General features: G+C 38.3%; 1 protein-coding gene and 1 pseudogene across 1 annotated transcript; one reads left to right on the top strand and one right to left on the bottom strand.

Annotated features, from left to right (window-relative positions):
• Positions 1-21043: 21043 nt before the first annotated feature.
• On the top strand, positions 21044-42632 carry SEC22B (SEC22 homolog B, vesicle trafficking protein). Its single transcript, XM_050751442.1, has 5 exons — positions 21044-21263; positions 28479-28588; positions 34440-34600; positions 37283-37429; positions 40662-42632. Exons 1-5 carry the CDS (start codon positions 21189-21191, stop codon positions 40814-40816), a joined length of 648 nt encoding a protein of 215 aa, XP_050607399.1. The 5' UTR covers positions 21044-21188; the 3' UTR covers positions 40817-42632.
• A 25191-nt stretch (positions 42633-67823) lies between these two features.
• Positions 67824-67922, bottom strand: LOC126944749 (uncharacterized; annotated as a pseudogene).
• Between the last annotated feature and the right edge of the window lie 3732 nt (positions 67923-71654).

Raw genomic sequence — 71654 nt, 5'->3', positions numbered from 1 at the left:
CGAAAATCCAGTTCTTATATCCAACATATGTCTTTGAAAACAGAGACTAGTTTTTCTTTTGCATCCAGCAAAGCAAAATGTTTCTGCAACACTATTGCATATAGCAAAACACTATTGCATATAGCAGGGGAGGGGGAGCAAGGTTTATCTTTGTAGTTGGGCACTGTGGATCTCAAGGTTCATAGGCAATAGCTATTATTGTTGACTGACTGAATGCCATCAAAGCTGAAGTCATCTCAGCTCATCCTTCCTTACAAATCTGTTGCTCAGTTCTGTGTTTTGTTTTTTTTTTTATTTTTTTATTTTTTTTATTTTTTAAATTTTTTAAATTTTTTTTTAATTTATTTATTATTATTATACTTTAAGTTGTAGGGTACATGTGCATAACGTGCAGGTTTGTTACATATGTATACTTGTGCCATGTTGGTGTGCTGCACCCATCAACTCGTCATTTACATCAGGTATAACTCCCAATGCAATCCCTCCCCCCTCCCCCCTCCCCATGATAGGCCCCGGTGTGTGATGTTCCCCTTCCTGAGTCCAAGTGATCTCATTGTTCAGTTCCCACCTATGAGTGAGAACATGCGGTGTTTGGTTTTCTGTTCTTGTGATAGTTTGCTAAGAATGATGGTTTCCAGCTGCATCCATGTCCCTACAAAGGACACAAACTCATCCTTTTTGATGGCTGCATAGTATTCCATGGTGTATATGTGCCACATTTTCTTAATCCAATCTTTTTTAACCCCAACCCTATCTACCCAGCTGCTCAATCCTCAAACTAGAAGTTGTAAGGGACTTATTTCTCCCTTACCCATCTCATCCAGTCATTAATTCTACTTCTTTACTCTCTCTCTCTATATATATATATACACACACACACATATACACATGTATATACACACATATATATATACACACACACACACATATATACTTTTTTTTTTTTTTTTTTTTTTTGAAATGGAGTCTTGCTCTGTCACCCAGGCTGGAGTGCAGTGGCATGATCTCAGCTCACTGCAAGCTCTGCCTCCCGGGTTCATGCCATTCTCCTGCCTCAGCCTCCCACGTAGCTGGGACTACAGGTGCCCGCCACCATGCTTGGCTAATTTTTTTTCTTTTTTTCTTTTTTTTGTATTTTTAGTGAAGACGGGGTTTCATCGTGTTAGCCAGGATGGTCTCGATCTCCTGACCTCGTGATCCACCTGCCTCGGCCTCCCAAAGTGCTGGGATTACAGGCATGAGCCGCTGCACCCGGCCTCTTTACTATATTTTTAAATGGTTTTTTTCTATCGTGATTCCAGCTGCCTCCAGAAAATGGAATTTTCAGGTATCTCATCATTCTTTCTTTTATTTTTAAATTTTTTTTCTTTTTTTTTTCTTTGAGATGGAGTCTCACTCTGTCACTCAGAGGGCTGGAGTGCAGTGGCGCGATCTCGGCCTACAGCAACCTCTGCCTCCTGGGTTCAAGCGATTCTGCTGCCTCAATCTCCTGAATAGCTGGGATTACAGGCATCTGCCACCACGCCTGGCTAATTTTTGTATTTTTAGTAGAGATGGGGTTACACCATGTTGGCCAGGCTGGTCTCGAACTGCTGACCTCAAGTGATCCTCCCATCTCAGCCTCCCAAAGTGCTGAGATTACAGGTGTGAGCCACTCACCTGGCCCATTATTTCTTTTAAGCCTCCTAACTTAAGCTTTATCTTTACCTCACCTTATCTTTGTCCAATCTGTCTCATCTGGGCTCTTTATCAAACAACTTCTACCAGAAAATTCGTAATTATCTCTTCTTGTTTTTGTATCTTCTTCCTCTCCCTTTCCATTAGCTTTATCCCCAGCCCACAAACATGCTTAACTCTCCTCATCCCTAAAACGAAGTCCTTCCCTCTCTACCTATCACCATATCTCTCACTTCCCTTCACATCCAATTTGCTTAATATATTGTATTCATTTGATTTCTACACTTTCTAACTTCCCAATCATTCTTTACCAGATTTTCTGCAATGAGGCTTCTAATCCTATGGCTTAATTTAACTAAAGGTTTTCTCTGAGAGGTCCTGGTGAATTTCATGTCAGGCATAGGTAGGCAATGCCAGATCAGTTGCCCCTAGGTTCTTTGCCCCCAACAAAGGAATTCAGATCTAAGAAAAAAACAAACAAACAAAAACTTGTGGTATCAAGGCCACCACAGTGCACTGCACTTAACCGCCATTTAACCTATATAAATAGCACCTTACCCACTGAAGCCTGCACAACTATATACAATGGCCTTGAGCGGTAGGGCTAAACTCTTGGATTCATGTGGTTTATCCAAATGCAGGCTGAAAAGGAATCCCCATTATATGACTCTAGATTGATAAATTACCGAGTTTTGATTATGGCCTTAGATTTTAGAGATTCAGACTTTGGTTTTGCCCATAGACACGTGGTAGATTTTATCTAATACACAAATTAAAAGGAATGGGGCTCCATAACTTATAGAGAATACGCCATCTTTTGTAGTTGTGACAGATAAACAGTTCAATGAAGTTACTGCAAACCCATAGCATTCATTACTGCTATGAAGTACTGAGACCTCCAACTCCAGCCAACATGCAGTAGTATATATCAAACTAAACCTCCACTTCAGGGGGAAAGTGGGATAAAATATATATAAATATTTACATATTTGTATATATGTGTGTGTGTGTGTATATATATATATATAGTCATGCACTTCATAACAAAGTTTTTGTTTGTTTGTTTGTTTGTTTTGAGACAGAGTCTCGCTCTGTCCCCCTGGCTGGAGTGCAGTGGTGCGATCTCAGCTCACTGCAAGCTCTGCCTCCCGGGTTCCTGCCATTCTCCTGCCTCAGCCTCCCAAGTAGCTGGGACTACAGGCACCCACCACCTCACCCGGCTAATTTTTTGTATTTTTAGTAGAGACGGAGTTTCACCGTAGTCTCGATCTCCTGACCTTGTGATCCGCCTGCCTTGGCCTCCCAAAGTGCTGGGATTACAGGCGTGGGCCACCGCGCCCAGCCATAACAAAGTTTTGATCAACGACAGACTGCATATGCAACTGGTGGTCCCATAAGATTATAATATCATATTTTTGCTATACCTTTTCCATGTTTAGATATACAAATACCTACCATGGAGTTAAAATTGCCTGCAATATTTAGTACAGTACCATGCGGTACAGGTTTGCAGCCAAGGAGCAATAGGCTAGGAGTGTAGTAGGCTATACTATCTAGGTTTGTGTAAATATATTCTGAATGTTCATACAACAATAAAATTGTCTAATGATGCATTTCTCAGAATGTATCCCTGTCATTAATAATGCATTTATACATATACAGATGGTCCCCAACTTACAATAGTTTGACTTAAATTTTTTTGACTTTATGATGGTGTGAAAGTGACAAACATTCAGTAGAAACTGTACTTTGAATACTCATACAACCTCTATTTTTCATTTTCAGTACAGTATTCAACAAATTACATAATTAATACTTTATTATAAAATAGGCTTTGCATTAGAAAATATTGCCCAACTGTAGGCTAACATAAGTGTTCTGAGCACATTTAAGGTAGGGTAAGTCAAGCTATGATGTTTGGTAGGTTAGATGTATTTAGTGCATTTTTGACTTACAATATTTTCAACTTCCTTTTATTGGGATATAACCCCATCATAAGCCTAGGAGTATCTGTATATCTATGTCTATAATTCTTTGGAGGCATTGAAGAGTAACTAAAGCAGGCAGAGCTTAAAGCTATGATCCTGGAGAGAAGGCACATGAGGTGAACTCAGTGTTTACCCTGGAATATTTCTCTTGAGGGAATGCTCAAAACTAAGTGCAAGATAATAAAAGCCAAAAACAAAACAAAACAAAACAAAACAAAAAACACACACACACAGCAGTTTTTCTGGGCTGAGGAATAAAAGGCTGTATTAGTCTGTTCTCACACTGCCATAAAGAACTACCTGAGATTGGATAATTTAGGAAGAAAAGAGATTTAATTGTCTCACAGTTCTTCAGGTTTAACAGGAAGCATGACTGGGAGGCCTCAGGAAACTTACACGCATGGTGGAAGGTGAACGGGAAGCAAGCACATTTTACCATGCTGGAGCAGGAAAGAGAGAGGGGGGAACTGCCACATACTTTTAAGCCATGAGGTCTCATGAGAACTCACTCTCACTACCATGAGAACAGCCTGGGGGAAATCTGTCCCCATGATCCAATCACCTAATACCAGGTCTCTCCCCCAGCAGTGGGAATTACAGTTCAGCATGAGATTTGGGTGGGAGCACAGAGCCAAATCATATCAAAGGTCAAAGTTGAGGGTTACCAAAGTGCCTCTGATTGAGGGCAAACTCCGAGAGGGGAGAATTGCAGAGGAGCTCAATAATCTGTGCAAATTGCCATCATGATAGTGATCTAAGTTCCTACACTCAGCATGCACAAAGAAAGATGCCAAAAAAAAAAAAAAAAAAAAATCAGAAAACAGCAGTTTAGGGTCTAATGAGGTAAGTGAAGATTTCAGCATCCAACAGAAGTTGGACTTCAAGCCTTGATAAGGTACCTAGATACCCAGGGTTTTCAGTTGAGATCTCAGCACATCCTTGGAGTAAGAGCAATATAATACTGAAGTAAAATAGATCTAACAAAGCTAAAACCAAGCCTTTTCAGGATCAAAGTTATCTGCCACTATTCTTTCTACTTTCCAGGAGTAGAAAGTAGAAACTCCTTAGAGGTAGATAATATTATCCAGAGTCTACAATTTTTTCTTTTACAGTATCTGGGATCCAATATAAAATAATTATGAACTATGCAAAAGATCAAATCCAAATGACTAAACACTAAGAGAAAAACGTTAATAGAAACAGAACTAGATATTAGAATTGGCCAGGACTTTAAATAACTATAATTAATAGTTTTAAGAAAATAGAAGAAAAGATGGACAAAGATGAAAGATGGGTAATTTACTTCAGTATAGAATTGGAATCTGTAAAAAAATCATTGAACAAATATTCTAAAACTAAAAATTACAGGCTGGGCACGGTGGCTCACACCTGTAATCCCAGCACTTTGGGAGGCCAAGGCAGGCGGATCACGAGGTTGGGAGTTTGAAACCAGCCTGACCAACATGGTGAACCCCATCTCTACTAAAAATACAAAAATTAGCTGGGCATGGTAGCAAGTGCTTGTAATCCCAGCTACTCAGGATGCTGAAGCAGGAGAATTGCTTGAATCTGGGAGGCAGAGGTTGCAGTGAGCCGAGATCACACCACTGCATTCCAGCCTATCTCAAAAACAAAAACAAATACAAAAACAAAAAACAAAAAAATTACAATAACTGGAAATAAGAACCCTTTGGGTGTGCTTAACATACTTTTAAATCATCAGGTGTCTGAGCACAGCAAAAGTCAGGATGCATGAACTGGAAGACAGGTCTATAGAAAATATCCAAACTGAAGGACAGAGAAAAAGGAAAAGAACATAACAGACCTCAAAAACACAGTAAAAATGTCTAATAAATGATTAATTGCAGTCCCTGAAAGAGAGACGAAAGAGAGGAGCAGTATTTATTTGAGGAGACAAAGCTCAAGAATTTTCTAAAACTGATAAAAGGCATTGACCTCTCAGATGCCAGAAGTTCAGCCAACCCCAAGAAGAACAAAAGACTATTGTCGCTCAGAAACATTAGAAGCAGTTTCAATTTAGATATTTGCTGAAGACAATTCTTAAGTTGAAACAAAGGAAGAAATCTTGATTGAGACGCAGGTTTGATAGGCCTAAGCAGTTTCACAGCACTAGACAGTGGCATGAGTCGCGGTGGTATGGGCTTGAAACGTCCACATAGAAGACAGTGTGAAAATTACATAATAAACAGAACCCACACTCAAATCAGCCCTTTAGTGCCAGAAAAAAAAGAGGGATTCAAAAGAGAAATGGAAATTAACAGATTTTGATTATCCTGGTGGGAAATCAAAACCAGTAAGTTCACTAAATCATAGTAACTGGAAACTGAACCTGCCAACCTGTAACTTTCTAAATTTAGTAATGAAGTACCAAGATTTCAAGTGTCGCTCTCTGAGAGAGGAGACTTGTATAGGTGATTTCCAACCCCTATCTGCCACATGTTAAACACAGTATAATTAACCTCTTCACAATAACATTTATTTCAATTAACATTATGGTTATAGGTCACAGGTTCAGATAATTGGCATACAATGGTTGTCAAACCAGATAGGCTAACACTAAAAGGTTCCCTCTTCTTTGTCTACCTGTGACACTGAGTTTCTGCTGTGAGTTTGGAAGCAACTATGAATCTGAATTGTTCCAAATATTGCACTGGGTTCTGATAATATCATTTTGTTTGGTTAGCTCTAAGACCTCGAAATTGACATTTTAAAAAGTAGACTTTATTTTTTAAAGCAGTTTTAGGTTCAGGACAAAATTGAACAGATGATAGAGGTTTCATACATACATCTTGCCCCCAAGACACATATAGCCTCCCCCGCTATCAAAATCCAGAGTGTACATTTATACAGTCAATGAACCTACATTGACATACATTGTCATCCAAGGTCCATAGTTTACATTCGGGTTCACTCTTGGTGTTGTACATTCTATGGATTTTGACAAATATAAAATGGTATGTATCCACAATTATAGTAACCAACAGAGTAGTTTCTTGGCCATGTAAATCCTCCATGCTCCACATATTCATCCCTCTTTCCAACCCCTGACCACCACTGATCCTTTTACTGTTTCCACTGTTTTGCCTGTTCCATAGTGTCATATAGACAGAATCATACCATATGTAGCCTTTTCAGATGGGCTTCTTTCACTTAATAATATGCATTTAAGGTACCTCCATGTTTTTGCATGGCTTGATAGCTCATTTCTTATTAGCACTTTATAATATTCTATTGTGTAAATGTGTCACAGTTTATTTTTCCATTTACCTACTGAAAGACATTTTGGTTGCTTCCAAAGTTTGGTCATCATGAAAAAATCTCGCATAAGCATTCACGTGCAGGGTTTTGTGTGAATGTGAAATTTCAACTCTGGGAAAATACCAAGAAGCCCAATTGCTGCATGGTAAAGTAAGAATATGTTTAGTTTTGTAAGAAATAACCTGTCTTCCAATGTGGCTACCATTTTTGCATTCCCACCAATAATGAGTAAGAGTTTCAACTGCTCTGCATTCTTGCCAGCATTTGGTGTTGGTGTTGGCCTTTCTAATAGGTATGTGGTAGCACCTTGTTATCATTTTTATTCGCAATTCCCCAATTATGTATGATGTTGAGTATTTCTTCATACGTTTATTTGCCATTTGTGTATGTGTGTATATATATATATATATATATATTTTTTTTTTTTTTTTTTTTGCAAAATGTCTTTTGGCTATATTTATGTGGGTCTCTTTCTGCACTCTCTACTCTGTTCCATTGATCTGTATTTCTATTATTTTCCAATATCATGTGGTCTTGTTTACTCACATAGTGTTAGTCCTCCAACTTTGTTCTTCTACTTCAATATTGTGTTGGCTATTCTGAGTATTTGCTTCTCCATATAAACTTTAGAATCAGTTTATAAAAATCCACAAAATAATTTGCAGGGATTTTTATTAGAATTGCATTGAATATATAGGTCAAGTTGGGAAGAACTGACATCTTGACAATACTGTCTTCTTATCCATGAATATGGAATAGCTCTTCATTTATTTTATTTGTTTATGTATTTATTTAATTTGAGGCAGGGTCTCACTCTGTTGCCCAGGGTGGAGTGCAGTGGCACGATCTCGGCTCATTGCAAACGACCACTCCCAGTTTCAAGCGATTCTCGTGCCTCAGCTTCCTGAGTAGCTTGGATTATAGGCGCCCGCTACCACCCCCAGCTAATTTTTGTATTTTTAGTAGGAACAGAGTTTCATCATGTTGGCCAGGCTGGTCTCAAACTCCTGACCTCATGTGATCTGCCTACCTTGGCCTCCCAAAATGCTGGGATTACAGGTGTGAGTCACTGCACCCGGCCAGTTCTCCATGTATTTAGCTTGTTTTTTATTTTTTCATCTGTTTTTTTTTTTTGGTATAGTCACAGAATTGTGCAATCATTATCACTATCTACTTTGAGAACATTTTTATCAACCTCAAAACAAACTCCATACTCATTATCAGCCACTTACCCTTTCCATTTCTGCCACCTGCTGTTCCTCTCCCTAGTCCCTGGCAACCACTAATCTTTTTATATTTATAAATTTACCTATTCTGGACACTTAATATAGATGGAATCATCTAACATGTAGCACATTATGTCTGGCTTCTTTCAATTAGTATAGTGTTTTGAGGTCCGTCCACTTTACAGCAAATGCCAATATTTCACTCATTTTTTATTGCTGAAAATATATTGTAAGGAAATAACACATTTAATGTACCTATTTGTCAGTCGATAGACATTTAGGTGGTTTTTGTTTGTTTTTTGCTATAGTGAATAATGCTGCTGTGAACGCTCATGTACATGTTTTCCTTTGGACATACGGTTTCAATTACTTTGGGTACATACCTAGGAGTGGAGTTGCTGGGTTTTATGGCAACTCTGTTTAACTTTTTGTAAACTGCCAAAGTGTTTTTACAAATGGCCTCATAATGTTTACATTCCCACCAGCAACTCAATGTTTTTCCACATTCTAACCATTTGTTAGTATGTGTCTTCTTTATTATAGCCATCCTAGTGGGTGTGAAGTGACATTTCATTGTGGTTTTGGTTTGTATTTCCCTAGCTAATAATGTTGAGCACCTTGTCATGTATTTAGTATTTATTTGTACATCTTCATTGGAGAAACATCTTTTCAAATTCGTTGCCTATTTTTCAATTGGGTTGTTTGTTCTTATTTTACTACTGAGTTGTAAGGGGGTGTGTGTGTGTGTGTGTGTGTTCTGAAAGAAATTCCTTTATCTGATATGATTTGCAAGTATTTTGTTCCATTTTGAGGGTTATCTTCTCACTTTCTTGTGTTTTTTAAAGAAACTAAGTTTTAAATTTTGACGAAGTCTTTTCATCTATTTTTTTCTTTTGCAGTTTGTGCTTTTGGTGTCATAGCTAAGAAACTATGCTGGGTCAAAGGTCACAAAGATTTATTCCTGTGTTTCATTCAAAGAGATACATAGTTTTAGCTCATAGGTTGACGATCCATTTTGAGATGACTTTTATATATAGTGTGATATAAGAGCCCATCATTATTTTGCATGTGAATATCCAGTTGTCATATATCATTTGTTGAAAATGCTCTCCTTTCCTTATTTTTTTTAATTAGACCATATATATGCATGTGTTTATTTCTGGGACTCTAAGTTATATTCCATTGACCTTTATGTCTATTCTGATTTTAATACCACACTGTCTTAATTATGTTGCTTGTTATTGAGTTTTGAAATCAGAAGTATGAGTCCTTCTCATACCTTTTTCCTTCTTTTAAAGATGGTTTTAATTATCCTGGGTCCTTTGCATTTCTATCTGAATTTTAAGAGCAGCTTGTCAATTTCTGCCGAGAGAGAGAGAGAGAGAGAGAGAGAGAGAGAGAGAGAGAGAGAGAGAGACGGCACAGTAGCTGGGGTTTTGATAGAGATTGCAACAAATCTGTAGAACAATTTGGGATTATTGCCATCTTAACTCTCTTAAGTCTTCCAATCCATGAACGTGAACATGAACATGGAATTCTTTTCTATTTATTTAGGTCTTTTAATATTTCCTTTGACAATGTTTTGTGGTTTTTAGTGTACACTTTTTTGTTAGATTTATTCCTAAATATTTTCTTTACTTATTTTAAATTTCAACTTTTAGATACAGAGGGTACATGTACAGCTTTGTTACATACTCACGGAAGTTTTTCTACCCATGCCCCCTCCCTCTGTCCCCTCTCTAGTAGTGCGCAGTGTCTATTGTTCCTGTGTTTATGTTCATGTGTGCTCAGTGGTTAGCTCCCACTCACAAATGAGAACATGTGGTATTTGGTTTTCTGTTTCTGCATTAATTTGCTAAGGATTTTGGCCTCCAACTCTGTCCATGTTGCTGAAAGGACGTTATTTCACTTTTTATGGCCGTATAGTATTCTACAGCATATATGAACTGCATTTTCTTTATCCAATCCACCCTTGATGTGCACCTAGGTTGATTCCATGTCTTTGCTATTGTAAATTGCGCAGTGATGAACATATAAATACATGTGTTTTTTGGTATAATGATTTATTTTCCTTTGGGTATATACCCAGTCATGGGATTGCTGCATCAAATGGTTGCTTTAAGTTATTTGAGAAATCTCCAAACTACTTTTCACAGTGGCTGAACAAATTTACATTCCCAACAACAGTGTGTAAGTGTTCCCTATTCCCTGCAGCCACACCAGCATCTGTTGTTTTTTGACTTTTTAATGATAGCCATTTTTGACTTTTTAATAATAGCCATTCTAACTGGTGTGGGGTAGTACCTCATTGTGGTTTTGATTTGTATTTCTCTGATAATTAGTGATGTGGAGCATTTTTTCATATGTTGGTTGGTCACTCGTATGTCTTCTTTTGAAAAGTGTCTGTACATATCCATTGACCATTTTTAAGGGGATTATTTGTTTTTGTTTATTGATTGAAATTCCTTATAAATTCTAGATATTAGATCTTTGTTGGATGCATAGTTAGTGAATATCTTCTTCCATCCTGTAGGTTATCTATTTACCCTGTTGATTGTTTATTTTGTTACGTAGAAGTTCTTTAATTAGGTCCCATTTGTCAATTTTTGGTTTTGTTGTAATTGCTTTTGGGCACTTATCCAAAATCTTTTTGCCAAGGCTGATGTTGATAGAAGTATTTCCTAGGTTTTCTTCTAATATTTTTATGTTTTGAGATCTTACATTTAAATTTTTACTTACCTTGAGTTAATTTTTGTATACAGTAAAATGTAAGGGTCTAGTTTCATTCTTCTGCATGTGGCTAGCCAGTTATCCCAGCACAATTTATTGAATAGGGAGTCCTTTCCCCATTGCTTGTTTTTGTCAGCTTTGTTGAAGATCAGATGGTGTAGATGTGCAGCTTTATTTTGATGCCTTGTAAATGGAATTGTGCTCTCAGTTTCGTTTTTGGATTGTTCATTTCTGGTGCATAGAAATGCAAATTTTTTTGCATATTGATTTTGTATCCTACAATTTGGTGAGTTCATTTATTAAATCTTAAATTTCTGCGTGGATTCCTTGGAATTTTCTAAGTACAAGATAAAGTCATCTACAAATGGAAATGGTGTTACTTATTCCTTTCCAGCTGGGGTGGCTTTATTTCTTTTTCTTGCCTAATCACCCTCATTAGAACATCAAGTACTATGTTGACTAGAAGCGGTGAGAGTGGACATATTTGTTTTATCCCTGATCTTACAGGAAATGTTTTCAAGTCTTTCCTCTTTAAGTATGGAGTTAGCTGTGGGTTTTTTCATAGATGCCCTTTATCAGGTTGAAGAAGTTCTCTTCTTTCCTAGTTTGTTCATTGTTTTTAACAAGATAAGATGCTAGATTTTCTCAAATGCTTTTTCTGCATTTATTGAGATGATCATATGGAGTTTGTCCTTTATCCTATTAATATGGTGCATTACATTTATTGTTTCATATGTTGAATCAACCTGGCATTCCTAGGATAAATCTCACTTTGTCATGATGTATAGTCTTTTCCATATGTTGCCAAATAAAGTTTGTTGAGAACTTTTACATCTATATTTATAAAGGTATACTGGCTTGTCATTTGCCTTTCTTGAAGTCTTGGTTTTGGTGCCAGGGTAATACTGGCCTCATAGAATGAGATGGGAAGTGTTCTTCTTCTCCTTTCTTTTGAGGGGGTGAAGAGTTTGTGTCCTATAAACGTATTTGGCAGAAGTCATAGAATAAGCTATCTGAACCTGGGCTCCTCTTTGTGGAACATTAAAAAAAAATATTATCACTACGAATTGAATTGCTTTACTTGTTATAGGGTATTCAGAGTTTCTATTTTTCTTGAATCAGTTTGGGTAGCTTGTTTCTTTCTTGAAATTTGTTCATTTCATCTAGTTTATCTAATTTGTTGGCATATAACTTCTCATAATATTCCTCTATAACACTTTGTATTCCACAGGTTGGTAATAATGTCCCCTCTTTCATTTGTGATTTGATCCATGTGTTTCAAGGAAAAGTTTGGTGTCCCCATGAGTATCCCTCCATAAAAACAACACCTCCAGAAAATTCCATCTGAGACAAATTTCAACAGTTACAACGTTACAACAGTTACAAAGACAAATTTAAAGCCAAAATGTCTCTGGTGTAATTTCTGGTAAATGATAGCTTGTATTCAGACTAGACTTGATCATCACTGCTCAAAAAATGTCCTTTAAAAATTATGCAAATTTTGATACATCACCCATCATCTATTACATCTATCTTCCAAAGTCTTAAAGTATTTTAGAAGTTCAATTAAGGCTTATCTCTTCTCAGTATTTTCAAGTTTTCTCAGCGGCAATTCATAGAGTGTACTGAACAAAATTAAGCAGCCACACAAAACTTGTCCAAAATCCAAACACAAATGCAGTAATTTTAGATAAGGTTTTGTCATTTGTGGCAAATAAAATGATAAATACCAATAAAAATGCACATCCTATCCCACAAGTAACATAAAAACCTAGTATTTCTTTTGGCGTGGCAATTGCAATAAACTGGAGTACAAACACAGAATAAGGAAATTCATAAGAAAGGCACTGTGTCACATGAAATTCACATAAGTGAAGTCCTCCACAAAATGTGTATTACAGGGACAAACCCTTTTCCCAGCTAAAGGCTGGGAGAGAGAGAACAGCTGGAAGTCTCTGAGATCACTACTGCCACTGGAGCTGGCCAAGGGAGACAAAAGTACTAAGATGATTTCTGCTCTCTGGTAGGAGAGCAGAAGGTCCTCCTCTGTGTTGGGCTGCACTCTGGTTCCTTCTTCCTTGAGAATCTGAGAAGTCTTCTGGGGATAGCTGAGCACTTAAGATGCCAGCCTCAGAGTAGGTCATTCTGGTTTGCCCTATGCCATGTGGCAAGGAGCCAGTCAGCCTGCCCCTTTGAGAAAGGCCTGCTGTTTCTGGAGTGAAGTCTGCCTAATTCTGGAGTGAAATATTAGCAGGACCTTTGCAGCACCACAGATCTAAATTCACGTTCTCCACTTGGATCAGTAATAAAAGTACTGTAGTATTATTAATTCTCTGTTTGACTCCTCTATTTCCCAATTTGATCTGAACTTAAAAGAAGAAGAAAGGATTGTTATGTCTTGAGCTCCTAAAACTCCAACTCAAAGCTTTCATTGGAGTATTCTCAAGAAGTGCCAGGCTGCATAAATAGCAGATTTTTAAAAGGAAATTCCTTCTAGATCTTTGAAATTTTGGTTATTATCTGCCTGAGAGCTTGGAGGTAGACCTCCCTAGAGAAATGGCACACAGAGTTTGGGGCCTGACTTCAGATTTCCAGAACCAGAGGATCACACTCCCTAATAAAAAAAAAAAAAAACAAAACAAAGAAAAAGGTCCCATGTCAGGTAGTGATGGAGTGAGAGGATGGGCCGGGGATTAGGGGAAGAACCAAGAGGGACTGATTAACAAAAATTACATCTTTGGAAGCTGGAGAATTCACCACAAGCAAGCACTAACAGCAAGTTAGACTATGACCCACTGTGTCACCTTTAATGTCGTATTAGATTTAATTCTTCGGCAGGTGTAGCTGAATGAATTTGCTTAATACTTTCTTCCCAGGAAGGATAGCAAAGACTAGTAATAACTGAAAGATCTGGCCAGATATGGTGGGTCATGCCTGTAATCCCAGCAATTTGGGAGGCCAAGGTGGGTGGATCACTTAATCCCAGGAGTTCAAGATCAGCCTGGGCAACACGGTGAGACCTCATCTCTACAAAAAAAAAAAAAAAAAAAAAAAAAAATTAGCCAGATGTGGTGATGTGTGCCTGTAGTCCCAGCTACTGGGGAGGCTGAGGTGGGAGGATTGCTTGAGCCCAGGAAGTCGAGGCTGCAGTGGGCCCAAGATTGTGCCACTGTACTCCAGCCTGGGTGACAGGGAGACCCCATCATAAAAAATTGAAAATAAAATAAAATACTACTACTATTAATAATAATACCTGAAAGATCCAAACCTTAAGATTGTAAAGAAAAGTCAGTCTGAGAGGGAAATTTTCACTAATTTCTGAAACACTGAACCACCACTATGAGTAGAGGACAGATGGTCCAATAAAAGGAGCAGGAGCTGGAGGACTATTAGAGGAGGAAGCCAAGCTACAGCAAAGCTGTTGAGACAGCAGGTAAGACGAGGAAACTGTAACGGCCACTAGGAAAAAACAAATCCATTTAGACTCCACAGAAAGATAATAAAGCTGCAGGTCTGAAGGACAATCCGGTTGTATATTCAGAGTTTAAAAAATCACCATCCAGGCCAGGTGTGGTGGCTCATGCTTGTAATCCCAGCACTTCGGGAGGCCAAGGAAGGCAGATCACGAGGTTAGGAGATTAAGACCATCCTGGCTAACACGGTGAAACCCCGTCTCTACTAAAAATACAAAAAATTAGCCAGGTGTGGTGGCAGGCGCCTGTCATCCCAGCTACTCGGGAGGCTGAGGCAGGAGAATGGCGTGAACCTGGGAGGCAGTGCTTGCAGTGAGTGGAGATCTCACCACTGCACTCCACCCAGGGCAACAGAGCGAGACTCTATCTCAAAAAAAAGAAAAAAAAAAATCACCATCCAAAAGTTTTTATTGTTGCAGACTGAGAGGTGGGAACACTATGCGGGCAGAGGTGGATTGGGGATAATGGAAGAGAGACAGAGCCAGCTAGAATGTAACTGTCAGAGGCATTCAAATCAGAATGACTCCATCTTGAATAGGGGCTGGGTAAAATGAGGCTGAGACCTACAGGGCTGCATTCCCAGGAGATTAGGCATTCTCAGTCACAGGATGAGATGAGAGGTTGGCAGGACTGGTATCACAAGATATAGGTCATAAAGACCCTAGTGATAAAACAGAATGTGGTAAAGAAGCTGGCCAAAACCAATATGGTGATGAATATGACCTCTGGCTGTCCTCACTGCTCACTATATGCTAATTACATTAGCATGCTAAAAGACACTCCCACCAGCACCATGACAGCTTACAAATGCCATGGCAATGTCAGGAAGTTACCCTGTGTGGTCTAAAAGAGGGAAATCCCTGCCTCTTTCCCAGAAAACTCACGAATAATCCACTGATTATTTGGCATATAATCAAGAAATAATCGTAAAAATAGCCAACCATCAACCCTTGGTGCTGCTTTGTCTACGGAGTAGCCATTCTTTTGTTTCTTTACTTCTTTAATAAAGTTGCCTTCACTTTACTCTATAGACTTACCCCCAGTTCTTTCTTGCAGATCCAAGAACCCTCTCTTGGGGTCTGGATAGGGACCCATTTCTACTAACATATATCATGTTCCTTTTGTTAACCTCTGTATCATTCAGTGCCCATAGTAGTTAAACAATAAATATTTGTTGAATAAGTAATTGGAAGAATGAAAGATATGGGGGTTGGATATGTTTTCACTTAGTACAATACCAACTGTGAATCGTGCTGTATACAACCAATGAGTATCATCTCAACCCATGAGACATGCCATTCATTCAGTCATTTCGTCCATAAACAGTAACTGAGCATTTGCTAGGTTCCAGGTACAGGATACTAGACCCTTGGGCATAACTAACTAGTTTTTCTGTCCTGAAAGAGTTTGGAGACTAGTCGTAGGAGAAATATGTTTTTTTTTTTAAATTAAGTTTCATACAATATTTTAGGTGCTATCAAAACTACACCAATTTTATATGTAAAATGTTTATTTACAAACAGAATGCTTGTTCCTCAGTACCACAAGGAAAAATTAGCATTCAGACAAAAAGTCTTCTCAGCAAGGTAATTTTACTTTCTGCAGAAAGGGTGCTCCTTGCAGATGGAACAATGGCGAGAGCACACCTGAACAATGGAGGGAAGCAATTTTTATCCCTTACGCAGCTTGTCCTTGCTACTGTGTGCTGTCTCTGTTGGCTGGAGCCAGATGGCACAATCTAAAGTAAAACCTAACTGGCTAATAATTTAAAACTTTTCTAAATAGGTAAAAGCAATGGAAAGACAAAAGAAAAGAGGAAGTTGCTTCCGAAAGGACTTAGAAAAGTAATAATATTCCTAAATAAGGAAGGGGCATAGGCTGTGAGCTGAGACATGCCTGTGAGCATGTCCAGCACAAATATTTTGGTTAAAGTACAAGGACATTGAATGTACTTATTCCTTTATGTCTAATAACTACATAGGATAGGGCTTAACAGAGAGTTAATAGCACAAAGCAAGGAGAATTGAAGGAAGTTAGTCTTTAAAAGAAACTATTATTTCTAACACTTATGTTTTATTCTTTAACAAGAAGGGAAACTCTGAAGAATAAAATTTCTACTTTCTACACCCAGTTATCCTACTCACCCCACACATTCCAAGCTCAAGGTGTGAACCAGCTGGGCCTGCTCTCTGCTAGGCTTTCCTGACAAAGTAGGGAAACCAGACAGACATGATGGAAGAAGTATTACAGTTTCATGAAATAGCTTCTTCTAGAAGGCAAGAGACAGCTTTGCTGTGGCTCCATGTTTGAAATAGGCTATATAAAGTTATACTTTTTTCTTTTTTTTTCGAGACTGAGTCTTACTCTGTCACCCAGGTTAGGGTACAGTGGCGCACAATCTTGTCTCACTGCAACCTCCACCCCCTGGGTTCCAGCAATTCTACTGCCTCAGCCTCCCTAGTATCTGGGATTACAGGCGCCCGCCACCACACCCGGTTAATTTTTGTATTTTTAGTAGAGGCGGGGTTTTGTCATTTTGGCCAGGCTAGTCTTGAACTCCTTACTTCAAGTGATCCGCCTGCCTCGGCCTCCCAAACTGCAGAGATTACAGGCATGATCCACTGCGCCCTGCCAAAGCCATAATTATTTTAAACAGAGGCTTTCACGGGACTTATAAAGCGCACCTTGTTCTTTTCAGCTCATTCCCCCTTCCCCCTAACCCTTTCACTTCACTGACTGGATGAACTGTGCGGAGGGCACAGTTAAGGGCTGTGAAAATTCAAGAATAAAGAAAAGTCCTGCCTTCACGCAGCTCGCACTGTAAGGAGGTTTAATCAGGGATGATAATTCAAAATAACTCGCTTTTAATCACCAGTACAGATGGTGTCAGTAAGCCCGCCTGGGGCGAGGCTTCCCAATCCCCGCCCCGGCCTGCGCCCAGCAGCCGACCGGAGGCGTGGCCCGAGGGCAGGCGCCAGGGCGGAAGGCGGGGCCGTTCTAATTCCCTGGGGGTAGCTAATGGCTATGCCTGGAGGCGAAGCTTTTCGAAATGACTAACATGGAAAACCGCCAATGACAATGGAATCTGGCTGAACTGTGGGGAGCAGGAGTCTTAAGCGTTCGCGTGTTGTTGGGGCAGAAGGGGCTCAAGAAGGGGATGCTCAGGGCAATAGCTTTTTAACGAATCTGTAAGAAAATGTTCCAATATTTTAATAGCTAGTACAGCCATACTGGTGCATACAGTCCAGAATGATAGATACTGGTCCAGATACAGTGGCTATCTGTTCTTTTGCCTGCCAGGAGCAGTTTCTCAGAAGAAATGTTTTTTCCATGTATATAATCATGTAATTCAAACAGGAGCTGCCGTTTACTTGCAGACCTCTTAAGTGACAGTGTTTGGTCTGGGGGTAGGTACGGGTCACAAGTTGCTGGGACAATTCTATATTCGTCCTCCTTAGCTCAGTGTCTGGAATAGAATTAGGCACTCGATAGAATTGTTTAAGAATGAATGGACACAAACCTTTAACTATTGCTTCATTTGATCTCACTTGCAAAATTTCTGCAACTGTGTGACTGCTGTAATGGAAAATCTTATCCTGTTTAGGCAGCTTAATATAAGTTGATTTAGATATGTGCATTTCACGATTTCTTTGATAAGTTTCAAGAATTTGCTGGCAGCTGTAACAATGACATTCAAGGCTTATGTTTACTTTTTTTTTTCCTAGTACAATGTTTACAAACACCAAGAATTTTATCCATTTCACAGGTGGTTGTCAGATTTAGGGCAAAGGACATACGTGGGCTTTATAAATTTTAAAGTTCGGTACAAATGTTTGCTGATACTCCTGTTTAATTAAATGTAAAATAGTTGAGAACCTTCCATGTACTCACCGATCACAGTGTTAACCATTATTACACAGTACTATATTGCTCCAAGAATCAAAGGGCAGCAGCTCAAAGACAACACTTAGATGTGAATGAGATGAAGCTGATCAAGTCAGAAGGAAAAGGAACTCAGATGCCAGAGTTCCCAAGGTCTGAATAGTGGGCAGTTTCAGAGACAACTCTAGTTTTCTCCTGATGGCTGAAATTATTAGCGGCCTAAGATCACTATCCTTTTCCTGGAATCAATTGTGTTTGAAGGGTGCCAGAGTCATCTAGTGTGTTTAGAAAGGATAAAAGTAAGAGGTGTGAGTATGAATGTTGTTGTTCCAAGAAATAATTGCTCCAGGGTGACTCCATGCTTTTATTAGTTTTTTGGGGTGTGTGTGTGAGTGTTTTGGTTGTAAGTAACAAACTAACTCAAAGTAGCCTAAGCAGGTAAAAGAGGGAATTTGTTATAAAGAAGCAATAGTGTCTGAATGGCAAGAATGTGTATGGGCCTTGGGAAGAGCCTAGAGTCAGGAACTGAAAAAAGATTTGGATTCTTACTCCGAATTTGCTTCTCGGCACACACCTACTACATTCTTCTCTCTCTGCTTCTCTAATCAACATGGCAGTCTGTATCTTTAGTTAAAATATTTGTATCATTAATTCCCCATTACTCAAATGACCATCATTTGAGGCTGTGGAGAAGGCATGTCCTTGTTGAGTGGGAGAAAGGGAAATTAGAACAACTTATATCTATGGGCTATTTTAAATGTAAGGTACTATGATTCTACTAACTTAAACTCCCATATACACAACGATTCACTTCCATTTCACTTTCTGTCTCTGTTAATAGTACAATTGTATATATTTTTTGTCTTATTTATTCTAGTCCTTCATCTTTAATGTGGAGCCAATCACTAGGTCTTACTGGGTTTTGGTCTCAAAAGTCTATCGTTAAATAATATTAGTTTTCTTAGTAGCATAATTCACAATTGCAAAGATGTGGAACCAACCTAAGTGCCCGTCAACTAATGAGCGGATAAAGAAAATGTGATACACACACACACACACACACACACACACACACACCATGGAATACTACCCAGCCATAAAAAAGAATGAAATAATGTCTTTGCAGTAACTTGGATGGAGTTGGAGGCCATTATGCTAAGTGAAGTAACTGAGGAGTGGAAAACCAAAAATCATATGTTCTCACTTAAGTGGGAGCTAAGCTTTGAGTACACAAAGGTATACAGAGTGATATAATGGACTTTAGAGACTTAGAAGGGGGAGGGTGTGAAGGGACCTAGGGATAAAAAACTACTTTTTAAGTATAATGTACGCAACTCGGGTGATGGGTGCACTAAAATCTCAGCATTCACCACTATATAATTCATCTATGTAACAAAAACCCACTTGTAACCCAAAAGCTCTTGAAATAAAAATCTTTTTAATAAAGAAAATGCCACACAAAAAGAATATTAGTTTTCTTCTAATGCTGAAGGCCAATATAAAAGGTAACAAAAGTCTGAGCTCTTTAGTTAATGGGTACAAGTTAAGACAGAATCACATCAGGATCTGAAGTTGAACCTGAGCTCAAATCCTGTTCCCATCACTGTGAGCTCTCTGAGGCTTTCCTCTCAACTACAAACTGGAGATACAATACTAAACAAGCTTACTGGGTTGCTTAATTAATATCTAGAATATACTTAACAGTGTTTCTATTAATGTGAGAACTAACTGTAAGCACTTAGTAAAGAGTAGTCATTATTAAGTAATGATAAATAAAAGCATTTGTATGATTCTTGTTTTAGCTTATGAAACCCTTGCACCTAGATTTTCTCATCTAATATTCATTAAAACCCTGAAAGGCCGATAATATCCCCACTGTAGAGATGGGGACACCAAAGAACAAAGAGATGGGAACACCTAGATATATAAGAGATCCTAGTTTTTTTTTGTTTTGTTTTGTTTTTTTTTCTCTGGGCTGGAGTGCAGTGGGGCAACCTCGGCTCACTGCAAGCTCCGCCTCCCGGATTTACCCCATTCAACTGCCTCAGCCTCCCGAGTAGCTGGGACCACAGATGCCCGCCACCGCGCCCGACTAATTTTTGTATTTTTAGTGGAGACGGGGTTTCATCCTGTTAGCCAGGATGGTCTTGATCTCCTGACCTCGTGATCTGCCCGCCTCGGCCTCCCAAAGTGCTGGGATTACAGGCGTGAGCCACCGCGCCCGGCCTGATCCTAGCTTTTTGTAGGCTGACTGACCTAGGTGGTAAAAGATGTCCTGTACTTGTTCATTTATTCACACATACAACAAATATTTATTGACTTCTTACCATAAACTATTTAAGGAGCCTGGTGGGGATGCCGCATAAACAAACAAACAAAAATAGACAAAAATCTTTGTCCAGAAATACATATAGAAAATTTTATAGAATATATAACATAGAAAATAGAAAAAAATATGAAACTAGCCTAATTTTCAGGGTTTTCCTTTTTTTACATACCTTTCATGGTTAACGGTTAATGGTTAATGGGGAGTACCCATTAACTCCCACCCTCCTTCCCAGCTCTCTCCCAAGACTTAGTTTCAAGAACTAGAAAATTCTGATTCAGCTTGGGTGCAATGCCCCTCAAAGGGCGAGGCTTATTCGAAGCCCCAAATTCAGAAAAGCCGGCCAGACCTTGGAAGTTTAAGAAGGTGGAAGGCAGATCGCGGAACCAGTGTTCTGATGGTTGTGGTTCTCTGAGGGAAGCCAATTCTGGGGACCGGTAGTGGAAAGCTCTTGCGCTGTTTCCGGCCACCTCAGCGGGAAGCGGAGACGCAAGCAGCTGGATCTCCGGTAACTGAGACATAGGGAATAACTGTTGTCGCGGCGGAGGAAGTGAGGACGACACCAACGGCCTTCCGGGCCAGTGTTGGATCCCTGTAATTTGTGAAGATGGTGTTGCTAACAATGATCGCCCGAGTGGCGGACGGGCTCCCGCTGGCCGCCTCGATGCAGGAGGACGAACAGGTGAGCTGCTTACTAGATCCCCGCGACCCCAAGTCTGCCAGCGCGCTTTGCCCTCAGCATCGCATTCCTTCCTAGGGCCGAGAGACCTCTGTGACTTCTCGGGCACTCCCGACCTCTCTGAAGTGCTATTTTATCTTCTGGTGTGGGAGAGACTACCGGTGAGAGGAATCTTTCCTGAAGGAGGAGTTCAGATTTTTGTGTTACCTGTTTCTCTTTAGAAAAACGCTCTGGAGAAGTGATAGCTTTGGTTGATTGTGATCACCCAGTGTTCTTTGACTCTTTAGGGACTGTTAAAAATCAGGATTTTTCTAATTTTCTGCTGCTAATAGGACTGCTGACGGATAAATCCTGGGACAAATCAGCCAAGTTCTTCAACTCTATAACGTAGCACCTGATCCTTGACCTAGCTTGCTGACGTCTTTTGAAAGTGGGTGAGGTAATATTGCCACATAAAAGCACTTGTTAAAGTTCAGTACAGCACATTCTTTCAGGATTATTCCCAGTTCCCACCTTCTCCAATACGCCGTACCACATTCCTGCAATACATTGTAACTTATTTTTTTGTCTTTCAATAACTTGAGTTTCCTAGCGGGCAAACGACGGATCTTAATCATCTCTGTTATTCATACCTTTTACAATGGCTGCTTTATGCTAGTAGGTGCTCAAAAATATATTGAATTGATTAAAAACAGCAATAACTCCAGGCGTCTTAAAAGAAAGCTGTTTTGTGTTTTAGAATCACAGTGGAAATTTCTGAAGACAAATTTCTGGAGCAAGCTTGGGAGGTTCTGAAGACAAAACTGACAATGGAATTTATATAATTTGTTTAAAGTGATCAATTTTATTTTACTTTTTCATACAGTCTAAGTAGTGTTTTAAAACCTTGAGCCTTAAAAAAAGATGAGATATAGAAAAAATAGGTTGCACATTTCTTCTATTGGACTTTTCATTCATATATTAATGCAAAAAAAATTTTACTGAGCACATCAAATGTACCAGGCATAGTGTTAATGCAGGGGGTTAGAGTACACAGTCTCTACCTTTGTGGAGCTTACAGTCTAGTGGAAAAATCAGATAACCAATATACTATTAAAATGTAGTTTAACTGCTAAGGAGAAGGAAGAGGGTTTTGTCGAACATGGAAAATGTATCTAAGTTGGTTTTAGGAAATGAGGAAAGTCTTCCCAGAAGGTATGACATTAAGGTAACAGTAGGATCCAGTAGTAAGGAACTATTCTCTTTAGTTATATGCCTTTTTAGGTTTGATTTGGAAATGTATTTACTTTCACTTTTAGGAGAGTGGTGATACAGATAATCAAGTTGCAGGTCATGCTAAGTGAAATATATTCTATTCATTTCATAAAAACAAAGTCTAATCTTTGAAATAAACTGTGAACAATTTAACATACCCTGATTTGCTAATGTGAAATGTTTTTCAGGAATATTCTAGGACCATCCTGCAGAAGGAATGTAATTGTTCCAGTGAACCTAGGAATATGATTTGAACAAAGTAGATAGTGTAGGGAAATATCCTGGAAGGATGTGTAGTTTGACTAAAAAATAGTTTTCCTATAGTGGGTGGGTGTGTGTTGGGAGTAGCAGGGATGGAATCTGGTCAATTTTTAAACTATGGCATTGAATTCCAGTGTGGGCAAAGAATACAAAGTGAACTGGAAAGTCTACTTAATATTAGTGGCCCCTACTCTCTAACGTGATACTTTTTGAAAATTAATTGATTTATTGTTTTTTAATTCTAAATTTGGTATTGATTTCATATTGGTTTATCAAGATGGATTGCTTTGTTTAATTGACAAGGAAAGAAATTTTACACACAAATATTTTTGTGATTGTAGTGCCATAATATTTTCCTTTAGGAGTTTTGACTTTGAATAATAAAGTTTGCCTAAACTTTTAATGTCTGTAAAAATCTGAATCTTAGACTTAATTTACTATTTTAATAGTATACATAACATTTATAAAAGTGCCTACTACATACTAAACACTGCGCTAAGCCTATAAAGTGCATTTTTAAATTTAATCCTCATACTACCATATTAGAATAGGTACTATTAAAATCTCCAATTATAGATAAGGAAGCTCTGAGGTTTAGAGAGGATAGATCGCTTGCCTAAATTCACACAGCTAATAAGTGGCATAATGAAATTTTTCATCAGGGTTTGTCACCTTGGCACTGTTGACATTTGGGGATGGATAATTCTTTGTTCTTGGGAACTGTCCTGTATATTGTGTGGGAGGTCCAGCAATATCCCTGGCCTCTACCCTCTAGATGCCAGTAGTACCACCACCCTTCCCCACTTCGTTTGTTTGTGTGGCAACAAAAATATTTCTAGACATTGCTAAATGCCCCATGGGGGCAAAATCACCCCGACTGAGATCCAGTGATTTTTATTAAGTATTGTCTGAGTCGACTAGAGCTTTAGTGCCTAACCACTGTACTTTACTGCCTTGTTCTAAGGCCTTTTCATGATGCCTTAACCTCTTAGGAGTCCAGGAATCACTTTTTAATAAACAGGTATCTCAACCAAACAGTTTTATATTTAAGCACCTTAATTGTCCAGGCCAGATAATTCAATGTATCTTCATTTTTGTTTGTTTTTGTTTTCTTATCAGTGTACTTTCAATATTTATACTGATAATAGATATCATATTTTAGGTATTTACTGGGTGCCTGTACAACCTGCCGTATTACCGAAGATGGACAGTTATTCAGATAATACAATAGAGAGTAAAATTTACAAAATAATATAGACAGAGTATTTTATACAGGGTGTTTCCTCTGGGTTTAACTGAAAATTTAGACTTAGGGCAGGAAGAGAGATGAGCTTTTCTTCTCAAATGTGGACTCCCTAACTGATATCCTATTTATCTTTTTTCTTTGTTCCTTTTATGGTATGTTTCTCCTTTTAGGATTTTTGCAATTTCTTTATCTACCTTTCTGGTCTGCCTCAAAATTATTGTATTTTCTTTCATTTTCCTCTGGCATCGTGAAGGGCAGTCCAGACTTGAAGAAAGTGTTAGATCTAACCAAATAGGCAGCAGGAAGCTCTAGGAAAGCAGATAACATGTACAGTTAAATAGTCTCACGCTCCGAATCACTGAGGGTTGATTAATCCACTTACTGTAATTGCTTTTAGAGGAAAGTAGTTGATTCTTGGTGCTGCTGGTCTTGGACCAGCTGAGTTCAGTGGGTATTTAAAAATGATAAGAGCTATGAAGGCAAAAGTTATTATTTGATACAACTAGTTGTTCAGCAGTCCCAGATGACAGCACTGAAAAGTATTGTGGTTGTGTGTCAAGTTACTACCTTCTACCTTTTGTAATATATAGATCCAGATCCTAAATTTGCTATTGGATAACCTCAAATTTGTTTCACAGTTTTTCCAATTATTCCGATCCACTGCATTATTGGATTACTAATAGATATCTTATAATTATATCATATACAAATTTCATTAATCTTTTCTAGATGAAGTAGAAAACAGAATGAGGACATCTAAATATTTTTAGGTGGACTGGCTAACTGTTGGCCCTTTGTGACTTTGATCTTGAAAGCAAACTAAAGGTCAGTATGTAAAACAGTGGTTATGTTGTTTTGTGAGATCTAGATCAGAGCAGCCCCATGGTTTCTTGAGCATTTCCAATGAATTAGAATTACATAGTAAGACTTCACCTAAAAGTTGGATCTACTATTGAAACAATTTCAGTTATAGAGTTAGGATAGCATAATGCTTAGGAGTAGGGGGTCCAGGGCCAGATTGCCTGCTTTCAGATCCTAGTTCCTCCCTTTTTAGCTTAGAGTCTAAAAAGTTTGACTTCTCAAGTAAAAAATTGGCCTAATAATTCTGATCACCTCATGAAGATTAAACGAGTTAAATAATGTAAAGTGTTCAGAACAGTGCCTGGCAGAAAGTGAACACTTAATAATTTCATATGATCATTTCTAAAGAATCTTGTCTAATTCCATCTTGCCTTCTTTTTTTTTTTTTTTTTTTTTTTTTTTGAGATGGAGTCTCACTCTGTTTCCCAGGCTGGAGTACAGTGGTGGAATATCGGCTTACTGCAACCTCCGCTCCCCAGGTTTAAACGATTTTCCTGCCTCAGCATCCTGAGTAGCTGGGATTACAGGCGCCTGCCACCACACCTGGCTAATTTTTGTATTTTTGGTTGAGACAGTGTTTCAGCATCTTGGCCAGGCTGGGCTTGAACTCCTGACCTCGTGATCCACCTGCCTTGGCCTCCCAAAGTACTGGGGTTACAGGCATGATCCCCCATGCCTGGCCTCATCTTGCCTTTCTTAAAAGTTCACAGATCAGAATTGCATATAATCAATACACTGGATGCAAATACATAATGAATGAATGATTTTTCACATTACAAAATTAATTTGTGCATATTAGAGAAAGGTCAGTAAATACATAAAAGCAAAATGACCAAAATGTTAACAGTGTATATTAGCTATAATCTGTACTCGAATTATATCCATTTTGGTGGATGACCTTAAACATATGTATGTGTATATAACATTAAATAATAGATAATATCGTAAGACTGTTTCACCTAATTTTTTCCACTTAACAGTGTTTAATGAATATTTTCTCATATCATTAAACTCTGTACATCATTGTTTTAATGGCTGCATAGTATTCCATTATATGAATATGCCAGAAAGAGTACTGTTTAACCAAGAAGATTGTGCTAGCATTGTGTTCTCAAGGATGGTAATGCTAACTGAACCAGCACGGTAAGATGTTGGTTGGCATACCATAATCCCTATAAGTGCATCCCCAGTGTTGTATATTGGCAGTCTTTACATTGCTGTTTGCAAATTCCTGAACTTGTAGAATGCTTTTGGCCAGTTTCTTATTAGGTGATACAGTTGTTAGTCTTTCTCTCAGGTTACAGTAATGTTTACAGTGCCTCTTGTAAAGTCAAAGGATTTGTACCAATCTGAGTGACAATTTTTTCCATGTTTCTTCAACTAGTCCTTTTAAGCAAAGAACTTATATTTAACACCAGTGGTTGCAATTATGTAAAAAATACTGATGTCACAGCCCCACCTCCAAGATGCTGACTTAATTGGTTTGGTGGTAGAGACTGGGCATAAGTAGTTTTATTTTTGAGATTCCCCAAGTGATTCTATTGTGAAGCCAAGGTTGAAAATCACAGATCTATGTTGATATTCTTTCTTGGCACTTGAGTAGCATTCCCAACATTATTTGCATCCCTTTTATCTACTCTTGTGGGTTCAGATCTCTTCAGAATGGCACTGGGGAAACAAAAAGATTGGTAAGTACCATTCAAATTTAGGAAAATAGAATATTGTGCACTAGTTCTTATTGGCTAAAAGTATATGACAGTGTTCACTCTTATTGGCTGACCATATAAGTAGTACTGTTTAATATGATAATTTCAATATAATTATTATAAAGTAGTTTAATATATAAAACTGTACATATATACATACAGACATACATATGTTAATATAGAACTATTTCTCAAATACGTAGCAAATATATGTCAATAAAACAAATCATTGCCGTAACAGTGGTATTAAGATAAATCTACAAACTAATACCTCAACTGGACTCTGCCTATCTCCCCTGGTTCACCTCATGCTTATTCACCTTCTTACTCATATTGAAATTTCCAGTTCACCATTTTTATATATAGCTTAGAATCTTATTATCCTGTAATTGTACATTTGTTGATCTGCCGCTTTATCATTTTATTATTGCTTCCTTGTTTTTACTATCAACTTATTAGTATACTATCTACAATTTTAAGATATCACTTTGTACTTTATCAAAGTTAGAGCTCAGATCCTGGGAGACCCTAGCATAAATACTTTTCTACTTAAATATTTAGTTATTAAACATCTGCCAAAGGGAGGCTATTCTTTCTATGTAAAATAAATAATTCCAAAATAGAATTATGTCTTTGCATCACATGGCAGTGTCTTAGTCTGGGTTACTATAACAAAATACCATAAACTAGGTGGCTTGTAAACAACAGAAATTGATTTTTCTAGTTCTGCAAGGTGAAGATCAAGCACCAGCAGATTTGGTGACTATTGAGGGCCTATTCCTGGTTCATAGATGTCACCTTCTGGCTGTTTCCTCACATGGTAGATGGAGCAAGCTAGCCCTCTGGGGTCTCTTTTATAAAGGTACTAATCGCATTCTGGAGGGCTCTACCCACATGACTTAATCCCCTCCCAAAGGTCCCACTTATTCATACCATCACTTTGAGGGGTTAGGATTTCAACATTAATTTTTTGGGGGATACCAGCAAACATTCAGACCATAACTGGATAGCTGGCAGAAAGCTCCCCTTCCCCACATGTGGATGGATAAACAATGTCTATTTGCTTCCCATTCTTCAGGCATTTCCTTTCCCTGTTGGATCTAGTAGATTGGTGATGCATGGTTGTCTTCTTTTGAAATGACACTGCTATTTTTCCAATAGATTTGCCCCCTTTTTTAAAAGAATAATTGTAAAATCAGTTAGAAATTGTTCAGGAAAATATTACCAGTAATTATAACATCTGAATGCTGTTATTTTCATTTTTGTCTGCATATATCCCTCGATATTCAAACTTTTGCTGTCCAAACTTGGGAACCAAATAGATTTATTCAGTAAAGAATATCTGACATCCTAGTCTTTGTGTCTACTCTTGGTCATTTTTACCTAATTGCAGTCAAAGTGTTCATAATAATTTGCAGTTATGAGTACACACATTTAGTTTTGTTTAAATGCTCAAAACTGTAACACTTGTGGAAGGTTCTCCTGGATATTCCAACATAAAAATGAAATTCATCAATCTTGTTTCTGGGATTTCCCCTGAATATAGCACATGCTGTATGGTTCTGTGCCAGTAACTGCAAATGAAATGGGTTAGGAGGAGAGTACTGTCCTAACAGTGGAAAGAATACTGGATTGAAAGTTAAGAGTTCTAAGTATATTTGAGGTATATGCTTTTGCTTCTTAGCAAATAACAAATGCAGTCATCTTGAAGAAGTAGGGGTTAGGTCTTCCTCTGTACTCTGAAAGTAGGTTGTCTTTCTTTCATTAAAATGAATCTTACTTACCTGTAAATGAAGGACCTCATTCAGAGTGTCCTCATAATATGATGTTTCTCACTAATTGATAACAGCTTTTTGTGGAAAATTCTTAAATGAAGGTGTCTTCTTTCAGTCTGGCCGGGACCTTCAACAGTATCAGAGTCAGGCTAAGCAACTCTTTCGGAAGTTGAATGAACAGTCCCCTACCAGATGTACCTTGGAAGCAGGAGCCATGACTTTTCAGTGAGTATAATCTTGATTTCTTTATGATCATTTAAGTGTGAAATACAGTAACAGAATGCCTGATAAAAATAATAATTTTTTAAAAGTAAAGATTACTTTAAAACGTAGTCTTTTGGGAGAAGCAACTTCTCTGGCTCTAATTCTACAAAACGGACATCTTGTTTGTTTTTTTCAACATGTTTACAGTAATTTAACCTGTTAACATGTGTCTAATGAATGCTGTGCCCATCATGCAATAACAGATAACTTCTTGCTTTAGGACTGTCTTGGAGCCAGATATGTGTGGGTTAATCCCCTTGCTCAAACATTTCCTAACAGTGTAACTTTGAGCAGCTCACATAACTTCTCTCAGCCTCAGTTTCCTCTATAAAGTAGTGAAAATAAACATAGGAGGTGTGAGAGGTTTGTGGGGGAATCCACGTGTATTATTTAGCATCTTGTCTGACAGACATGGGAAGAGTCAATAAATATTAGTTACTATTATTTTGAAAAAAGAAAATTATAGAAGAGAAGAGCATTTTAATCAGTGGTTATAGACAATGATATAGCTGATAAAGGACTCAAAGGAACATTATTGGATTTTAAATTGTCTACATATAATTGGTATTTAATGTTTAATACATGCCAAGTTTAGAGCTGACAAAATAAGAAGGATTAAAAAGGAAAAGAGTACAGGAGCATCAGAGGAAAATAAAAACGGATTAGCTAAATAATCTTTACTATTTTAAGGACTTAGATAGTAAGGTAACTTAGGCCAGGGAGGAAGCTGCTATGTTTACTTTTAAAAACAAAAATTACCTACAAAAGACAAGTAAAAAGTACATCAAAACAAAAATAAAACCCTAGGCAATTGGCTAAGAAAATGTTGGACATTATGTTTTATAAAGTATTAATTTTTATAATATCTGAAATATTTTCTAGAACTCTAATTTTTAACACCAAAAATATAGTCACTTAATATCTAGTATCCTCCTTTTCACCATGGTTTAGGGAACAAAGACCTAAGAAAGTTCTCATGGAATTGAGAGAGATTTTCTTCTGCCTGATTCCTTTAGACATTCATAATCTCATAACATCCTTTATTTCCATGCAAGAGCTATTAAGGGTTTATTCTTTGTCAGCCCTTATATTGAGTCCTGCATTTAATGTCCCTACCTTTTTTGTTTGTTTGTTTGTTTGTTTGAGACGGAGTCTCGCTCTGTCGCCCAGGCTGGAGTGCAGTAGTGCAATCTCAGCTCGCTGCAAGCTCCGCCTCCCGGGTTCACGCCATTCTCCTGCCTCAGCCTCCCGAGTAGCTGGGACTACAGGCGCCCGGCCGGTTTTTTGTATTTTTAGTAGAGACGGGGCCGTGGTCTTGATCTCCTGACCTTGTGATCCGCCCGCCTCGGCCTCCCAAAGTGCTGGGATTACAGGCGTGAGCCGCCGCGCCCGGCATGCCCCTATCTTTTAATGCTGTTCTCTTAGTACAGAGAGAGATACACGCAAACAAGTATACTATAATGTCTTAAATGAAAAGGTGCTGTAAATTAGATTTAAATGAAATGTTTTGGGAACAGAGAGAAGGAAGGAACAAATTCCCATTTGTTGGGGGTAAGTTCGAAGAAACGGGACAGAGGAGGGGAGTATATATAAAGAAGTTTCACAGAAAAAATAATGGTAGAATTGAACATAAGAAAATGAACAGGATTTCTCCAGGTACATAAAAGAGCATTAATGGTTAGAAAAAACAATATAAGCAGAAGTCCACAAATATCTAAAGAACCTAGCATGTTGGAAAACAGTCCGCCATTTGGATTACTAAAATATATGATAGAATGTTGCTTACACTTGTTTTGAAAGGCTGTAAATATAATACCATGGAGTATGATTTTATTTTGTAGGTATTAGGGAACCCTTAGAGTTTGTAAGCAGGGTAATATGGCCATCTGTAGTCTCTGGGAATAAAACTGATGGTATAGAAGATGGTGTAGACTAAAAGCAAAGAGACCAGTTAATTCAGGTGCCCAAGCAAGGAATAAGACAGCTATATTATTAACATTATTTTAAGGGGCCTGATAGATCATATAATAGTCTTTATCCTTTATGGAGCCCTAGGATGCCTCAGGAGCCACATAGAAAGGGCAAGGATGGGAGTATATATAATGCTTTGGGCCCCTAAACTCCTCCTTATGTTTTAAAATTTTTCCTTTTATTTTCAGTGGACATGTAATAATTACACATATTTATAGGATATGGAGTGTATTTCAATACACATATACAATGTGTAATCAAATCAGAGTAGCATATTCATCACCTCAAATATTTATTATTTCTTTGTGAACATTCAAAATTCCCTCTTGTAGCTTTTTGAAAATATGCAGTAAGATATAGCTAGCCATATTCACCCTACAGTTCTGCAGAACACCAGAACTCATTCTTCCTATCCAGTTGTGTTTTTTATCCATTAACTTGCCTCTGCCCATCCTTCCCTTCTGTCTACCTTTCCCCACTTCTAATACCCACAGTTCTATTCTCTACTTCCATGAGCTCAAAAGTTTTTTTTGGCTCCTACATATGAATGAGAACATGCCATATTTATCCTTCTGTGCATGACTGATTTTACTTAACGTAATGTCCTCCAGATTTATCCATGTTGCTGCTAATGATAGAAATTCATTCTGTTTTATGGCTGAATAGTATTCCATGGTATGTGTGTATGTGTATGTGTGTAAAAAACACTTTTTAAATCCATTATTCTGTTGATGGACATTTCTCTTGATTATCTATCCATAGATACTATGAATGGTGCTGCAGTAAACATGGGGTTCAGATAAGTTTTTAACATAATGAGTTTTTTTCCTTTGGAGAAATACCCAGCAGTGGGATTGCTAGATTGTATGGTAGTTCTGTTTTTAGTTTTTTGAGAAACCTCCACACTGTTTTCCATAGTGTATAAAAGTTCTCTTTTCTCTTCATCCTCATCAGCATTTATTGACTTTTGTCTTTTTAATAGACATTTTAACTGGGGTGAAATAATATGTCATTGTGGTTTTTATTTATATTTACCTGAAGATGAGTGATGTTGAGCATTTTTTCATATACTTGGCCATTCGCATGTCTTCTTTTGAGAAATGCCAATTCTGTTCCTTGCCTACTTTTTAATTGAATTATTTTTGGTTTTCCCGTTGAGTTGTTTGAGTTCCTTGTATATTCTGGATATTAGTTCCTCATCAGATGAATGAAACTAGATCCCTATCTCATAATATACAAAAATCAACTTAAAGTAGACTAAAGACTTAAACATAAGACCCTAAACTATAAAACTACTAGAAGAAAACATAGGGGAAATGCTTCAGGACATGAGCCTGGGCAAAGACTGTATGGCAGAGACTTCAAAGCACAGGCAACAGAAAAGAAAGTAGACAAATGGGACTGTATTAAACTAAAAGCTTCTGCACAGCAAAGGAAACAACACAGTGAAGAGACAACCTGCACAATGGGAGAAAATACTTGCAAACTCCTACTTAAACTAAAGAACTTCTGATTTTATCTGATACATACATTGGCCTTCTGAATATAAGTTTTGCTTATTATATATACATATTACATATATAAATATATATATTTGTGTGTGTGTGTGTATACTATGGCTAAAAAGAAGTTGGAAAACCACTTAGTAGCCTAACATTTTTCTAAGAGTTTCTCAGACGTATAATCATATAGCCCCTTCCAGAGTGCGTGGGAACTCATTATCACAAAAGAAAGTCAGTTTCATTGTTGAAAAGTTTCAGTTGATTACAGAGTTCTCCTGGACTGGAAATTAAGGAGTGTTAATTAGTCTTGTACCCAGTAAACATTGTCATTAACCTTACATTTCTATCCACAGAAATTTCCAGATCTACTGTTTTTCTTTGTGGCTGGAAAGAGTTTAAATATTTGTATGCTAGTTTACCATGTAGAATCAAAGGGTGGATGGAGTCACAACTGTGAATTTTTCAAGAAAAAGTCTTAAGTATTAAACAAAAAATAACCCCATTTAAAAAATGGACAAAAGACATGAGCAGACATTTCTCAAAACATACTAGAGGCCAACAAACTAATGAAAAAGTGCACATCACTAATTATTGGAGAAATGCAAATCAAAACCACAATAAGATACCATCTCACAACAGTCACAGGGCGTCATTAAAAAGTCAAAAAACAACAGACGCTGGTGAGGCTGTGGAGAAAAGGGAATTGCTTATACACTGTTTGTGGGAATGTAAATTCAGCCACTGAGGAAAGCAGTTTAGAGATTTCTCAAAGAACTTAAAACAGAACTACCATTAGATCCAGCAAACCCATTAATGGGTTTATATCCAAAAGGAAACAGATCTTTCTACCAAAAATCATGCATTTGCATGTTCATTGCAGCACTATTCACAATAGCAAAGATACCAACCTAGGTAAATATTAGTGGTGGATTGGATAAAGAAAATGTAGTACGTATACAGTTTGGAATACTGTGCAGTCATAAAAAGGAATGAAATCATGTCCTTTGCAGCAACATGGATGGAGCTGGAAGTCATTACCTAAGTGAATTAATGCAGGAGCAGAAAACTAAATACTGTATGTTCTCACTTATAAGTTTATAAGCTAAACATTGGGCACTCATGGACATAAATATACTGAGGACTTACTAGAAGAGGAGGGAAGTAGGGGGCAGGGGTTGAAAAACTATTGGGTACTATGCTTAGTACTTGGGTGACAGGATTGTTCATATCCCAAACCTCGGCATTATGCAATATAATATACTCAGGTAACAAACCCGCACATACACATCCTCAAGCTAAAATAAAAGTTTAAAATGTTAGTTGAAGGATTGTGTAGTGGGCTGGGTGCAGTGGCTCACACCTGTAATCCCAGCACTTTGGGAGACTGAGGCAGGTGGATCGCTTGAGGTCAGGAGTTTCAGACCAGCCTTGCCAAAATGGTGAAACCCCATCTCTACTAAAAATACAAAAATTAGCTGGGTGTGGTGGTGGGTGCCTGTAATCCTAGCCGTTTGTGAAGCTGAGGCACGAGAATCGCCTGAACCGGGGAGGCAGAGGTTGCTGTAACTGAGATCATGCCACTGCACTCCAACCTGGGTAATCTGGGTGATGGAAAGAGACCCTGTCTCAAAAAAAAAAAAAGATTATCTAATGGATGAAAAAATATAATAAATATGTCTAAATACTCCTTTTAGAATATATGTCTAATAGGCTGGGCGCAGTGGCTCACGCCTGTAATCCCAGCACTTTGGGAGGCTGAGGCGAGCGGATCACGAGGTCAAGAGATCAAGACCATCCTGGCTAACACGGTGAAACCCCGTCTCTACTAAAAATACAAAAAATTAGCCAGGCGTGGTAGTGGCGGGCACCTGTAGTCCTAGCAGTAGCTGAGACAGGAGAATGGCGTGAACCCACAGGAGGCGGAGCTTGCAGTGAGCCGAGATCACGCCACTACATTCCAGCCTGGGTGTAGTGATGCACACCTGTAGTCCCAGCTGCTCGGGAGGCTGAGGCAGGAGAATGGCTTGAACCTGGGAGGCGGAGGTTGCAGTGAGCCGAGATCGGGCCACTGCACTCCAGCTGGGGCGACAGAGTGAGACTCTCTCAAAAAAAAACACAAAAAACAAAAACAAAAAAAGAATATACGTCTAATAATGGGAAGATGTTTGCTTTCTGATTCCAGGGATTTGTGATTTTAAATTGACTTTCTCATTTAGCCAGCCTTAAAATGTTTAGGCTAGATTTTTTAAAAGTTTGCATGGTACAGAGATTCTGCTTTAACCTGTTGTCAGTACTGTTACTTTACAGACAACTTCGTCTTGCTTTTTATGTCTCACCAGCTACATTATTGAGCAGGGGGTGTGTTATTTGGTTTTATGTGAAGCTGCCTTCCCTAAGAAGTTGGCTTTTGCCTACCTAGAAGATTTGCACTCAGAATTTGATGAACAGCATGGGAAGAAGGTGCCCACTGTGTCCCGACCCTATTCCTTTATTGAATTTGGTAAGTTTTTGCCCCTCACTTCTCTCTATCAAGGGAGCAAACAGTATGGAGAAGCTGTTTGTTACACTGCTATAATATTGATATATTTTTTTCTGATGTTTACTTGTTGAAGTTTTAGCTTCTGCTCCCTTTTCCATTCCACTTCTTTTTGTCTTTTTGAGTGACTAAGGCTTCCTTCTAAAAAGTAATTTTCTCTAGTCTTTTGATCTTTTCCCCATAGAAATTGTTGCCTTTTGCCCTTTTCTGTTATTTGGTTTGATTCTTCATTAGAGTCACATGTGACAGAAACTGTGCCTAAAAATCTACTTGATTGGCATATAATGGCTGAGTTCTTCTTTACCCCAGTCTGCAGACTCACAGTCATAATGAGGCTCATTTTTGGAGATCAGAATTGGGAAATCAGAAAGAATGGTGTTTTGTTTCTTTTAGTAGAGTAAGATCCTCTAATTAAAAAACAAAACAAGACAAAGACATAGAAGATACATGGTATTCATGGTCTTGGAGTATAATATTTACTACATTCAGGAATAGTGAGCATAGGTGTCTGTATTTGTACAAGATTTATAGAAAGACTAGTCACCTCAGACCTGGTAAAGTATCTCATTGTAAGGGATCAAAGGAAATGTCCTAAGTACAATAAGTACAGGAAGGGAGAACAAGTAGAATCAGGCTATATTGCTGCAATTTTTAGTTAAAAGAGAAATTAGTTTTACTGTCTTAGAATTTCTGAAGTGTTTCAGGTTTGCTAGATAAATGGGTCATCTTGCTTTGGAAAAACACTGTAGTGTTTCATAACTGTACACTGTCCAAGTGCTGCTTTATATAATGTCCAGTTTTTCAAATTTTGTTTTTGTAGGCAGTAATAGTCCCGTAAACCTCCCTCAAAAATAAGACAAATGTATCAGAGTCATACAGGAAATAGATGGCACACCCAAATTAGCTTAAGGGATTATATACAAAGATATGAATAGGCTGTAGGATAATTACAAGGTACAGTAACCTCGGACCAGTAGCATACTGGTTGTTATCATCCCTAGGCCTGAATATATAAGGGGAAGGAGCAGTTTCTGAAACTGAAAAGGAGAAAATTTCTAGAGAAGCCCAACTTGAGAGGAGCAGTAACTTTTGGTAGAGGGATACTTCCAGAAGAAGGATACTCGCTTCTCTGAAAGAAGCCAGGGGAATAAATACCCTGACATCACTGTCTGTTCTCCTTCTTCGCTACTGTTGGGGCTTCTTCATTGCCTGAACCTAACTGGCACAGGGCAAGGAGTCTGTTGAGGCATTTCATCCCAGTCAGCTTCCCAGTGCAGAAAGCAAGGTGCAGGAGGGCAGAGAGGAGATCTAAAGAGGCAATGAAAGGGGTACAGCACACTTAAATTAAGATTTTTGACAAAAGTTGAAAATATCTTTAATAGTAAGTCATTCTTCTTATAGTTTTGAGAAATACTGATATGAGCAAAAGATGGATGAGACTTCAGTTTTTATTTATTTATTTAGAGAGACAGTCTCGCTCTATCGCCCAGGCTGGAGTGCAGTGGCATGATCTCGGCTCACTGCAACCTCTGCCTCCTAGGTTCAAGTGATTCTTGTGCCTCAGCCTCCTGAATAGCTGGGACTAGAGGTGCATGCCGCCATGCCCAGCTAGCTAATTTCGGTATTTTTGGTGGAGACGGGAGTTTTGCCTTGTTGGCCAGGCTGGTCTCGAATTCCTGGCCTCAAGTGATCTACCTACCTTGGCCTCCCAAAATGCTGGGATTTACAGGTATGAGACACAGTGCCCGGCCGAGACTTCAGTTCAGTTTTATATTGGTATTTTGGAAATCTCCCTATTACATATTTGCTTTACATGAGGTTTTAGAATGGAATGAAACTGGGAATGTATATTAGGGAAAATACTTTAAAGTAATGTTTCTCAGCTCTTTAATGATCATGAACCCTTTTGCCATGTTAGGCTGTAATAATGCTAGAGTGTTACCAGCATCCTTTTAAGGAATGTATAGAGTTAAGTAACCCTAAGGATCCTCAGAATACTGTTTGAAAATTTCTGTTTTCAAGAAAGGCTTACTATAGTGGGTCTTAATTTCTCTAAGGCTTCTGATAGCAGCCTTATATAGCAAATACTTCTAATTCAAAGGAAATTCAAAGGACATTTCTCCTGAATGGTCATCTAGTTATACGTTTACATCTTACAAATGAAGAAATCAAAAGCCTAGGTTTTGATATTCAACCAAGAGTTTGGTTAACCATGGACAGTGGCAAATCCAGGCATAAACTCAGAACTGTTTTGGTTTTTGTTTTTTTTGTTTTTTTTTTTGAGGGAGAGTCTCACTCTGTCACCCAGGCTAAAGTGCGGGGGTGTGATCTCGGCTCACTGCAACCTCTGCCTCCCAAGTTCAAGTGATTCTCCTGGCTCCGCCTCCCGAGTAGCTGAGATTATAGGTGTGTGCCACCACACCCGGCTAACTTTTTGTGTTTTTAGTAGAGACAGGGTTTCACTGTGTTAGCCAGGAAGGTCTCGATCTCCTGACCTCATGATCCTCCTGCCTTGGCCTCCCAAAGTGCTGGGATTACAGGCGTGAGCCACTGCGCCCAGCCAACTCAGAACTTTTAATTTCCTACCTCAGTACTTCGATGGCCGTGAAAGAAATTGTTCATGGTCACTTTTCTTCATCATTCTAGATACTTTCATTCAAAAAACCAAGAAGCTCTACATTGACAGTCGTGCTCGAAGAAACCTAGGCTCCATCAACACTGAATTGCAAGATGTGCAGAGGATCATGGTGGCCAATATTGAAGAAGTGTTACAACGAGGAGAAGCACTCTCAGGTATCTAAAAGCAATGAGTCTTATGAAGAAATGGTTCTCATTCCATAGACAAGGATAGCTCATTTTGCAGTGCCTTTTATGCTGTTAGATTCTACCTAGGACTGTTAAGAATTTGTCTCCCAGAAGTACATTACATTACAATGCTTCCAATATGATATGTTTTTTTCCTAGCGTGATTAATTTTTATTGAGTTGGAACAGTGTAAAGGACTCATCCATATTAGAGGCAATGATTATTTCTAAGATATTCACAAAATTCAGTAAATTATATAAACACTTGTATAAGGTAAGGGAAATGAAAAGAATGAGAGAAAATTGTCAACGATTTATTGCAGTGGTTTTTAGAGTAGTCTCTTTGGGAGACTTTACTGCTGCCACATCAATCTTTATAAAATGCCATTTTCATCAAGGCATTCCTCTCTGAAAAACTTTCAAATCTGGGACTACAAGATAAGATCCAGTCTGCCTTATTTTTCCATCAGTCAGCCATTGTTATTGAGAGCTTGTTATTTGTAGGGCATTGTGCTCTATATATGGAAAATAAGGATGCAAATGTCTGTCATTCTCTAGTTCACAAACATTCTGCTGCAGCCACGCCAGCTTCTGCACTATCCTTAGTGGTCTATTCTGCCTTAATGCTGGACCTGTTCTATAAGACGTGCATAAGAACTGCCTCTTTAAAGAAGCCTTCTCTGATCCTTATAGCCTGTATCACATTAATCTCTTCTGTACTTTAAACTCCTAAAGCACTTAGTAATATAATGTTTTTGAAACATATTACATATATGTGTGTTTACTTAATTTACCTTTATTAAATACCTAACTTACATATTAAACATATATTAATATATATTAAATATACTTTAATATATATTAAATATATTTCCATATAACAAATATATATTTCATATATTTAAATATTTATATTAATGCAGGTAAACATATTTGGATAATTAAATATTTTTATATAATTTCATATATTTATTTTTTTGAGACAGAGTCTTGTTCTGTTGCCCAGGCTGGAGTACAGTGGCACGATCTTGGCTCACTGCAACCTCCACCTCCTGGGTTCAAGCAATCCTCTCACCTTATCCTCCTGAGCAGCTGGGGCTACAGGCGTGTACCACCATGCCTGGCTAATTTTTTTATTTTTTTAGTAGAGATGGGGTTTTGCCATGCTGTCCAGGCTGATCTCAAACTCCAGGGCTCAAGCAATCCAACCACTTCAGCTTCCCAAAGTGCTGGGATTACAGGCCTGAGCCACCACACCCAGCCCTTCATATAATTTTAAAAGTGTAGGTAATTAGGTAAAATTAGGTTAAAAGTATATGTATATTTACCTGATGTTTAAATATTACCTAAGTGTTTAATGTGGACATGTAAGCTCTTTAAATACAGTGTTTATGTATTTTATATCTGTTTCACATACTTCTTATATATCGCCCATAGTAATGGTCACAAATAGGTTCCTTAATAAGTATTTTTGAATTCAGCCATGCTATATATTCATTAGTAAATGAGTTTTCTTTTATTATGAACTACAAACTTTAACTTTTTTGTGAGTAGTGAGCAGTTATTCATTTACCTTCACACTCTTTAAATATCAAATTTCGAGTGAGTGAGTGTGTAAGTTTTTGTCATACAGACTTGCAATTCCTATATGGGATAAAGTAGACTAGCACAGGAATTTTTCTTGTATCACTCATGCAAGACTCTAAATTCCTTAAAGGCAGGGATCATGTACATTTTGATCATTGTTGTATCCTCAGCACTTCACAGGGTGCCTGTAACATAAATATTTGTTAAATGACTTCTCTAAGCAATAGCTTTATCTTTATGTTATCCTGTATTTCAAAATGTTCATATATAAATTCTCTCAACTATGACTTGTTTCACATGGTCTAATAATTGTTCCTCTGCTGAGTTATTCTCAGCAGATTTAGATTTATTGAGCACTAACTATATACCAGGCCCTGTTCTAGGCATTCAGGATATAGCAGCAAACACAATAATTTAGAATCCCTCTCCAGTGGAGTGTATATTCTTGTAGACTCTGTAAAAAGATGTCCTGTGCATTGTCATGGTTATTTCTCAGTCCCTGACTCTTTTTTCCTGGCTAGATGTTTTTCTTACTCATGTGATCAGTTGCTAATTCAGACGTGGCTGTCATGCTTGTGTTATTAAGTAACGCCATGTTTCCCAATCAAAACCAGTCTCTATTAAGCAACCCCAAATATTCCAAAAGCATTCTTTAAGGAAGAAACAATCAGATTGCAAAATAGTTTTTCTGAAATTTAAAGAAGTGAAAAGTTTGATCAGAATTTATTATGTCAAATGGAGAGTTTGTGTTTATTATTCAAATATGCCCTATATTTTAATCTGGTCTAGCTTGTGTCTATCTGGCTATTTCTCTAAGTGCTTAGTTAACTGTTATAAGAAGATAACATTACAGATGTCCTTGGGGGTGAAAAAACTTGCCAGAAAATGCTAAAAAGCTTAATTTACTTGGGTTTTTTTGGTAGTACTTCTTATTGTATTTTAGTTACAACTTTCCTGTGTCTATTGAAATATAAATCCTGATAGCTACTTCATAGTAGTTTTTACTTTGTGGTTTAGCAGTCATCATTGAAATATAGCTTAAGACTGTGTTTGGTTAGTTGAATTTTCTGATTATCTGAGTTTGTTTTACATAGATTATCATTATTGTTTTTCAAAATATAAGAGAATATGATTCAGACCATTAGAAGATTATGAAGATAGTAATTATTAACATGTAACAATTATTATAATTTATCATGTGTAGGCACTGTTGCTCACTTTACAGGCAATCTCATGTACATACAACCTTATGACATAGTTACTATTATTATCCCCATTTTATAGATGAAGAAACTAGGTTTTAAATCGGTTACATGTCTTGACCAATGTCACATAACTAGTACAGGTGATATCTGCACCAAAGAGTCTGAGGCCAGAACCTGTACTTCTAACCACCTTACTATATAGCCTCAAAAATTCAGACATAATCTGATCTGATAATTTTAAACTGTATTATAGATTTTACAGTGTTTCAGGATCATCAATTAGTATATGCAATGTTAGTCTTAAAAATGATGATTTAAGATTCATGGTTGTTGCAATGCTGCTCATTTTGGTTATTTTTAATGCCTTAATACTTTTGGCAAAATACTTCCAGGGACTAATTAATGTTTTCCTTTTTTCCTCTTTGACAGCATTGGATTCAAAGGCTAACAATTTGTCCAGTCTGTCCAAGAAATACCGCCAGGATGCGAAGTACTTGAACATGCGTTCCACTTACGCCAAACTTGCAGCAGTAGCTGTATTTTTCATCATGTTAATAGTGTATGTCCGATTCTGGTGGCTGTGAAATAATGAATACAGTCACTGGTAAGGGAGAACCTAGAACCCAGTAGGTGTATATTTTCAGGAAACTGAGCTCACAGAGATGTGTATTAGAATCCAAGTGGAACTTCTGCCTCTAAAGACCTTGAAAGAAAAGAGACGTCCTGAAAATGAAAGGTTACACCTCATTTAATGAAGCTTAACCCTATGTAGAAAGTCTGTTTCAGGGGCAGAGGCTTTCTCTGGGTGTTAAGCCATATATGTTAGGGAACAGTAGATTGTTATTTCGTTTTTTCCCTCCCAGTGCATTTTAAAAACAGCACTGACTGGGGCATTCTCATTCTCTAATGGAGCCATCAATGAGATTTAGTCAACCTGTACTAGCAACATTCTGAAATTCCTTCAAAGAAGGCAGTCCTTTGGGAAGGTTTTTTTTTTTTTTTTTTGACTCTAATCAACATTCCTTTTGTTGGTGACATTTGTGATTTTCAATAATCTGAGTTTTTGATGGCCTTTTAAACAAGACTCCAGTATGTGAAGGTTAATTGCTGTGCTCCACAGATCTTGTCTATTGGCCCCAGTAGAAAGTTAACCTTTGTTGTTTTCCTTTTATAATTTGCTTATTGCACAATTGCTTTAGGGTTAAGTGAATTATATTAAGATACCTTGAAATTATAGCACTCTTCGATTAAGAAGCTACAATGTTTCTCTCATTTACTCCTTAAACAAAAGACTTAAATTAGTTTGGGTCATTATTACTTGTATTTTGCAGCATTTGGTTTGTACTAGTGTAAGAGCAAGTATAGGATATAGATGAAGCCCCTGGCTTCATGAGAAGAAAGGAAGGCCCAGGTTATATGTACAGCTTTCTCCTGCCCCTTCTTTACTTTCTCTACCACAATTTTCTCCACTGTTTGTTTTCCTCCTGCCACAATTTGCTAACATTTAAAAAATTTTCCTGCACCTAGTAGTTTCATGTCCTGTAGACATCCTCTTAGGACATTCTCAAATTTCAAAATAAAAAATATTCATTTATGTAGTTAATTAAATTTAAAGTTTTTGCAGATCAGCTACTCAAACTACTAAATACATTTACCTGAGAAAAAGTCTCTGAGAGCACTTCATTCCTGTTTTGGTTCATGTAAATTCTCTGAGAATGTTCTAGAGATAGATAACTCATTTATAGTGGTTTCTATTAACTAATTAAAGTACCCATGATTTTTTCCTTTTCTGCTCAGGGATGATGGGGATTTCCTTTTACCTTCTGAGGTAGAATTTTTTAATGGGGAAAATAGGCCTTTTAAATATTATCACAAGGGTCTGCAATATAACGTAAAACTCCTGTACATACTGCAGATATTTCTTTAAATTGTACAGGAAAATGAGCGAACTTTTTATTTCTTAATATCTTTGGCGAAAACTTTAACCAGTAAGCAATTTTATAACCCTGAGGGATCCTCAAAGATACTATCCTGATTCCTGGTAAGGAAAAAAAATATTATTTCCTTATAACAAGGCAAGGAGGAATGCTATTTTATTCCTGATAATTTATAGAACTAGAATTTTTTTTTCTTTTATGGACCTAAATCTGCCAATTGGGAATTTTGTGCATGCAATATGAAGTTACCTTTTATAGATAATAAGTGCTTTTAAGTCCCTGAAAGGCTCCTGCCTAAGTAATGATGATGTTGATAATAAAAGCCTTTGAAAGGCTGAAAACCTAAATAGTGGTACCATAGTATTTGGAGCTTCTATAGGAGTGGAGAGGGGCAGCTCATTGTTGAGAGTTGCATGCTGCAACCTAATGGTCAGCAATGAAATAAATACTTCTAGAATATTCACTTCAGTGTGAAGTTTTATTATCTAGTTAATTTATCTACATATATCCTTTGTAGATACATTTCTCTCTAATCTTGTTGGGCTAATTAATAAAGGGATGGGGTAAATGTCAACAAAGGAAAAAGAAAGTGGTTTAAGATCAGGGTGGCAGAAAAATTAGAGAACAAGGATATCATAACGTGGCTCCTGGTTTTCTTTATAAGAGGCAGTGGGAAGATCTGACTAGATGAAATGTATCAGCAACCAAAGTGGCATCTAAAATAGAGTGGGATAAATACTGTATGGGGTTATTGGAGGCACATTAAGAAAGGACACCTAACTTATTTTGGGAAGAAGTATGGTAAGAGAAGACTTTCTAGAGAAGGAGAACGGGGCATTCTAGGAAGAGTCAGTGGCATGCGCAAAGGCATGCATAAAGACAGCGAGGCATATTTTGGAAATGTAACAGCTCGGTTCAGCTTAGCCCATAGGGTAAGCACAGACAACAGAGGAGACTTGAGGAATGAGAACTAGATTGGTACACTATCATAAAGGGACTTGTCTACCATGCTGAGGATTTTAGACTATCTTAATGGCAGTGGCAAAGGATGGCATCAGATTTATAGTTTCAAGTGATCATATAGGCCTTGGCATAAAAGATATATTAGGGAGGAAGCCTAGAAGTAGGGAGATGAAAATAAGGAGCCATCAAAAGCAGAATGAAACTTAGGCAGATTTCAAGTGATTTTCAAGAAAGATGTGATCAGAGGCACCAGATAATAACTATTACATAACACTTTCTTTGTTAGGAGCTTATTTCTCACACTGACCAAACCTTTTGAAGTAAGTACTCTTCACACCACTATATAAATAAACTTTACAAAGGATTCTGCTTTGAGACATGAGAGAGTTAAGTAATTTGCCCAAAGTCACAGAGTTAGAAAGTCATAGAGCTAAGATTAGAACCTAGGCAGTTTGGCTCCAGAGTCTGTGCTCTTAACCTGTATTACCACCAAGAGGTCAAATAAATACCAAAAAATGTATTTTCGAATTTAACAACGAGGAACTTAATCATACAGGCAGAAGTAATTCCAGAGCACGGACAGAAGCCAGATTGTCATATGGGTTAAAGAGTGTGTAAACCACTAGGAAGTAAAGACATAGAACTACTCTCACAAGAGAAATAACTTTTCTGGTTATTATGACACTGAACTTCATGGCTTGTTTTAATTAAGACATCTTACAAGTGTCAAAATTTGGAAATATTTGGACACTGTATACACTCTGGTTATTTAAATGTCTGACAATGGTTCTTGAGCATTTCAAGAAACCTTTGAAAATCTGATGAAAGGTATGTGCCATTACTCTAGAAAAAATGTTCCTGTGTACATGCACATTAAGTATCACATAACTGTTTCAGGCTGTTCAAAGACTACAAGTCTGTTCATGACCTAATGGTCCATGTTCCCTCAGTTAAGAGCTCCAGAGATACAGGATGTGAAACTCAAAGGTAAGTACCCAGAGCCATGAAAACTCCTTTTGTGACTTGGAAGAATTCTACAATTTGAATTAACTTTGTGGGGGAGAGAGAGATTTTCGAAAAATTGTGTGTACCAAAAAAAATTCATATCAAATAATATTTTCCTGTAGTGCATTCAAGGATCTGGTTTCACAGCAAAAAATTGTTTTGGTCTCAGTTCCTCAAAATCACATTTAAGGAGCTTGAGATTTATATTTTCTACTTAATAAGTCTTACAAAAACAAGTTAAGAAGGAAAATGGATAATCGTTTCTGCACACATAGGATTTAATAAAACATGTATAATAAAATAAATTTCCACCCTATTGGTAGCTTTCATGACAAAGGGCTCGGGTGCTGGTGGCCATACAATTAAGGTTTTTGGTTAGTTTTGTTAGCAGAACTAGCTGACTCCTACCCTGGTGGGTTTTTCTTTTGTTTGTTTGTTTTCACAGATGGCTCAGGAGAAAGGTAAATAGCAGTCATCGTTATGTGTGACAGAATTTGAGATAGAATGAGCATATTGAGTCTCACATCCTATTGTTACTGTCAGGCAGGGTTGACCTAGCAGTGTAAAACTATCACAAGCAATTTAGTCACTCAGTTCTCAGTTTAAAAATAAACTTTATGTTTATTTCAAGTACTGTAATAATTCATGTTTAGATTAGAAAAGTCACTAGAAATTTGACTTCCATATAGTAATCTATACTTTTTTCTCTCATTTCCTTCATTTTTTGAGCCATAAGTATAAGGCACTTTACAGGTATTTTTACAATTGTTATAAGCATTTTCTTTGCTTGCCCAAGGTCACATAGCTAGCAAGTTAAAGTAGATTCAAATCCAGGCCTGCTAGACACCAAATTATTATTTAAGAGTACTTTTCACTACTCCTAAATAATGACACAGATATGTTTGTCTTACATATTTCACTTTATTGTCAAGTTATTAGTATGTTTATTTTCAAAAGATATTTTTTGCAATATCTTTTTATTATTCCGTACTTTTTAAATTTACTTCATTATCACCTCTTCCTTTATTCTTTTTAAATAGCTTTTGCTTTTGTTATTTTGTTTTCCCTTTTTCACTCTTGGTTTGTAATACATCTTTCCTTATTTGCTCCTTTCTCATTTGATCTCAGTGTTAATCCGTTTTCCACATCTGATTCACTAAAATTTTAGGCCTTAAAAAATTCCTGATTTTCCTACATCCTTTTGCCCATTCTCTTCTCCTTGCCTCACTTCTTTTATCTTTTTCCATTTTACTTCCATTTTTTGTTTCCCTAGATGTATTTACATATAAGTTAATGTATTGTTGCAATTTTGCATCTGTAAATTAGAGCTTCACATTCAACTGAGTGCATTTATTCTTTATTTTTAGGCCTAAATTTATCTTACCTTTTACTGATTTTATAATATACTATGCTCTTTCATTTTAGTCTGCACATGTCAGCCAAAGAAGGTAGGCCCCTGTTTTAAGAAGTCTCTGTAAAAAATGTCAAGCATGACAAGAATTCTTCAAGAAACAAGCTCCTCTAGTTTGTCTTCTATATTTAGAGCTTCAGCAGTTACCTGTATTACTGGTAACTCCCAAATATACCTTCAAACTTGTTTTTTGGGCCCAAGTTTTTTTGCTTCTTATATATGTTTTGAATATCCCATAAATACTTAAAAACCACATGATCATCTCAATAGATGCAGAAAAGGCTTTCAATAAAATTCAACATCCCTTCATGTTAAAAACCCTCAGCAAACTAGGCATTAGAAGAACATACTTCAAAATAAGAGCCATCTATGATAAGCCCACAGCCAACATCATACTGAATGGGCCCAATGCTAGAAGTATTCCCCTTGAGAACCAGAATAAGACAAAGATGCCCACTCTCACCAATCCTATTCAACATAGTACTGGGAGTCCTAGCCAGAGATAACAGGTAAGAGAAAGAAATATAAGACATCCAAGGAAAATAAGTCAAACTATCTCTGTAGACAATATGATTCTGTAGAAAACCCCATAGTCTTTGCCTAAAAGCTCTTTGATCTGATAAACAATTAGCAAAGTTTCAGGATACAAAATTAATGTACAAAAATTAGTGGCATTTCTATACACCAATAGCATTCAATCTGAGGGTCAAAATCAAGAACGCAATCTCATTCACAATAGCCAGACACACACAAAAATACCTAGAAATATAGATAACAAGGGAGGTGAAAGATCTCTACAACAAGAATTACAAAACACTGCTCAAATCAGAGATGACACAAATGGAAAAAGATTCCATGCTCATGGATAGGAAGAATTAGTATTGTTAAAATGGCTGTGCTTCCCAATGCAGTTTATGGATTCAATGCTATTCCTATCAAACTACCAGTGACATACTTCACAGAATTAGAACAAAAACCCTTAAAATTCATATGGAACTTAAAAAAGAGCCTGAATAGCCATAACAATCGTAAGTAAAATGAGCAAAGCTGAAGGCATTACACTACCCAATTTCAACTATACTACAAGGCTTTGGTAACCAAAACAGCATGGTACTGGTACAAAAACAGACACATAGACCAATGGAACAGAAAAGAGAGTCCAGAAGTAATGCTGCACACCTATGATCTGATATTTGAAAAAAGTTGACAAAAACGAGCAATGAGAAAAGTACTCCCTATTCAATAAATGGTGCTAAAATAACTGGCTAGCCATATGCATAAGATTGAAACTGGACCCCTTCCTTATGCCATATACAAAAATCCACTCAAGATGAAGTAAAGACTTAGATATAAAACCTAAAACTATAAAAGCCCTGGAAGATAGCCTGGGAAATACTATTCTGGAATAGGACCTGGCAAAGATTTCATAACAAAGATGCCAAAAACAATTGCAACAAAAACAAAAATTGACAAATGGAGTCTAACTAAAGAGCTTTAGCACAGCCAAAAACAAAACAGTGAACAGAGTAAACATAACCTACAGCATGAGAGAAAATATTTGCAAATTATGCACCCTACAGAATTCTAATATCCAGAATTTATAAGGAACTTTATAAGCAAAATACAACCCATTAAAAAGTGGGCAAAGGACAGGAACAGACATTTTTCAAGAAAAGACACATGTGGCCGAGAAGCATATGAAAAAATGCTCATATCACTAATTAGATAAGTGCAAATCAAAACCAGAATGAGATACCATCTCATACCAATCAGAATGGCTATTACTAAAAGTCAAAAAGTAATAGATGCTGGCGTGGTTGCAGAGAAAATGGAACACTTGTATACTGCTAATGGGAATGTAAATTAGTTCAGCCATTGTGCAAAGCAGTTTGGTGATTTCTCAAAGAACCTGAGACAGAATTACCACTCGGCCCAGCAATCCCATTACTGGATATATACCCAAAAGAACATAAATTGTTCTGCCCTAAAGACACATGCACGCGTATGTTCATTGCAGCACTATTACCAAGCAAAGACATGGAATCAACCTAAATGCCCATCAATGGCAGTCTGGATAAAGAAAACGTGGTACATGTACGCCATGGAATACACACAGCCATAAAAAAATGAGATTATGTCCTTCGCAGCAACATGGATGGAGCTGGAGGCCATTATCCCAAGCTAAATTATGTAGGAACAGAAAACCAAATACCGCATGTTCTCACTTATAAGTGGGAGTACACAGGTACACAAAGAAGGGAACAACAGACACCAAGGCCTACTTGACAGTAGAGGGTGGGAGGAGGGAGAGGATAGAAAAACTACCTTATTGGGTAATATGCTTATTACCGGGTAACAAAATTATCTGTACACCAAAACCTTAAATAAAAGTTTTTTAAAAATGTAAAATATACAGCAAAACAAGACACCTGGTAAAGTTCTGCTCTTTCAAAGACCCAGCTCAAATGTCTATTTTATAAAGCCTTTCTGACATTCTCATACCCTCCTCTCTGACCTGGGAGAAGTTATGTTTTCATTCTCCCACAATAACTTGTTCATATTTATGTTATAAAACCTACAAATTTAAACTAGCAGTCAGTGCGTACTTGTTTGTCTCCTTGGCTACGTGCCTTATGAGATGGCTGAGCTAGAGATCAATTATTATTCAATTTGAATCCTTGGCATTGGGTACAGTGGCTGACACATTGGAGGTGTGCAACAAATATTCGTGGGGTAAGTTCATTGAATTACAGAGATGTATGTGTAAGTTTTTTGGAACTGGGTTTCATGAATCATAGGTACACACAATTTGAATAAAAGAAGAAAACAAAGTGGGGCAAAATGGTATAGGTCTAGTAATGAAGTGGGAAAAGAAAGGCACATTGAAAAGTCAACAACAAAAGAGAACCAGTACAATTATATCAACATACAGTAAACACATTGGAGAAGGGAAGAAAATTCAGCAAGGGACATTGATTCTTTGGTGGCAGAAACAATGGAAAGGTATGGGGGCAAAGAAGGAGAAGAAATTAAGGCATAGAGATAAATTAGACTTGGGGAGAAAGCACAGAAGTCAAATATAGCAACAGATCTTGAACTGGGAATATTTCCAATTGACCATTATGCTTACAATTACTTTTATGTTGTGGAGACAATATTTAACGAGCATTTCAGATCAGTTAACTACTTAATTTTTGAAAAAGTGACTGCAGTTCAGTGATAAATACTTTTACCAATATGCCATAAAAAGTAAGAAATATTGGCCGGGCGTGGTGGCTCACACGTGTAATCCCAACACTTTGGGAAGCCGAGGCAGTCGGATCACGAGGTCTGGAGATCGAGACCATCCTGGCTACACGGTGAAACCCTGTCTCTACTAAAAATACAAAAAATTAGCCGGGTCTGGTGGCGGGCGCCTGTAGTCCCAGCTACTCGGGAGGCTGAGGCAGGAGAATGGCGTGAACACGGGAGGCAGAGCTTGCAGTGAGCTGAGATCCGGCCACTGCACTCCAGCCTGGGCGACAGAGCAAGACTCTGTCTCAAAAAAAAAAAAAAAAAAAAAAAAAGTAACAAATATTTTACCATACTCAAGAAAGTGGTTTTACGCCCTAGTTTTGACCAACTGATGGCAATTTGTATCTGCTAAACTCCCAGTTTTTTACTTGCTGGTTGTGTAGGTAGGCAGTGAGGTTTGTTGGACTGGGCATGCAGGGACAAGCAGTTAGGCCAATACACGGACTGAAGATAATATCTATCTGCCTTTTGTTTAGTTATTTGCATAAATATGCGGAGTGGGCTTATTTGCACAGTTAGAGCTTTAGAATAAAATAACTTTGACTTTCAAATTGTTTTTTCTTGATTTTAAAAAATTTTTATACTCCACTTTTTCTTCCGTCTTTCTCAAACTCATTTTTCCCTAGTAGCAGAGTTGAGACTTAATGTTACAAAACTCTGCTTGCTTTAAAGAATCTTCTAAGAAGAAGAAGAAAAAGACACTAAAGAACTTCCAAGCAAAAGTTTAAGAAGTTCTGCTATAGCCCATCCACTTGTTTGTGGAATTTAAATATATCCATTTTTGCCACAATAACAGCATAGCCTTGCTAGAATCATGTACAAAGCAGCAGATTTCTTTCTATATATTACTGGACACTATGGTGTAAAATAGACATTGCTGAGGAGGGATGTTACTGCAACAGAAACAAATTACTTACATTGCATGCAGTAGGTAAGTGGGTGAAAAGAGCATTGAACTATGAGTCAGGAGATGACCTCAAGGCCCAGCTCAGTACTGTAGCAGAACTTTAGGGAAGGCTTTTAGGCACTATGTACTTCAGGTTCCCCATGTGAAAATGAGAATAATGTCTGTTCTGCCTACTTCATGTGAGTTATTTGAGGATAAAAGAAGGTAAAGTGCAATAATGGTCATGAATATTTTATAAACCTTGACGTGATGTACAAGTATACCATACTCTACCACTTTTATTACTATTATAACTTTTTAAAAAAGCATTTGTGACCAGTACAATCCAGCCTTTTCTCTGGAGACTAACATCCAGTTTCATAGTTATTTTACTTTTGATAGGGAAAAGGGAATTAATTCCTGTTACATACTGCAATATTTAGGATCCTCTGGCAGTCAGTTTCTCAGGCTATGACTTCATGTTCCCAGAAGAGGGCAGCAAAACTCCAAAGGCGCTGCTTCTTCCTCAATTAGAGTGACTAAAGCAGCTTTTCCTTGAGAGGAAAAGAACTATACTGTAAAGAATAGCCCTTTTAAAATGATGGTATTTTGGTGACAAAGCTAATCCTACTACAATAAATATCATATCATTCATTCCAAATAACATTTTTCCTTTTCTCTGTCCTGTGAACAAAATAATTGACTGTTTCTTTAATCTCATGTTAATAATTTGACCTATACTTTCAGAAACTCCTACCCATGTTTTTCCATTTAACCCTAGATTCGTAGATCTTACTTAGTACCAGTTTTTAAATAAATTGTTTTGTATATGTAAGAGAAAAGGTGTTCAGTCCTGATTTATAGTTTAGGATGCCTAAGTCCAAAGAATGGTACTAAGCAGTGTCTAAATATGTTCCTATCATAGACTATACGTTTGTCATTCAGATAAAATGTTATGTACATCTAATCTTTCTCATTCTTTCATTATTCAAATATCCCCGTGCTTTTCTATTTAATCTGAATGAACTATCTTGTAATGACAAGAGCAACTAACATTTGAACTGTTCTTAACTCACTTAGGCCAGAGGTTGCAATTTTTATTTTTTTTTAGTCAAAAAATCAGACCTTGGTGATGACTTGAGCAGTAGGATATAAATAACTCCCACAAGCTTAGCGTTCCAATAATGGAACACTAGGCATATTAATAGCATATAAGGTGCCATCACAGACATGTTTTCCCCTTGATACTCAGCATAGCCCTGTGAAGTTGATAGCTACTATCCCCCATTTTACAGACAAATGTTCTAATCTGTAATCAAAATAGCTGATCTTTGCTTGAAGAAAAAGTCTAGAGGGACACCCTATCTGTCAAGAGAGCTCCAGCGGGTGGGTAATTTCTTTCATAATTGCTAGAAGAGCCAATTCTGAATGTGAGACTTTTTCCGTCTGCTTTATTTCAACCAGAGATGGAATAGGAAGGCTTTCCGTTACAGTTTATCAATTCCTTCTGCTTTTGCCAGTTAATCTCTAGCTTCGCTCTTTTGAAAAAAACTACCATTTCCCACTCCACTTCTGCTACCACCACCACCAAGTCAGAGTCCTCTTTCTATTCCAGCCAAACCTCTTCCTGTTCTTGAGAATTGCATCACATTCTTGGCTTAACGTAACCAACACCCCCACATTGGCACCAGGGAGTGTGTAGCCCTTCTTTATTGGCTGAAAGTTCTTGTCTGGTGAGCATGGAATAAGTCACTCAATTCCTGAATTTCAGCCCTGGCTAAATTTGCTTCTGGAAAAACATATATCTATTCCTCAGATTTTTGTTTGTTTGCAAATCTCCTTCACTCCAGCCCTGTACTGGAGTGAGCAAGATTTACCAAATAGGGACAGCGTGAAAGGGAATTTAGAGCGTAGAGGTAGAGGGAAAAGGAATAGTATGTGTAGCTTGCTGAATAAGACATCTGCTCTTGCTGTTTCCATTTCTTCACTTCTCACACAATTTTTAACCCTATCTAATCTGGCATTGGCTCCCATTGTATTGAAAGGTCTTTCACTCAGGACACTAATGCCCTCTCACCTCCCATATTACTAAATCCAGTAAATACATCAGTCTTTATCTTACTTCACATCAGAGTAGCATCTGATGCTTTTGATCACATCCTCTTTGATAGACTCACTCTTCCTTTGCACTATTATTTTTTCCCTATCTCAGTCATGGGTCTTCAACATCCTTTGCCAGCTGCTCTTTATCTACTCCTAAAGTGCTCGTGTTCCTCAGAACCCTGTTCTTCATCAGCCTCTTTTCTCTCTAAACACTTTCTGTGAGAAATATTATCCCTTTCCATGGCATTATTGGGATCTATCTTCCAATTATTTCCAAATCTCTATCTTCCCTAAACTCTGGATTTATATATTCGACTGCTTTCCAGAACTTCTTCAGTTGGAAATTCCTGAAAGCATATTAACTAACTCCCTCCCTCAAACCTATTCCTCTAATAATGCTCCTTATCCAAACATATGCCACACCACCTACCCAGTTTTTCTAGACAGAAATGTAGGATTCATCCTTAATGACTCTTTTGCTCACCTTCCAAATTCAGTCAATAACCGAGTTCAGTATAATCTGCATATTTGAATCCACCCACTTCTCCCTGTCCCCACTAGCCTAAGTGATCACCATCTATGTGGCATTTTGCACATCCCTTTTCTAGTTTCCTGCCCCCAGGTTTCTCCTCTTGGATCATTTTCCACAAACCAGATGGTTCTTTATGTAAATGCAGTTCTGTAAATTCACGACTTGTGTTTAAAATCCTTTAGTTGCTTCTCACTGTCCTTAGGATGGGGTCTGAACTTCTTATCACGGTTCGTAAGTCTCTCATGATCAGTAACCTGCCATCAGTCTGAACTCCATTAACACTGACCTCCAGTGTTTCAGACACACCCTGCTTCCTTTTGCCTCTAGGCCTTCATAGATGCTGTTTCCTCTGCTAGGAGCATTCTACTGTAGGGCCTCTAACATCTGTAGACTAAATTCTAGCCTCAAATTATCATTTATCTTATTCCTGAATCAGAACTGAACTTGGATACTTAATTTTTTATTCTTGAATTAAAACCAGGATTTATATTATCCTATGTATTTCTTTGAAAACTGCAGACAAGGGTATTTTCCAGTGAAACTGTATTTGAACTAATTAACTTAGGGTTCAGTTTTCAAAAATCATAGCTGAATGTAAACTGGAACATTTGTTTTTCATGGTACTGGAATGTTTTCTTGGTTGTTATTCATCATGACATTCTAGCTTTGGAATTTTTCATTTCCAGCTGACTTCTTGCAGACTCCTTTCTTACCTCTCAACCCCTTACCCTCTGATTGCCCTATACTTGCCCCTAGATGGATCCAGTTTGCATGCAGTGGTAGCTGTTGTGAGGCTGCGGTTAAATAGAGCTGCTCAGACTGCAACAGGAAAGCATTGAATCGAAAGCAAAGGGGAGGAAGCACAAACCGATACCCACCACAAAGCTGCTGAGTGCCCAGCATGACCCAAGCCGCACCCTCTGATGAGGAGTCTTGTGGAGGAGTAAGAAGCCACAGACTTTAATAAACCATCAGCACAGCCTGTCCTCCACTTCCCTGATCCAGCCTTCCTGGGTCACCATGAGTATCACCAGGTACTGACCTAAGAAGCTGGGTGATGACAGAAAAGTGACCAGAAATGTAGAGGCTGGAGGAAGGTGCCCGAAATGAATGAATGTAAACCATTTTATCTCCAACTCCCTACACAGTTCAGTGTGGTGAGCACGAAGGTCCGGGGCATGAGAATGTTTCTGAGGAGCTCACTGCTTGGAGTGATTCCCAGATGAAGACTCCTAAAAATGTTCCCTAAAAATGCCTTTGCTACCTGCCTGAAAGGCTGCTTCTAGTAGTGGCCAAAACAACTTATACAAATTTTATAACTAAAAATAAAGCCCTTGTGAGATACAGTTAAGAGAACTTTAAATTTACACTAAGGTATGATGACTATTTTTAGATTATTTCCTGACTTCAATGGAGGGAGGAGAAAGGAAGGAGATGGAGCAGCAAAGACATATGTTACCTACTTAATGATTTCGCCCATGGCCTACCCTGTTTACATTTGTCCCCTTTGCTATCAAAGGAGATATTAAGGAATTATAGGAAAGGGAATGAAAAGTGCAGAAAAATATATAGGAACTAAGTGTAGATTTTAAACATTGGTAAGGTGGAGAACTCCTTGGAACTCTAGAGCTTCACAGTGGCTCTATAATTCACCTGTTCAGGTTCACTACCTCAGAATTTCAGAAGGTGAGATCTGGGCTCTACTTTTGCAGTTGGAAGGTCAGAACTCAAAGAATGGAGGTGACTGACTCAGTCTGGAGGAAAGGTTGCTTGGCTTGGCTGGAAGTGGGTGCTTGTGTCATCACAGAGCGCCAACCTCATACTTCAGATAACAGAACAGGAAATACTGTTAGTGCAGCTGGGAGAGCAGAGGACTGACTGTGTATCCAAGACCATTAAGTTATTTAGTCACCTCTTTGTGTTGGACTTTCTGTCCTACAAGGGACCAGAACTGGCTGTGGGGAGCTTGGGCAATAGATGAAGCAAGCCATCAGGCCAGTTCCTGTTCCTTGCAGCTTTCTTGCCCTTCCTATCATGTTCAGCTTCTTCAATCTGCTCAACCCAGAAAGTCTTCCAAGACTGACATCATTACCAAAGTTTAAATGGAAGAATCTTAGGCATTGTGACAGGAGACGGAGTAACAATTCTGGAGTAGAGGAACCGTCTCTCACAAGGCCTCTCTACTATAAGTGGTAAAAATTTGTGCTTTATTTTAGCAACCACAACAATGAATTGGAAAGGATCTAATAAAGGAAACAGAACAGAATTTGTAGCCAGACGACTTTGTTTTGAAACTATTCTTCCTTTCTTCCCTTCCTCTCTCCCTCTCTTCCTTCTTTCCTTCCCTCCTTCCCTTCAGAAAGGAAAGGTCAGGGAGGATAGCCATAGAATGGGAAGCTCCTTAGGCCTCAGAGGAATGCTGCAAGCTTCCTAAGTCTGAGTGCCTGCTCAGAGTTTGCCTACTTTCTTCAGTAGTCAAGGACATTCCTCAAGTTGTGTTTAATACCTATGCATGATCCAAACTGCAGTAGGTGGGTGACTACCTTCCCCAGGTGCAATCTTTCAGCATGTGACCTGATGTAGTACATTACATTCCTTAGACAAGGAAAAATTAGCAATATGAATGCAAAGAGGGGAGGCAGAGAGTGTCAGCTACTCTAAAACGCTTAGTTATGAAAGAAGAAAGATTGGCTAGAGAGTATGTGTAATAAGGAATGAATTTCATTTTTTACTTGAGAGAGGTTCAGGAATGTTTATATACTTGAGGAAAAAGCATAGTGAGAGATCTTAACAAGTCACTTCATTCCTAAGTTTTGATACCCCCCATCTGAGGCGAGGAGGAGAGGAGAGGAGTTTCTATAAAGATTAAAATTAAATTAAAATCATATGCACAGTAGTGGCTTATATGCCGCAAAGCCCTTTACACATGTTAATTATTATAACTATTATAATCTAGTGACTGTACAGATGAGTAAGCCCTGGTCACAGCTATTCTATTTTTTCTACCCTATATGACAGGACTGTCAAGAGGAGACATGCTCTTGAGTAGGCAGGGCTAAGACACATAAAAGGCGAATACTGGTGTGATTTGTATCTTGACATGCTTTGAGCTTTTGGAGGATGGTGTGTATATGTGTGTGACTTACTAGATGCAATGATTTACCACTGTATTATTTATTTTAACTTGCCCTGTATTCTTATTTTTAAAATCTTAATTAAAACATGGACACATGTCAAATCCAACATGTCTCTAAAAAGATCTAATGTTTGGAGAAAATTTTAGAAATATTCACAAATTATGCATGGGATAAAGGTCTATTCAGAATCTAAAAGGAACTTAAACAATTCAACAAGCAAAAAATAACCCCATTAACAAGTAGGCAGGCCAGGTGCTGTGGCTCACACCTGTAATCCTAGCACTTTGGAAGGCTGAGGCAGGCAGATCACTTGAGGTCTGGAGTTCAAGACCAGCCTGGCCAATATGGTGAAACCTCTCCTCCTAAAAATACAAAAATTAGCCAGGCGTGGTGGCGCACACTTGTTATCCCAGCTACTCGGGAGGTTGAGGCAGGAGAATCGCTTGAACTTGGGAGGAGGAGGCTGTAGTGAGCCAAGATAGCGCCACTGTATTCCAGCCTGGGTGACAAAGTAAGACTCCGTCTCATAAATAAATAAATAAATAAATAAATAAATAAATAGAATACATTTAAAAAGTTGGAAAAGGACATGAACAGATACTTTTCAAAAGAAGTCATACAAGCAGACAACAAACATGGAAAAATACTCAACATCACTAATCATTAGAGAAATGCAAATCAAAACCACATTGAGATACCATCTCACACCAATCAGAATGGCTATTATTAAAAAGTCAGGCCGGGCTCGGTGCCTCACGCCTGTAATCCCAGCACTTTGGGAGGCCGAGGAGGATGGATCACCTAAGGTCAGGAGTCTGAGACCAACTTGGGCAACATGGTGGAACCCTGTCTCTGCTAAAAATACAAAAATTAGCTGGGTGTGGGGGCACATGCCTGTAATCCCAGCTACTCAGGAGGCTGAGGCAGGAGAATTGCTTGAATCCAGGTGACAGAGGTTACGTTGAGCTGAGATCACACCACTGCACCCCAATCTGGGCGACAGAGCAAGACTGTCTCAAAGAAAAAAAAAAAAAAAAGTCAAAAAGCCACAGTTGGTGGCGAGGCTACCAAGAAAAGGGAATACTTATACACTGTTGGTGTGAATGTAAATTAGTTCGGCTACTGTGGAAAGTAGTTTGGTGATTTCTCAAAGAACTTAAAACAAAATTACCATTCAACCCAGCAATCTTCATTACTGAGTATATATCCAAAGGAAAATAAACCATTCTACCAAAAAGACACATGCACTCATATGTTCATCACAGCACTATTCCCAATAGCAAAGACATGGACTCAATCTAGGTGTCCATCAACAGTGGATTGGATTTTTTAAAATGTGATATATACATAGTATTGTATAATACACAGCCATAAAAAAGAATGAAATCATATTCTCTGAGCAACATGGATGGAGCTAGAGGTCATTATCCTAAGTGAATTAAGGCAGAAACAGAAAACCAAATGTGTTAGTATGTTTTCACAAGTGGGAGTTAAGCACTGGGTGCTCGTGGATATAAAGATGACAACATTTGTGCACAAGTTTTTGTATGGAAATAGGTTTTCATGGCTCTTGGGTAGATTCCCAAGATGAAGAATTGCTGGGTCATATGGGAAGTCTAATTTTAGCATTTAGAGGGACTGTCAAACTTTTCCAAAGTGGCTGCACCATTTTACTTTCCCACTAGCAGTGTATGAGCTTTCCAATTTCCACACACTCTTAGCAACAATTGTTATTTTCTGCCTATATTATTATAGCCATTCCAGTGGGTGAGAAGTGATATCTCATTGTGCTTTTGATTTACATTTTCCTAGTGACTTTTCATGTGGTTATTTGCATATTTTTCTCTTGAAAAATATCTTGTAATCATTTGCCCATTTCTAACTTAGATCATTTGTCATTTTTTATTGATTTGTGTTTTTTATATTCTAGTCCCTTATCAGATAGTATATTTGCAAATATGTTCTCCTATTCTGTGGGGCTGTTCTTCACTTGTTGGTGTCCTTTAAAGCACAAAAGTTTTTTATTCTGATTAAGTTCAACTTATCAACTTTTTTTTCTCTTTTATTATTTGTGCTCTTGATGTTGCATCTAAGAAATTACTGCCTAACTCAAAGTCACAAAGATTTACTGCTTAACTCAGGTCAAAAGAGTTAGTTTTCTTCTAAAAGTTTTATATTTTAGCTTCTACATTTAGGCCTATGATTCACTTTGAGTTAATTATTGTGTACAATCTTAGGGGTCCAAATTAATTCTTTTGCATGTGGATATCTGGTTGCCCAGCACCACTTGTTGAAAAGACCATTTTTTCCCCATTGAATTGTCTTGGCTCTTTTGTTGAAAATCAATTGATTGTAACTGTTAGGGTTTATTTGTGATTCTCAATTCTGTTCCATTGATCTGTATGTTTATCCTTAGTCAGTAACACACTGTCTTGATTACTGTAGTTTTGTTGTAAGTTTTGAAATTGGGAAGTGTGAATCCACCAACTTTGTTCATCATTATTTTGGCTTTTATGAGTCCCATGCATTTCCATATACATTTTAAGAGTAGCAGAAATTGACAAGCTGTTTCTAAAATTCATAAAAAACTCTCACTTCTAAGAAACAATTAAAATATTTTCTTTCCGACCCAGGGTGAAATTGGATAAGGAGGACTGAGCAGGTACATTTTTGAGTTGTGGAGATGGGGGATGGGTCATTTGAAAGGGGGACCAACCTAATGGAGGAGGGGAATAAAGGAACCACAAAGTTTGGTAAACTTCCCACCCTGGTGAGAGGAATGTTTGTTCAGAGGAGGCAGTTTGTTCTAACACCAGGGAATATTATGAAAGATAATTGAAATTGTAAAGTCCATTGATCTCCCTAGAAGACAAAAAGGTCTCTAAGTAAGCAGTATTGTTAGCTTGTTGATTCTTATAGAAGAAGATTTTCATCCAACTAAGGGAAGCAGCTGGGCCTTTCTCAGGGCTGTAAGACAGGAAATAAATGAAGAAATTCCCCTCTGTCTTTTCTTACCTCTCTCTGTGGCCAGCCCTAACTTTTGTCCATCTTTGTTACCCTTCCCTTTTACAAGCTCCCCAAAAAGAGAGGGAGGAGAGAGAGAAAAAGAAGAAAACCATAGTGGAAGAGAGGGTTAGAGATGCTGGGGATAGGGGAGGAATTCTGGAGCATTTCAAATTAAAGATCCCTAAGGTACTATGGGTGGAAACTACTAAATAATATGATGACTTGTAGCAAGAGCCATAAGGATGATCACATCTTCAACTCAGTAATCCAACTCCTGGGAATTTATGTAAGAAAATAAGACATGCAAAAAGTGTGAGTGGGAATGTTAATGAAAATATTATCTATAATGGTGCAAACAGGAACAACCTAAATCTCCAAAATAGAAGCATGTTTTATGACATCATGGCATGTAAAGATGGCAGATTATAATACTAGCTTCACTGTCAAAATATACTCTGAATTGCATCACTTTTCACTGCATTCTGTATTATTCTGGATCAAGTCACCATTATCCCTCACCTGAATTAGTGCAATGGCCTCCCAACTGGCATTTCTGCTTTCAGCCTTGTTCCCCACCCCCAGTCTACTCTCAATACAGCACTCTTAACAGTCCTTTAAAAACTTAACTGTAAAATTCATATGGAATCGTAAAAGAGCCTAAATAGCCAAAGCAATCCTAAGCAAAAAGAACAAATCTGGAGGCATCACATTACCCAACTTCAAATTATACTACAAGGCTATAGTAACCGAAACAGCATGGTACTGATATAAAAGTAGATATATAGACTGGTGGAACGGACTAGAGAACCTGGACATAAAGCCAGATACTTAGAACCAACTGATCTTCAACAAAGCATACAAAAACATAAATTGGGGGAAGGACACCCTATTTAATAAATGGTTCTGTGAAAACTGGATGGCCACTGGATAGAAGAATGAAACTGGATCCATCTCTCTCACCACATACAAAAATCAACCTAAGATGGAATAAAGACTTAAATATAAGACCTGAAACCATAAAAATTCTAGAAGAAAACATAGAAAAAATTCTTCTGGACATTGGTTTAGGCAAAAAAATTATGACTAAGACTCCAAAAGCAAGTGCAACAAAAATTAAAATAAATAAATGGAACCTGACTAAACTAAAAGGTTTTTGTGCAGTAAAATATATAATCATCAGAGTAAATAGAAAACCCACAGAATCGGAGAAGATATTTGCAAGCTATCCATCCAAGAAAGGACTAATATCCAGAATCTACAAGGAGCTCAAACAAATTAGCAGGAAAAAAACAAAACAAAACAAATAATTCCATTAAAAAGTGGGCAATTTACATAAATAAATGCTTCTCAAAAGAAGATACACAAATGACCAACAAACATGAAAAAAAGTTCAACATCACTGATCATCAGGGAAATGCAAATCAAAACCACAATGAGATACCACTTTACCCCAACCAGAATGGCCGTTATTAAAAATCCAAAAAGCAACAGATGTTGTCACAGAGGTGGTGAAAAGAGAACACTTATACACTGTTAGTGGGAATGTAAAATTAATATAACATGTATGGAAAACAGTATGACGATTTCTCAAGGAACTAAAAGTAGCAATCCCACTATTGGGTATCTACCCAAAGGAAAATAAGTCATTATATCAAAAAGACATCTGCACATGTATGTTTATCGCAGCACAATTGACAACTGCAAAGGTATACAACTAACCTAAGAGCCCATCAACCAATGAGTGGATAAAGAAAATGTGGTATATATATGCCATGGAATACTACTCAGCCATAAAAAGGAATGAAATAATGTCTTTTGCACATTTGGATGGAGCTGGAGGCCATTATTTTAAGTGAAATAACTCAGGAATGGAAAACCAAATACCATATGTTCTCACTTATAAGTGGGAGTTAAGTTATGGGTACACAAAGGCTTACAAAGTAGTATAATGGTCATTCGAGATTCAGACAGGGGAAGGTTGGGAGGAAGGTGAGGGATAAAAAACTGCATATTGGGTACAATGTATACTACTTGGGTGACAGGTGTACTAAAATATCAGACTTCACCACTATACAATTCATCCTTGTAACCAAACACAGCTTATACCCCAAAAGTTATTGAAATAAAAATATATTTAAAATTTAAAAGAGAAAACCTAAATGTGTCATCCACTACTCAAAAGTTTCCATGGCTCCTTCTCATTTAGTATAAAAGCCAATGTCTTTGATTAGTCCTGGGCCCTACCTCATCTGGCTTCCATCTGTGACCTCATCTGATATTTTTCTTCCTGTACACTCCATTCTGAACATATAGCCTGCTAACTGTTTCTTGAATATACCAGGCCTCCTCCTGCCCCAGTGACTTTTGACCTTCTGTCTGCCTCAGAGTATCTTCTCCCAGATATCCATTAGTTTGTTCCTTCACTGCCTTCAGATTTTTGTTCAAATGCAACCAATGATACTTTCTTTTCCTGACCATCCTATTTAAACTCACTATCTTCCTCCCATCCCTCAGCCTCTAGCATATCCTGTTCTTCTTCCTCGCTTTATTCTTCCAACGCTTATCATTTTACCTGACTTATTTATCTGGGCTGTTCCTCCCCTTGCCACCTGTGCTCTATGAGAGGAAGGATTTATGTATTTTCCTCACTACTGTATCTTCAGTGTCTTGACTATTCCTGGCACAGAGTAGCTGCTTAATAAATATTTACTGAATGAATGAATACATCCACAAAAGTAGTGATTATGAACATTAGGTCATAATTTGAAAAGTGGAAAGTATGTAACTGTAAGCTGTGATATGCACAGTGGCTGTGGCAATGTGGTGTAGCACAGTCTGGGAACTGCAGATGAGAGAGATTTGGATTTGAATCCTGAGTTCACTGCTTCCTAGTTATGTGAACTTCGGCAAGTGTACCTAACCTCTCCGTTTTATCACCTATGGAACAGGTAGAATAATGCCTCCTTCACAGAATGGCGAAAATTAAATGAGAAGATGTGGGAAAAACCTGACACCTAATGGGCGTTCTACGCACATTAACATTCTCCTAAAGAACATATATCCAGTGGGTAAGAACTGCAAAATAGGCCGGGCGCGGTGGCTCAAGCCTGTAATCCCAGCACTTTGGGAGGCCGAGACGGGCGGATCACGAGGTCAAGAGATCGAGACCATCCTGGCTAACACGGTGAGACCCCGTCTCTACTAAAAAATACAAAAAAAACTAGCCGGGCGAGGTGGTGGGCGCCTGTAGTCCCAGCTACTCAGGAGGCTGAGGCAGGAGAATGGCGTAAACCCGGGAGGCGGAGCTTGCAGTGAGCTGAGATCTGGCCACTGCACTCTAGCCTGGGCGACAGAGCGAGACTCGGTCTCAAAAAAAAAAAAAAAAAAAAAAAAAAAAGAACTGCAAAATAATTGGGTGTTTCAAAGATAGGGATTATGCACTTTTATGAAAAAATTTTAATACACAGGTCCTCTCTAAGCATGGATATATATATAAAAAGAGTGCCAGACTAGGAGTATGGAGACCTGGGTTCTGAGTTCACCTCTGATACAGGCTGTGTGACATTAAGCAAATCCTAACCTCTCGGGACTGTTTTCTCATCTGCACAATGAAGAGGTAGAATGTAGGAAGTTTGAGTCCCATCAGTGCTTAAAATTCTATAATTCAGAAAGGCAGGCCATTCCACCTAGGTTCATCCCGCTTCAGCCCAGCCTTACTCAGGCGTGCTGGCCAGATGTTTCTAATCTTACGCATAAAAGACTGTATTTGGTATTCAGAGGCCAAAAGAAACTGGACAATTTAGGAAAAGTACTAAGCAGATGAGTTTTCCTTCTGTCTGATTCTTAAACAACTACATGACTATTATTCAAACTTAAGAAAACAGGAATAGAAAAGCAAGTACACGTATTTAGGTTTGAATCAACTACGTGAATATTTAGCCATGAAGAAAACTGCTTTTGTGTGTGTGTTTTATTAATTATTATTTGTACAACAACCAAAAAGTAGACGTCAGCAGTTTTCAACTGTAACTATAACCTCGTACCATGTGGCTGTGAGCCGAAGCACAGGAGGGAGTAGCTGGAAGGGAATCTGGCTAGAGCCTTCCCCGGCTCTGGAAAGCTCGTGGCTTTGTTTTTTTCACATTGCTACACCGAGGCGGAGGAGAGGAGGATGTTTGGGTTTACAGGCCACCAGTCACTGTCAGCAAGTTTGTAGCCCTGGCTTCACTTCCCTGAAAGGGCGGGGGAGTTTCAGCTGCCCTGGCCTCCCTCCAGCAACTGAGCCACAGAGGATTCAAATACCCCATCAGTTGCAAGGCCCTGACTTTACCCAGCTGAAAACTGACTATCTCATCTGGGAAGGGTCAGTTAAAAAATGACAGAACTGTCTAAAGTAAACAAAGGGAACAACCACAACAGAAACTTTCTCTGCGATGTTTCTTTATAATTACCGGCCCATCCCACCAGGGCTCTGGCTTGAGTCCCCATCCATTCTCCCTGCCCCCACAGGACCTTGTTTGAGTAAGCCCTAGCTGACCTGAGGATCGCCTCCCTGTCTACGTGCCTCTGTCCTGCCTCTGTCCCGCCCTCTCCATGGAGGGGAGGGAGACTCCAGATTGCAGGAAGTTTTGAGAATGGAGTTTGAGGATTGTCAGGCAAGAAGACCCTCTAGAGCTCATTCATTAGGACCTCTAATAGATGAGTAAACAGCTTACATGAAGTGCCTAAAGTGGAGAGCAAGTGTGGGACAGAACTGGTTTTCTTCTTGCTAACCAAGAGCTCTTTCCAGGTAATCATATACTGTTGTAAGGGACTAAAGATAAGGAAACTAACATTGAAGTTCTCTTTCTCCACCTTTTCATTCTAAACAAATCCTACTTTGTTGAACTTTACAACTTTATAGATAGGCTGTGCATGGTCACTTATGCCTGTAATCCTAGCACTTTGGGAGGTCGAGGCAGGTGGATCATGAGGTCAAGAGTTCAAGACCAGCCAGGCCAAGATGGTGAAATCCTGTCTCTACTAAAAATACAAAAAAAAAAAAAAAAAAAAAATTAGCTGGGTGTGGTGGCGGGTGGTTGTAATCCCAGCTACTCAGGAGACTGAGGCAGAGAATTGCTTGAACCCGGGAGGCAGAGGTTACAGTGAGCTGAGATCACACCACTGCACTCCAGCCTGGGTGACAGAGCAAGACTCAATCTCAAAAAAACAAAAACAAAAACAAAACAACCAAAAAACAAACAAAAAATGCTTTGTAGATAAACATATTTTGAATTTAGACTTGAGGACAAGGACTAAATCTTACACTCTGTGTACCTTGTTCGTATTTCAGAGTTCATGAAGTGTATTCATGGCCAGCAGCCAAGTAGAGTGGGTAGGACATTGGCTTCAGAGTTCAGCAAGTCTCAGAATCCCATCTCTGCACATTCTCATTCTAGCTGCGTAAACTTGTAAGCAGATTATCTACTCTAAAACTTAGTTTCCACATTTGCAAAAGGGGAACAATAAAACTCCACCTCATTATTTTGCCATGAAGATTTCATGAGATGATACATGTAATGCACATTGAAAAACTTAACAAATGTTAGAAATTGTAAATAGTCCTGGAAGGCATTTATCATTCCCGTTTTACAGATGAGAAAATTAAAGCTCAGAGAGTTTAAGGGCTAGAGCCATACAATTGGTTAGTAAGGTAGCTAGGATTTAGCTCAGCCTCCCAGCTCCATATCCACAGTACTTGCTGCCCCACCACTGAGTGTAGACAACTGAGGTGGCCCTAAGCTATGGGTCAAATATGTCTGTCCACATCATCATGGAACGACATGTTATTTATTAAGTCCACACACGCTTGAGGTGCCAGAAAATGGATGCTTCCGGGGTGAGGTAGGCTCTTCATGTGCAGCCTTCATGTGCAGATTCCAGCCAAGGAAATCAAGCCTGGCACTAATCCCTTGCCCAAGCCCAGGTACGTCCCAGGGACGGAGTAGGTCGGAAGTCCTTGAATATCCTCAGCCTTCCTTTCCTCTGGCAATGCTTCCTTGATGCCCTAAGAATATTTTGCTTACCCTGATACTACAGCCCTCTTCACACTCTCGAGCGTTCTAGTATTTTGGGTGTCCATCTGATTCTCCTGTTGAAACAGTGGACTCCAAAGTGAAGGGCTCAAAATGGTACATAGGGGTATGAGAAAAACATATGTGAATACTTGCTTCTATTTATTTTTAAATCTAAAATATTAAGAAAATTAGGTTTTACCAATATTAAAATATCACAGTAGAGCATATATAATTTATAGTAAACATGCAATTATTAGGCATGTATGCTGGTTTTCTTTTCTTTATATTTCTTTTCTTTTTTTTTTTTTTTTGATGGAGGGGTATGAAGAAAAGAGACTAGAGGTAACTGTTCTGGAAAGTAAGCTCCTACAGGCAGAAGCTGTGTCTTTTTCTAATGTGTATTCCACCCCTCCCTCATTACCTAGCACTAAATGACTCTTCCCTGATTAAATGAATTTGGCATCTATGTAAACTTGATTGTCTTTCTTGTTTTTCCTCTCCTTTTGTCATCCATCTGATATAATATTATGTCTTATTCAATATTCTCCCAAGACCTGAACAAATAATAAAGCTGTGTTAGTAAAGAGTGCAAATTGCCATAAAAAGACTGAAAAATACAAGATTCATAGTCCCCAAGGAGATGGTTAATGGTAGTCAATAAGGCATATAGTGGGCAAAAGAAAAGCTAAATGTGAAACTTCATGGAAGAACTCATGGACACAAAGTCAGGCTGGGAGCCCCAGCACTACAGTCTGAGAAATCAGATGTAATCTGAGCATATGTGTATTTTCAAACTAACAATTGTCCTCCCGCTCCTCTGAAACTTGCAGAAAGCAATGCAACACAATGCAACGAGCCAGGGTCTTGGAGAAAGAAAGAAGTCCCAACTCTGTCACTGTCCTGGTTGGGTGATCTTGGGCAAGGTCCCTAATCACCCCCACTCCCAGAAAAATAGTTCCTCACCTACAAACGAGGTTGAGCTAGATGATTCTGGAGGTTCCTTCATGCTTTGAAGCAACCCATGTTTTCTTCCTGAGGCAATGTATACTTCAAGTGACACCATGAAGCTCACTGGACCAAAAATATCACCTTACCACCAAGCCTTTCATGGTTTGTGACATCCTCTCCTCAGGCACCGTGTCTCCATGTGGTGCTTCCCAACCTAGCAATAACTTACTGGCATGAATCCACTTCAAGTATCAGTTATGTCCATAATGCATGTAGAGTGGGAAAGCAAGATACGAAAGATTATATATGTGGTATGCATATGTCTATAAATACATACAGATGTATGTGCATACACATAGAAAAAGAACTGAAAGATACTCAGCATACCTTCAACGGTGATTATTCCTAGGGAATAGGAAAGCAAGATGAAGGTATGAATTTTACCATTTACTTTAAATTCTCCTGTATTTTTGTTGTTTTTTAAAAAATAAACTATTTTACTATTTAAAAATAAAACTTTTAAAAAATAAATATTAAAGTCCTATACAAATGTTTAATAATATTTGTAATAAGTAGCACCAGTTTCTTCAAGAGGCCCTACCAGAAGCAAATCTGCATCTTGATACTGCATTAGAGCCTTGGCTGAAGTACTAATAATACCCGAACATTCTATGGAGGATAGGGCCCTGGACTGGGAGACCCTAATCACATAATCAGAAACTCTTATTGAGTAATCTTGGGCAACCTGAGTTTTCCCAAACTTTACCCGAGTTTGGTTTTCTCGACTAGAAAACAATACTTTTGAACTAAATCCTCTATTGGGAACTTTCTACTCTGAAGTCCTGTGATTCTTAACAACAGGACATGAAAAAGACACAGGAAAGTGAGTATGTCCTGTGGCAACCAGGATACTTTCCCCCAAAGCAAAGTGAAAACTGATGTGAAACTCCTTCTTCCTTCCTTATTTTCCTCTCTCTCTCTCTCTCTCCACCTCTGTTATCTAAATGCTCTATATTTGAAGCATTCATCACTTTATAGGCCCTGATGGGATACAGAGGACAACCTTTTACTTGAGAAGCGGAAAATGTCAGATACTTATTTTCCAGCTTCCCTTACAGGTATGCATAGGCATAAGGATCTGCATTGCTTTTTGACTCAGGAGCTAGTGACCTCAAATAGCAAAGACTGCTGAATCTGTTCTGCAGCAGGAAGTGGCATTAGTTGTAATAACAACATTCATTTTCCAGATGCTACAGCGGTGGTTGTTCTGGTGGTTCTAGCAGCAGGGACCAGCATCCAGGCTTGGGGCATTCACTGAGCAGTGGTTTCCATGCAGTGGGGGCATTGATGACTTCATGATATTGTTCTGCGGTACAATTTTAGGTGTTGCTTCTGGCTATGTAGCCTCTAAACCTGGGTTTCTAGTCCTCCTGGAGAGCCTGTGAACTACCTAATATTTTTAAATAAATTCATTTACTGCTTAGATTAACTACAGATTGTTTCTACTGCTTGTGACCAAAAACGTTTACTAATGCACCTGTTATTTTTTTTAAATCATGCACTTGGAGATTATATATATACACACACACATACGTTTTTAAGGGAAAAAAACTCTCCTCCCTTCCCTTTGTTGATCCCTTATTTCCCAGTGTCTTCTCTAGAGGCAGTCATAACGATTTGTTTCTTATGTATTCCTCCAGAGATATCTTGTATGTACACAAGCACATCTATGTATTGAAGAAAAGTTACTAAAAATCACTCAAATAGGATCACTGCATATACACTGTTCCATACTTTGCTTGTAACCTTAAGACTACATGTTAGAGATAATTCCATAAATATAAAGCTGCCTCATTCTTTTTATTATTTTTATTTTTAGAGGCGGGGTCTTGCTCTGTCTCCCAGGCTGGAGTGCTGTGGTGTGATTGTAGCTCACTGCAACCTCTAACTCCTGAGCTCAGAGGATCCTCCTGCTTCAGTCTCCCAAGTAGCTGGGACAACAGGTACGTGCCACCACTCCCCACTAATTTTTTATTTTTTGTAGAGTCAGGCCTTGCCATGTTGCCCAGGCTGGTCTCAAACTCCTGGCCTCAATTGATCCTCCCATCTCGGTCTCCCAAAGTGCTGGGATTACAAGTGTGAGTGACTGTGCCTGACCTGCCTCATTCTTTTTATTGGCTGCTTAGCATCCCTCTGAATGAATATACTATAATTTATGTAGCCAGTTTCCTCCTATAAGCAGTTGGATTGCTTACAGTTTTTGTGGCTACAAATAATACTGCAATGAATATCGTTGTAAATATGTATTTTAAAAAATATATGGAATGCTTCATGCATGTCATCCTTGTGCGGGGGCCATGACAATCTTCTCTGTATCCTTCCAATTTTAGCATATGTGTAGCTGAAGTGAGCAAGTAAATATGTCTTAATGTCCAGTGCAAGCAGATACCTGTCTGATAGTGAAGTTGCAGTGTCAAAAGGTAAATGTAACTTTAAAACTTTGATAGATAGCACCAAAATGCACTGCAAATTTAGTAACAAGTTTTAATCCTGCTAAAAATATTTTAGACTCCTCGTCTCACCAAATCTTTACCTCACCAATGTATATTATCAGATTTTATAATTTTGCTGTTCTAATAGGTAAAAACTGATTTTCTCATTGTTCTGATTTTCATTCTTTAATTTATGAGTGAGGTTGAACATTTTTCATGTATTTAAAAGCCATTTGTATGTATTCACCTGTGTGGTCTATTCATGTCCTTTGCCTGTTGTTTTCTATTGGATTTTTATCTGTGTTTAACTGCGTTGTAAAAACTTCATCTTTTTTTTTTTTTTCTGAAGTAGGTTCTTGCTTTGTCACGCAGACTGGAGTTGCAGTCTGGCATCCTCCTGCCTCGGCCTTTTTTTTTGAGACGAAGTCTCACTCTGTCGCCTGGGCTGGAGTGCAGTGGCGTGATCTCAAATCACTGCAACCTCCGTCTTCCAGGCTCAAGCAATTCTCCTGCCTCAGTCTCCCGAGTAGCTGGGATTACAGGCACGTGTTACCACTTCTGGCTAATTGTTTTGTATTTTTCATAGAGACAGGGTTTCACCATGTTGGCCAGACTGGTCTTGAACTCCTGACCTCAAGTGATCTGCCTGCCTCAGCTCCCCCAAAGTGCTGGGATTACAGGCATGAGCCACAGCACCCAGCCCTGCCTCAGCCTTTTAAAGTGCTAGGATTACAAGTGTAAGCCACCACACCTGGTCAAAATTCCATATTTTAAAGTAAATTATGTAAATTTACTTTAATGAAGTAAATTGTCATACTTGTTGCAAATTTTTTTCCCAATTTGTTTTTGGTTTTCTGACCTTTTAAACTTTGATTTGATTTTTGGTTTTTGCTTTGCATAAATCTTTAATTTTCACAAAGCCAAATTTGTCTATATTTTTGCTTATGGCTCTAGATTTGTTTGGAATGGCTTTTGGCTGGGTAGCTTCTCATGGTTTCAACATTGAAGCTGCTAATTTAGAAAAACAACACTGAGACTTCTGGTTAAAGACAGCAGATTAAACACATGCTCCACTCCCTCCTAGAACTCAACCAAAATTTAATGTTTTGATTAAGTGATACATTCACATGGTTTTAAAACCAGAAAAATACAAAGAGGCACAGCCTGAAACGTTTCCCTCATCTATGTCTCCCATCAGCTCAGTTCCCACTTTCTCCCGGTCCAGAAATAAGGACTGTTATACTTTCTTATGCGTGTTTCCAGAGTTTCTTTATGTGTATGTAAGCAAGTAAGAATTTTGGTAAACTTTTTTTAAAGGAGAAACCTACAAGGACAAAAGACTATAAAAAGGACAAGAGTAAGAAAGATAATTTTAAAAGCTGGAACATAAGGCCAGGCACAGTGGCTCACGCCTGTAATCCCAGCACTTTGGGAGGCTGAGGCAGGTGGATCATTTGAGGTCAGGAGTTCAAGACCAGCCTGGCCAACATGGTAAAAACCCATCTCTACTAAAAATACAAAAATTAGCCGGGTATGGTGGCGGGTGCCTGTAGTCTCATCTACTTGGGAGGCTGAGGCAGGAGAATCACTTGAACTGGGAAGGTCGGGGGTAGGGGTTGCAGTTAGCCGAGACTGCGCCACTGTACTCCAGCCTGGGTGACAGAGTGAGACTGTGTCTCAAAAATAAAATAAAATAAAATATAAACAAATAAACAAATAAAAGCTAGAACATAGATGAATGAATGGTAACTGCATCAAGAGACCTGAGAAAGCTGAATCCTAAGCTTGAAGATGAGAAAAGGTAAAGCAACTCACTTTACATTTCAGAATCCTCCAAATGCTCAGCAATTGGTGGCACCAGGTACTTTTGGAAACAAGGATGAAGTTGTGGCTAAAAACAGTAAGTTGAATTGAAAATCAGTTCAGGAAACAATGAAAGCCCCAGGCCCCCTCTTCCTCTTGCTGTTAGATGGATTGCCCCTTCCCCACAATGTCCAAGAATGGAGGTTTTTCTGGTGGGAGAGTAAGACAGAGAAGGAACAAGGCACTATTGTGTGAAAGGACAACACGCTGGGAAAAAACAGGAGATTATACACATTGCCTTCTGCCGTCTTCTCTTACTTAGGGAACCCTGACATCCAGCCTGAATATTAGGAAAGCCTTCTCCGAAACTCTGACACACTGGAGAGAAATGCTCTAAAGATAACGCAGAAATGACAGCATCTGTGAAAGAAAAAGAAAACAAGAAGTATTAATAATATCTCCAGAGAAATAAGAGAACTAGTGCATATATGAAATAAGAACAGAATGCTATTTTTTTTTTTTTTTTTTGAGGCGGAATCTCGCTCTGTCGCCCAGACTGGAGGGCAGAGACGCAATCTCGGCACACTGCAAGCTCCGCCTCCCGGGTTCACGCCATTCTCCTGCCTCAGCCTCCCAAGTAGCTGGGACTACAGGCGCCCGCCACCGCGCCCGGCTAATTTTTTGTATTTTTAGTAGAGACGGGGTTTCACTGTGGTCTCGATCTCCTGACCTTGTGATCCGCCCGCCTCGGCCTCCCAAAGTGCTGGGATTACAGGCGTGAGCCACCGCGCCCGGCCCAGAATGCTATTTTTTAAAAGGAACATTTAGAGAACAACAACAAAAAAAAACTTAGAAATTCAAATACGATAGCAAAACCGTTTGCCATAGCGGCCAGGCTGACAGAAAGGGGTACACGGTTTGGAAACCGTTTGGAAAGTAGAAAGGAAAGCAGAAAGATAACAGGTGGAAAATAAAAAATATAAGAGCAAAATTAATTTATTTGGGAGATGACCCCAGGAAACATCTGTAGGGGAGTAAAGTAATGAGAAAAGGATCCTACGGAAGTTAATATATCTAGCAAGTTACTGTGGACAAGTGGAACTTGACTCCATCGGGGAAGTCTAGGAGGCCTGTGTTGAAAGCATGCTTCAGGGTTAAACCCCCTCATGGTCGAGCAAGCTGGGATATTTATCTACTAACTCTCATCAGTCGTTGGTTAAGGGGCTCTCCCAGGGAAAAGGGGGTTAATTCCCCAACACTTCCTGAGCAAACTTTCAGTAGCTTTTTCTAAGCCCTCAGGCAAAGAGACATACATGCTGGCAATTTTGAAGGCCTGGATGTTAAGTGCCAAGAGAATTCGGGCAGGGCACTGATGGCAAATGTTATATCTTCCCTGCACTCTCTCTTAGGAAACTACTGAAGAATGTGCTCCACCAAAACAGTGCTGTGAGTCAAGAAAGAGGAAGAGGTGGAATTCAGGAACCAGAGCACTCAACACAGAGGTGAAGAGAGTCCCCAGGATGTGGGTGAAGGGAAGTCCCAAGATGACAGATGTACAGCAGGCCTAGAGGTCAGTCAGCTCAGAGAGGAGCAGATCGGTAGGTCTGGAAGAGCTCGCTTCCAGATAAAATTGATGGAATACCAAGTTTGTTCGGACATAATGAGAGGAGACTTAAACAGCTAGAAAGGAGTATGGATTAAATTAGTGACATATGCACAGAAAAACTAGGCAGATGAAAAATGAGACCATTATTAACCCCAGAGAAAGCAAAACCGTTTTGAAGAAAGTGATCATAATTTATTACACAACACAGGTGTGAATAGTATTTATTTGATCATAGTAATATAA

This window comes from Macaca thibetana, chromosome 1 (genome assembly GCF_024542745.1).
Source record: "Macaca thibetana thibetana isolate TM-01 chromosome 1, ASM2454274v1, whole genome shotgun sequence".
In the NCBI taxonomy this organism is placed as follows: Eukaryota; Metazoa; Chordata; class Mammalia; order Primates; family Cercopithecidae; genus Macaca; species Macaca thibetana.
Note: the sequence above shows the minus strand (reverse complement) of the source record. Positions and strands in the feature narration are given on the sequence as shown.

What these genes read in the sequence shown, in the direction of transcription:
- SEC22B (XM_050751442.1), top strand. Translation starts at nt 21,189, where the DNA reads ATGGTGTTGCTAACAATGATCGCCCGAGTGGCGGACGGGCTCCCGCTG. An exon ending in CTATTCCTTTATTGAATTTG is followed by an intron (nt 34,601 to 37,282) that starts GTAAGTTTTTGC and finishes TCATCATTCTAG; the next exon opens with ATACTTTCATTCAAAAAACC. An exon ending in ACGAGGAGAAGCACTCTCAG is followed by an intron (nt 37,430 to 40,661) that starts GTATCTAAAAGC and finishes CCTCTTTGACAG; the next exon opens with CATTGGATTCAAAGGCTAAC.